This window comes from Camellia sinensis, chromosome 6, assembly GCF_055761805.1.
Source record: "Camellia sinensis isolate YWXY chromosome 6, ASM5576180v1, whole genome shotgun sequence".
NCBI classification, from domain to species: domain Eukaryota; kingdom Viridiplantae; phylum Streptophyta; class Magnoliopsida; order Ericales; family Theaceae; genus Camellia; species Camellia sinensis.
In genome coordinates this window covers 36,575,907-36,647,995 of record NC_138966.1, presented here as the reverse complement: position 1 = coordinate 36,647,995, position 72,089 = coordinate 36,575,907, and the positions used below count along the sequence as shown (strand labels likewise).

At 40.3% G+C, this 72,089-nt stretch overlaps 2 long non-coding RNA genes across 2 annotated transcripts; both read left to right on the top strand.

The window, feature by feature from the left end:
* The first annotated feature begins 39,138 nt into the window (after positions 1–39,138).
* On the top strand, positions 39,139–39,907 carry LOC145792267 (uncharacterized). The gene is made up of 3 exons (XR_014331653.1): positions 39,139–39,464; positions 39,654–39,750; positions 39,840–39,907. It is a non-coding gene; the product is annotated as an uncharacterized LOC145792267 (long non-coding RNA).
* Positions 39,908–40,401: 494 nt separating this feature from the next.
* LOC114320922 (uncharacterized) lies at positions 40,402–41,547 on the top strand. Its single transcript, XR_014331652.1, has 2 exons — positions 40,402–40,639; positions 41,248–41,547. It is a non-coding gene; the product is annotated as an uncharacterized LOC114320922 (long non-coding RNA).
* The last annotated feature ends 30,542 nt before the right edge of the window (positions 41,548–72,089 follow it).

Sequence of the window (72,089 nt, the reverse complement as noted above, 5' to 3'; positions counted from 1 at the left end):
GTGGAGCAAGCAATCAACCTTGGCTTCCCAACATCAAACAACGAAGCGGAGTATGAATCACTTCTTGCAGGACTCAAATCAGCGTTCTACATGAAGGCCACCGAATTAATGGTCTACAGTGACTCACAACTGGTAGTAAACCAAATTTCTGGCGACTATGAAGCAAAGGATGACAGGATGGCCAAGTACCAAGAATTGGTCAGAACAGAGATCAAGAAATTTGAAGTAGTAAGGATAGAACAGATTAGTAGGGAGGAAAACAGCAGAGCAGACGAACTAGCAGGTTTTGCGTCAATGGCAGATACATCCATCCCTCACCCACTACTAATTGACTACCTACTAAGACCAAGCATTGAAGACCCCGAAGTAGAAAAGGTATGTTGCGCCAAATTAGGCCCCTCATGGATGGATCCCATTATACTGTTCTTAAAAGACGGCATCTTACCGGAAGACAAGAAAGAAGGCAACAAAATTAGAGCAAAGTCGCAGCGATTTTGACTCTCTCCATCTATGGCATTGTACAAAAAGTCATTCTCAGGACCTTACCTAAAGTGTGTCCACCCCAGTAAAGTAGAAGCGTTCTTGTTCGAAATACATGAAGGGGTGTGCGGAAGCCACCAAAGAGGAAGATCGTTAGCTTACAAAGCCATTTCGCAAGGATACTGGTGGCCATACATGCAAGCTGACTCAGAGAAGTATGTGAAGAAGTGCGAGAAATGTCAGAAGTTCGCACATCAAATACATCAGCTGGCCAAAGAACTCCTACCACTAACCAGCCCATGGCCCTTTGCAATGTGGGGTTTGGACATAGTAGGACCACTTCCAACAACGCCCGGAAACAGGAAGTTCTTTCTCGCAGCAACAGACTACTTCACAAAGTGGGTGGAGGCAGAAGCATTAGCATCAATCAAGGAAAAATATGTGAAGAAGTTCGTCTGGCAGAATATCATTACTCGATTCGGCATACCTAAAGCCCTAATATCAGACAATGGCACCCAGTTTGATGGCAGAATCTTTAGAGGCTTTTGTGAAGAATACAAGATAGAATTCTACAATTCTACACCAGCATATCCTCAAGCAAATGGCCAAGCAGAAGCAACAAACAAGGTTGTCTTGGATGGACTGAAGAAAAGGTTAGAGAAGGCAAAAGGCAAGTGGGCAGAGGAACTTCCTCATGTTTTATGGGCTTACCGCACCACACCTCGACGATCAACAGGAGAAACATCATTCTCCTTAGCCTACGGCATGGAAGCAGTAATCCCACTGGAAGTTGGCCTTCCCACAATTAGAAGCGAAAATTTTGATCCAGACTTAAATAGAGAAGCCATAGCATTGGAGCTCGACCTCGCCGAAGAAAGAAGAGAAAGAGCACCAGTCCACATTGCCTCATATCAACAAGAGTCATCCAGGAAATACAATAAAACAGTGCATCCAAGGCAATTCAAGATCGGAGATTGGATGCTGCGCAAAGTGATGGGAAACACCCTGGTGCCAGGAGATGGCAAGCTAGGGCCTAATTGGGAAGGTCCTTACAAAGTGGTTGGGTTAGCAGGCAAAGGGGCATACCACCTAGAAGACAAGGATGGCAAAGCAATCCCCAGGCCATGGAACACCGCCAATCTCAAGTTATTTTATTTTTAGCTTTCCTCTTACAAACATGTGTAATTTTTTCTTTCCTCAATAAAACAAGTCGATTCTTTTCAGCATAGTTGTTTTCTGTAAAAGTTAGTTTTAGTGAAGTTAGGAACATTGCAAACGTTTTATTCTAAGCTGGCTGAAAAAACCAACTTAGAGGTTGGCTGGATTAAACCAACACCCCTCCTAAGCCCAGGATAAAAATTCACGTTGCAGGACGTTTGGTCGGAATAACCAAACACTTCACTTTAGGTTGGCTGGAAAAACCAACACCCTTCCTAAGCCCAGGATAAGGATCCAGGCTGCAGGACGTTTGGTCGGAATAACCAAACACTTTACTTTAGGTTGGCTGGAAAAACCAACACCCTTCCTAAGCCCAGGATAAAGATCCAGGCTGCAGGACGTTTGGTCGGAATAACCAAACACTTTACTTTAGGTTGGCTGGAAAAACCAATCTAAAGGTTGGCTGTAAAAACCAACACCCTTCCTAAGCCCAGGATAAGGATCCAGGCTGCAAGACGTTTGGTCGGAATAACCAAACACTTTACTTTAGGTTGGCTGGAAAAACCAATCTAGAGGTTGGCTGGATTAAACCAACTCTTGGTACTCTTTAGCCGAAGTAAGGACATCGGCTAAAAGGGTGGTTGGCTGGATTAAACCAACTCCTGGTACTCTTTAGCCGAAGTAAAGACATCGGCTAAAGAGTGGTTGGCTAGATTAAACCAACTCTTGGTACTCTTTAGCCGAAATAAGGACATCGGCTAAAGAGTGGTTGGCTGGATTAAACCAACTCCTGGTACTCTTTAGCCGAAGTAAGGACATCGGCTAAAAGGGTGGTTGGCTGGATTAAACCAACTCCTGGTACTCTTTAGCCGAAGTAAGGACATCGGCTAAGTATGGTTGGCTGGATTAAACCAACTCTAAGTACTCTTTAGCCAACTCTTGGTACTCTTTAACCGAAGTAAGGACATCGGCTAAAGAGTGGTTGGCTGGATTAAACCAACTCTTAGTACTCTTTAGCCGAAGTAAGGACATCGGCTAAAGAGTGGTTGGCTGGATTTAACCAACTCTTAGTACTCTTTAGCCGAAGTAAGCACATCGGCTAAAATAGTGGTTGGCTAGTAAGCTTAGTCAGATTGCTCAGCTAAGACCAGAATAAAGTATCTCGGCCGAAAAATATTATGTTTCGTTCAAGTTGCAGTTAGAAAGCAAGCACAAACAAGAAAGCAAACCGAGATGACAGTTGGAACAAAAAAATGCATTGATTAAACTCAAAACAAGTACAAAGGCGGGGCCACAGCCCGGTTACAAAAAGAAAAAAGAAGATACAAAATCAGTTAAAGAGATCGTCCAGATCAGCATGCAGCTCAACTCTGAGTCCGGTCTCGGCAAGAAGTTCGGTCGTCGCCAGAACTCGGTTGAGCTCGGTTGAAACAAGCTCCTCTGGGTTCGGCTCAGCTGGAGACATAATTATAGCATCAGGTGCTGGGGGATTGGAGATCACTGGAATTGGAGGAGTAGGCTGGCGACCAGGCTGGGAGTCGTCTTCAGAAGAAGAGTCTTCATCTCCACCTTCTTCAAGAAATTGCTTCTCAAGATCGGTAGCATACTCCGCCAGCGAGGCCGGAATGAAGTACTGAGGAGCATTGTAGACCTCGGTGTCAGGCCCACAACCGAGCTGCTCCACAGCACCTCTCCAGCCGCACTTGAAGAATAAATCCTTTGCTGCTTCACATTGTTTAATATAAAGGGCTTCGCCCTCCTTGAAACCCCGGAGCTCGGCGTCTTCTGCCTTCTTCTTTAGCTCCGTTATCTCGGCATCCTTCTTACCTTCGAGCTTGACTAGCTCACGAAGGTACTTATCCTTCATCACAGCTAGGGCCTTTTGCTTGTCTGCATCGGCCGAGGTAACTAGTCCGGTCAGACGAGCTACCTCGGCCTAGAGCTCGGCCGTTTTCTGGTGGGACTCCTTCAGCTCGGTTGTTCTTGCTTCAACCTCTGCCATGGCTTGCCTTGCTGTGCTCCTGAGCTCCAACACCTTTTTATGCTCAATTTGGCCCTTTTGCACGGCCTGAAAAAGAAACTAAAGTCAAAACCGAACAGAAAGTTGGTGATATTTAGAGAGACAAGAAGAACAACTTACCAGGATCATGGATTTCGTGGCCGAGCGGATGGCCTTTAGCTCGGTCAGGTTCTTGTGGTGCTTCATGTCAGCTGGTGTAGACACCCCATTTTTGACCGACCTTGAGACTCAGACGTCACCAGTTGAGCGCTCGGTGATATTGCATATTGTGCTCGTTCAGAAGTTTCAGAGTCTCGGCTGCGAGCCTTGCCTCCGGACTTCCGGACTCTTTTGTGCTTTGCCTCGGTTTGCGAACCAGGCTCCGTTTTCTCTGTTTTCTCTTCCCAAAGGGAGGGAGAGGTCTCGTAGATCATCTCTCAGTGGCCGTAGGCTACGTTTCGTGGTCGTAGGCCGTTTTGCCCGTTTGGATTCCGGTTTCCGATTTTTCAGAGCCGTTGGCCGTGTGCCTCGGTTCGGGACCGTTTAACCACCTCCGTTTGCTCTAGTTTTGGCATGCATCTTGTTTAATCCCTTTTGAGGGACACTGCGGTCCGAGAGACCAACTTTGTGGTCGAACACAACTTCCGGTGCCTAATAGCCCACTTTCGGGGCCCCGAACTGCGTGTTTTGGCTCCCGAACCTTCATTCTACATTTTTGGGCTCCGACCCAAACTTTAGATAGTCATATTTTGAGATATTTTTCATGTTTTATTAAGGACCTTTTACTGTTTGAGATCTCCTCCTATCACTTGCTTCTTTAACGCTCTTTTAGGCCTATTTTTGCACGGTATTTTAGGCTTACTTGTGAGCTGTTTCGGACTTGGTCATAAACTACAAAGTGTCTTGTTTTGAGCCCCTCTTCAACTTTGTTGAAGGGCTCTCGACCATTTGGGTCCAGCAGCTACCACTTGCCTTTATATCCCACTTTTTGGCCTTTTTTGGGGGGAAACTTGAATTGTTTTCCCCCCCTTTTTTCCCCCTCTTTTCCAACTCTTTTGCTTATAGAGCCCTGCTGGAGACCCCCAGCAGGGAACGACCCCCAGCACCCCCACCTCCACGTGGGGGGCTGGCAATGGCCAAAAACTTAAAAAAAAAAAAAAAAAAAAATTGTTTTTTTTGGACCAATCAGTGAGGACCCCCAGTACCCCCACTGGGGGTCTCAAGCTTTATTCTTTCTTATAAAACCAACAGCTCCTAGCTGTGTTGGAGGGTTAGAAAATTTTGGTTTTGAGCTCTCTCATTAAATTTCTCTCTCTCTCTCTACTCTAAACCTCAAAACCCCTTAAGTTCTTAACCATTTTTACACACCATCACCTAGCACCACACCACCACTTCCATTTCCAGCAGCTTGGAGGTCTTCTCAGAGGCTAGGAGGTAGCAAATTTGGTCCAAGAAGTTTCTAAAGATTGGTCTACAAGGGTGAGTTGCCATTTCCCTCTTTCTAGCTCATTTTTTGCAACATTTCTTAGCCTCTCTTTCTTGTATATCTGAGCTCCGGCCATAACTGAAAGTAGTGTTTTTTTGAGCTCTATTTCATGTTTTATTAAGGGACTTTTGTCATTTGAGGTCCCCATCTTGCACTTGCTTCATTATCCCTCTTGTATGCCTATTTCTTGCGTAGTATTTTAGGCTTATGTATAATCTGTTTTGAGGCATGTCATAAACTGAAGAGTTGCTTATTTTGAGCCCTTCTTCAACATTGTTGAAGGGCTCATTGCTGTTTGTGGCCTCCATTTACTACTTGTCATTATATCTCTCTTTTGGCCATTTTTTTTGCATGATTTGTTAGCCTCGGATGCTTCTATTTTTGGTCTCTTTTTAGAACTAAAAACAGTCTTATTTTGACCCCCTATTCATGTTTCATTAAGGGTCTTTCATGGTTTGAGGCATCTTTTATATACTTTGTGTTATACCTCTCTTTTGGGCCTCATTTTGCATAGCATTTTGAACATATTTTCATATTGTTTTGGGTCCGTCCATCAACTATAAAATGCATTATTTTTTGCCCCTCTTCAACATTGTTGAAGGGCCCCTTTGTGTTTAAGGCCAGGAACCACCACTTGCTTCTTTGTCCATCTTTTGGCCCATTTATTGCATGAGAGCTTAGTCATACCTATTCTGGTTCTTGTGGTTTTCCATAAACTGTAAAAGATCACATTTTGGGCCCCTCTTCAACTTTGTTGAAGGGCCCTAATCTGTTTGAGGTCAGCAGCTGTGAGTTGCTTCTTTATCTCACATTTAGGGCCATTTTTGCATGCTAGTTTTGCCCTACTTTTGCTTACTGTTTGGCCATGATTTGAACTGTAAAAATGCTTACTTTGGGGCTGCCTTGCTTCTGTCTTTTCATTCCATGTACCAATTATGCATGCTTTGTATAGCTGTAAGCCATTTCATGTACCTAGTTTTGCATTTCGGGAGAAATTCCATGCATCGGGTGTCATTTTGCCTTGTTTCGGGGCTGTTTTGCCCTTCATTTTGCTACTGATTTTTTCATGTTTGCATATCATATTCCATGTCTTTGCCATGTCTCATTAGAGTGGCATTTCGGTGCCTGAGGGTCGGTCCTCAGTTTGCGTGCACGCGTGCACGCATTTCGAGTTGTCTTGTTTTCACCTGATGGCCTCCTATGTGAGTGTGGCTGAGGCTCTCTCATGTTGGTGTAAGCCCATTATTGCATTGCGTATGCCATTTCATCCATAGCATTGTGTATGCTCAGTTATGTATTATCTCGTGCAGCGTGTATGCCATTCCATAACATTGTGTATGTTAGGATTGTATCTTAGTTGCATTTCATGCATGTCATGCATATTGCATCGTGTTCGGGATAGGAGTTAGCCCGGGCATGGGAAACGAGGGACGTTTCGTACTTCGAGTGACGGAACGTGTCTCAATTCCCAGTCACCGACACTCCGGATTATCCATGATGGAGTTTAGGTTTTGTTGTGTTTATGTGTGCATTCATTTCATATTGAGTTGTGCAATTCGACCCCTCGGCCATCATGCATCGATATGCGTGATTGGTGGCACGAGGATCGAGGCATGCATACATTTTGAAAATACATTGCCATGCCCCTTTCCTGCTCTCTGTTGCAGTAAAATGAAGAATCAGCAACTTTTCGGAGCTTGGCACGCATTTCAAGAATAGGTGCAAACAGAGGCTAATTGGGGCATCGTCATGGATTTCCGCACAAAGGCAACCCGAACATGCATCATTCATCACCGGAGCAGAATCAAGGCAGTCCCTGGCTTGCATGCCAGTTTTTATAGCTTTCTTATTTAATTTGTTAATTAATTAGGAATTTGTACATTATTTGGACTGTAATATTTATTTGGACTGTATTATTCTTTTATTCAGGATTGTATATTTATTCAGACCCTCTGCGCGAGGGCATAATTATAATAAGTGTGCGTGTGTGTGATGCATGTCTTCCAACCCCACGTCTTTCTCCCTTTTATTTATCCTCTTATGATGGTTAGATTAGGGCATATTTCAATTAGCATACAGTATGATAGCATGTTTGCATTCATTCATCTGTATTGCATGCACCAGGCTCGGCGCATCATACTAACTGCATTGTATTTTCAATTCCAAATTGAATACATGTTAGCTGTTGCATCTCATATGCCATGTTTAGAATAGCCGAGCCTGCTATAGTTGCATTTTTGCATGTGTTGCATTAGGCACTTCTGTATAATTAGGATCATGCATAGATTTCTAATTAGCTTCTTTTTTGGCTTGGAGTACTCGGTGAGTTTTATGCTTTAGCATCCTTGCATGCGTGTGAGTGACTGCCATGAATAGCATGCTTACCATGAGGCTATTTGCTTATGTGATATAACTACCTGAATGCCTGTGGGTGAAGGTTGGGTTATTTGGATTGGAACAAATCATTGACTGTGAGTTTTAAGCCCACTAGATAGTGGCAAAATCATCTTTTCTTAAGCCCACCTGAGGGTGGCAAAATCTGCATTTCAAGCCTACTCGCGAGTAGCAAACTGTCTTTCAAAAATAAACATGAAATGTTTCGTTCCAATTCAGGCGACCCAGTCTATACTTGTATGCTGTGCGCATCACATAGTAAATCTAGGCTAAAAACCGGGATAAGAACACATAATGTTTTCAAAAATAGATATCATGATTAGTAGAGGCCGATCTTTGATCGGGCGAGCGGGGGTGCTTACGAAGTGACATTTCCCAATCGTACCCAAGTTCCCGAGCCGAGGCAACTTTGGTGATGACGGACACGTGGCCTTAGGCAACGAGTCAGGGTTTCCTAAATTTTCCAAAATAAAATATTTAGGGAGCGACTCTGTATCTGGAAAAGCAGTCCATGTTTGGCACTTCTTTTCTAAAAATCTGTTTTCTCAAAACGATTTGCTTAGAACCGTGACAATTTGAGAGTCCTGAGCCGTAGTGAACCCAAATGAACGGAACGGGAGCTCACCCTCCCAGGGCGTTCGGGGACGTCTACATCTGGGAGACACACACTCTTGGCAAGGTTGAAAGCCATCAGATGATCTTTTTTAGTGGTAACTGAATCAGTGTCCTGAATATCACGGTTCTGGAAAGTCAGTTTGGGTGCCCACTTGGAAGAGCTGGCCCGGTCGGAATGGTCCAGTTGCGAGCTCGGTGGAGGGCTTGGCGGCAGAATGGTTTCGTCTTCATCAATTAAGCATTGTTCGGTCTGGGTAGTACGGGCGCGCTTAGTTCGGCGTGACGAAGAAGGTTGTTGTGATGGTAGGGCCACCACGGTTTGTTGTGTTTGGTTTGGTGGTGGTGCCTCGGCCTTGTTTGTCTCGGTCAAGAGAGCCCTGACTCTGTTCCTTTTGTCCATCTCCTCTTCAGCAGTCAGTGGGATTAGTATAATTTGTGGCAAGGTTGGGTTCGGTTCGGGGGCGTCCTCTAACAAAAAGTCAGTTACTCTGGCTTTTCGGCGGCCGCTGTATCTGTATGTCGGTTCGAAATTTAGAAGTTTGGCCCAACTTCTTTCGGGAAAACGAAGTGCGGCGCGGATAGTGTTCAAATTGGGGTAACTGTACAAGGATTGAAGATGGGCTGATTCTGCATAAAAAAAACAAACTGTTAGTTCGGTTTAGGAGCAAGTAACCGAAATAAAACAAAGCATGCCAACAAACCGAAGTAATTATACCAGGTTCGCCTTTATTCCAATTTATACTTCAGCCAGGGATCTGGGCTTACTGGTCTTCAAAATTGCTAGACACCTAGAAAAAGTCATTATCATTCAAGTCTTTGTCCGGTGTGTCTTTTATTATTTTTTCTCGGCGGCGGCGTATTCTAAGGTAGTAAACCCAGCCGTCTTCTTTTGACCCTATAGAATACTGGTGGAAGATTTCGGCTAAGCCGAGGTTAATGCCAGTTCGGCGGTTTAGCTCGGCTATGCCCATTATTATGCGGTATGAGTTAGTGGAAAGATAGGTTGGGCATATTCTCATTTGCCTAAGGAATTCACAAATTAAGGGTTAGACTGGAAATCTTAGTCCGGTTTCTATTATTGATAAAAGGGTACAAAGCCCTGGTTTCCCCAAGGTATAACATCTTTTTCGGCTAAGGTTAGGTGGACATCGTCAGGGATGTTATAATCCCTTCAGAATTCGGCCAAGCCACCTGGTGTTTCTACTAAAAACCTATATTTACCCATTTACTCCTAAGTTATGTATAAATTATGCTTGGTGCTAGCTCAGTCGGAAAATGTTGCTGTGTAGCTCTGTTGAGCGATCAAAAGGAGTGCCTGGGCAACCTAAGTCTGCAAAGTGAAAAACAGAAGTGTTAAGCACAGATCTTTAGACTGTGCTACAAAGTAAAAACAAGTTAAGTCCTACTTCGGTTTTGTGAAATGTTGCAGGTCCTATCTCGGCTTGAGCAAGGTGCTTGGTAGCTCGGTTGGGGCAAGTGATTTGTTAGACCGATTAAAATTCTAGGGGCAGCTTTCTTAGTTCGGTCTGAACTACGAGTGCTGGTTTAGCCCCAAGATAGTTCGGTCAGAATTGAGGCCTTCAAACACATTAAGTGCAGATCTAGTTCGGTTTGTTATCTTAGCTAAGATAAATCAAAAAAGATGGTGTTTTGACTTGTTAAAACTACTAGTACAAGTGTTGGTTCGGTTAAATGGTCAGGCTGGACTTACACATAGCATAAACAATATCCTAGTTCGGTTGAGACGTGTTTATGAATCAAACAGAGTATTCTACAGATTGCTTCGTAAAGTTCATGGGGTTCTCATGAAGTTTTTTCCCAGAAAATAAGGCAACAAAAAAGCAAAAAACAGTATTTCGTAAAAACACATGAAACAGATTGTTGTGGATTGTATAAAGCAAATACGAAAACAACAAAAGCAAGAAAGATAGATTTGAGTAACTTACCAAATGAAGGAGCACTGAAGAAGAAGCAGTGGCAGTAAAGAACACGAGCTCCTTGGGAACGAGAAGGAATGCGAGAAAGAGAGAGAGAAGACGTGAATAGGAAGATGTAATGATTCAAGAAGAGAAACACAAGGAGTTTGTTTTGATGCGAGGCCCAAAATTTGGGCGGGACTATTCAAAAAACACGAAGTACGATGACGGCGTGACAGCTACCTTCAGCCAATAAGAGTATGCCACGTGTCCTAGGGATTAGAAGCGATTCAGTTGCTGTGATTGAAGAGACATTTGAACCGGACAGGTACAGACCGGTGTGATCCTAGCTTGGCTGAAAAGGCTAAGAGTTTTAGCTCGGCTGGAAAAGCATAAAGGCTTAGCTCGTTAGTAAAATTAAATTTTTTTTTTTTAGCTCGGCTGGAAGACAAGGTGTAACAAGTCCGCGGGGGGGACCTCGCTACAGTTCGGACTCTCGATTTTGTGTCGCGGTTCTTAATCTTGAACCAAAGAGTCCAAATCTGGCAAATCGTCTTGAGAAACAGATTTTTGAAAAAGTAGTGCCAAACATGGACTGCTTTGCCAGATACAGAGTCGCCACCTAAATATTTTTAAAATGGGGAAATTTAGGAAACCCTGACTCGGTGCCGAAGGCCACATGTCCGTCATCACCGGAGTTATCTCGGCTCGGGAGCTTGGGTACGATCGGGGAAGGTCAGCTATGAGCACCCCCTCTCGCCCGGTCCGAAGACCGGCCTCTACTAACCGTGATATTCAGTTTTGAAAACGTTATGTGTTCTTATTCCAATTATTAGCCTCGCATTACTATGTTATGCACGCGGCAAACAAGTATAGACCAAATCGCCCAAATTGGAACAAAACATTTCATATTTGTTTTGAAAATGGTTTGCTACTCGCAAGTAGGCTAAAATACAGATTTTGCCACCCTCAAGTGGGCTTTTGGAAAAGATGGTTTTGCCACTATCTAGTGGGCTTAAAAATCGCAGTTTTAACGCATTATCCCAATTTAAGCAATTTGACCTCCACCCACAGGCATTCAAGCAGTTTATCTCATGTAAGCACTTAGCCGCATGGCAAGCATACTGTTATGGCAACACTCACACGCATGCTGGATGCTAAAGCAAAAATACTTACATCGTACTCCGTGCCAAAACAGTAAACTAGTTAGCAAACATGCGTGTCCTAGTTCATGTTAAAAATGGCTAATGCATCACATGCAAAAATGCAATCTAGGCAGGCTCGGCTAACCCTAAAACATGGTATGTGAAAATGCACAATTATCACATATTCGGTTTAGAATTTGAAATACAAATGCGGTTAGCGTGATGTACCGAGCCTAATGTATGCAATACAAATGCATGGATGTACGCATGCATAGCATAAGGTATGCTAATTTCAAAAAATGCCCTAATCTACCATCATAAGCGGGTAAATAAAAGGGAAGAAAGAAATGGGGATTGGAAGACATACACACCACCCACACACACTTATTACCTCTTTACCCTCACTCGGAGGGATCAAATAAATATTACAGTCCCAAAATAATAAACGAATAAAATTATTACAAGATTTCTAATTTAATTTAAAAGAAAAGATGGCGAAGGAAAGAAGAGGGCAGCCGCAGCTTCTGCCTCGGGATGCGCGAATGATGCATGCTCGAATCCGTCTCGCCCGGAAAACCCGTACTGTACTCCTGCCGCCTCTGTTTGTACTGCCTTGTCTTTCTGAAAATTGCCAAAGTACTGGAGCAAGTTCCTTGCACCCTGCAGAGCACCACCGGCCGGACAGAATTCCCACCGGCACTTCAAAATTCCCATCGGCACTTGTTGGATTCCTCGGCACTCCATTTATTGCCGGTCGGCACTAAATTCTGCCGGTCGGCAGAAACTTCCTGCAGAAGACAATTTGACAGCAAACAGAGAACAGACAGTGCATGGCATGGGGTTCTCAGGTACATGTAGGCATGGTTGTGCTTCTTATCATGTTTTAAACTCAAAGAAGCACGGCCCTCGATCTTTGAGCCATCAATGGAGCATGATGACCCAAGGGATCAAATTCGCCACTCAATGTAAGGATGCATGCAACAAACAAAATGAGATCCGAAGCCTTATCATGTCGAAGTCAAAGGCCCCGGTGACCGAGAATCAAGGTACATTGCATCACTTGGAGTATGAATGTCCCTTGACCCTCATATTTGGCTTGACACCCCAAGCCAAACGATGCAATGCATGTTATGCTCACAAGGCTCAAAATGCAACATGGTACCAAAATGTAAAGCACAACAAGTACTATGCAACCAACATGACAAATGTGTAATGCCAAGCATGCAAGGTGCAAATGTGGTGCAAACATAGACCAATTTGGTAATGGGATTAGCATGCTATGAGGCTTAATGAAGCAATCATGCAACTTACATAAAACAAGCATGCAATGGAGCCTTTGGATCATAAAGGGACAGTCCTTAGTCCACCCCAAGACAGCACCAAAAAATGCCCAAAATGATGGACAACAATTCATGCCAACATGCAAGCTAATGGTCCCAAAGTTAAGGCACAAAAAGGAGGCAACTTACTCCCATCAACATGACCTCTCATGGCATGATTAAAACAAGTAAAAAACAGAATTTTTACATGCAAAATGGGACTCCAAAAACTCCTAAAATGGCAGCCAAGATGACCCCCAAGAGGCATATGCACTAAGGCTCATTCCTAGGCACAAGAGGGTACACCCTTAAGGCATAAAAGAGGTCATGCATGCACACATACGAACATGATTCTTGGACTAAAATGTGGTCCTAGATGACATTAAATCATGAGGGTAATCACAACCATGCATGCTAGAGGTCAACATACTTAAAGCTTTTAAGCCAAAATGCAAAGCAACCCTAACAAACATGTCAAGCATGAACAAATAGATAACCAACAGATTTTTAGCATGGAAAAATAACATAAAAAAAACTTCATGGAACTAAGCCAACACACACAAGAATCATGGCCTAATCATGAGATGCACTTCTAAGCAAAATAGAGCAATACAAAGCAAGTATTACAAGCATACAAGGAGGTACAAATCCAGCCAAAAATAGAGATCCCACATGTCCTAAAAACACCCAAAAAGTTCTGAAATGAAGCAAAAACCAAGCAAGCATGCATGTCACCCTTTTGGGCCACAACTCAAGGAAACAAAACCATAAAGGGAGAGGGGTGTCCCTCCCCTATGCAAGACTTCAAACCAACTTTTTTGACACTAAAAATACACTGATTTTCAATGGTCAAAGGACCAAAACACTGAAATGAACAAAACCTTATGAAAGAGGCACCAAAATGGACCAAACAAGGCCTAGAAGGGTGAGCTTACACTCAAACCACAAAATGACCTTAATGAAAGTGCTAAAGCAGGAAAATACAAGCCCTTTTTATGTTATACACAAGAGCTAAAACAACAAGCAAGATAGGTAAAAAATTATTGCAAGTTTGGGGAATGTAAATCAAGATGCTCACCCTTGAAGAACCTTTGAAGAACAAATGGTCTAGCCTCCTTCTTTTGATCAAAACTAGTCCAAAAACTCAAGAAACAACCCCCCAAGTCCCTCAATCTCGGAGTAAGGTGTAATGGTGTGTGTAATGGTGCAAAAGTAAGGTAAAAACCACCTTTTGAGCTAAGAAACACACACAAAGGAGGAGAGAGAGGGAGGTATAGAGATAATATGTATCTATATCTCCAAGGTCTGGTTTTTGGTTGCAAGAGTCTAACCTAGATCAAAGAGGAAGGCCCTCCTCTTATAAGACTCCCTCTTGCAAAGCTTATTCAACAAGCCTGCTTAGAGGGAGATCCCTCCATACACGTGTATGGAGGGGGGAAGAGTTGGTGCCAGCTATCACAGCTGGCACAAAATATCTCCATAAAGTGGATGAACAGTGGTCGGCTGCCCAAAAATGCGATTTCGGCAAAAAACAGTGCCGACCGGCAACAAATTATGCCGACCGGCAAACAAAAGTGCCGATGGCAGAAAAAGACCATCCGGTGGCCTCCAGCCACTGCCGGTGGTGTGTGGGGATCCCTCATAAGGTATTCTCTGCCCTTCCAAGGCAAAACATAAGTGTTCGGTGCAAAACCAGACACTAAACGGTCAAGTTCGGAGATCCTGAGGCAGGGCGCGCGAGCCGAGACCTCCGGGAACTCCAAACGAACACAAACATGGATGATCACCGAGTGTTCAAACGGTGACATCCAAGTCTTGAGGACGGTCAAAAATGGGGTGTCTACAGTTGCCCCTCTTTGACAGAACTCGAAAGTCATAACAATAACGGGAGTGAATGTCAAAGCCCAGAGACGACCCATTTTTGACAAGGTCGAAAACTTAGACAAACATGCAAGACAATCAAAGTATGCGCCCGAAGGCAGGGGCAAAATGCAAGACAATGCAGAGAGCCGGACATAACTCATGATCATGCAAAGAAAGCTGTAACGAAGCATACATGCGACAGTTTTAAGCTAGCACACATCAAACTACACTATAATGCAGAAAGGATGTAAGAGAATTATGCCATTCTCAATACGTCTCACTCGGGAGATACAATACCTGTGTGGCCCGTCTGGTTGCATCAACCTCAAATGAACCGTACATATAATATCGTGCCTGAAAAGAAAACAAACTCAACAGGTACAATATCGTTAGCAACATGCAAAGTAGTGTACTCGAAATGCGTGACAGCGCAAAGCAAGTGGGGAGCATGACAATGCATATGGAAATACAACTAGGTAAGTGGAGCAAGCGGTCTACGCAGGTAATGGAATTAAACATGCGGTCTACGCAATCAAAACATGCGGTCTACGCAGGTAATGGAATTAAACATGCGGTCTACGCAGGTAATGGAATTAAACATGCGGTCTACGCAATCAAAACATGCGGTCTACGCAGGTAATGGAATTAAACATGCGGTCTACGCAATCAAAACATGCGGTCTACGCAGGTAATGGAATTAAGCATGCGGTCTACGCAATCAAAACATGCGGTCTACGCAGGTAATGGAATTAAGCATGCGGTCTACGCAATCAAAACATGTGGTCTACGCAGGTAATGGAATTAAGCATGCGGTCTACGCAGGTAATGGAATTAAACATGCGGTCTACGCAATCAAAACATGCGGTCTACGCAGGTAATGGAATTAAACATGCGGTCTACGCAATCAAAACATGCGGTCCACGCAGGTAATGGAATTAAACATGCGGTCTACGCAATCAAAACATGCGGTCTACGCAGGTAATGGAATTAAACATGCGGTCTACGCAATCAAAACATGCGGTCCACGCAGGTAATTAATGAACATGCGGTCTACGCAAGTAAAGAAAGGATTACCATTACATAGCATAATTGAAACAATTTGTGGAGTTCACAAAGCATGAAAAGGATATGGGGCGGGACATTCTTCGCACTCATTGAGCATTGCTTGCAGTAGTTGTGGCCTGAGGTCAACTCAAAGGTTCACGTTTCAAAGGCGTGCTTTCTCGTATTGTGAGGGCGTCCAGCGACGTGGCTGACCCGAACGGAGGTGCGGAAGGTGCGTTATCCACAAGGGGAGTTTTGCTGGTATCTATTCCGACACTTGGCTACCCTGCCATCCTACGTTTTATTTTCCTTTTTACTAGTAGTTTAAGCGTATTGCACTGCCTCAGGCAGGTTTATTTTCTTTCTCAAAATTCACACACTTCGCAAAACACGTGATGGGAATGAAACAATCCATTTTGTTCAAAAGATGTTGCATTTGTGGATTTTCTGTGCCTCGCATCGCAGGGTATCACACCACAATGTGAACGAAATTGAACTCATTTTGGAAATTTGCCATCGTAATAATCAGGTAGTGAACCGACTTACAACTCGACAAGCAAAACAAGGACAAGACACAACCAAACAAGTGTGAATACAACTTGATAAACAAATCAAAAGCTCACAGAGAGCGAAATACAACTCGATAAGCAAATGTTCAAAACTCGACAAGCAGACAGGCGTGGCTCCGCAAGAGTCGATCGCCGGGGAGGGGTTGGAGGTGGTGAAGTTCCCCAATTCTTAGCATAAACAGCTCAAGAAAAGCAGAAGGAAGTCCACCGGCATGGTGTAGGGACCACCGGCTGCAAGGAATGGCTACCGGCCATGTGTCTGTTTTGCCGGCAAAATAAAATAGCCGGTCGGCACTAAATAAGGGGATCAGCAGAATGTTGACACCTGTCCCCCACTTATCTTTATCTCCTACAAAAGATCCCAGCTTCGTAGTTTTTCTCATTTTCACACTGATTCGCTCCAATGGAAGAGTTTCTTGCTCAAAATCTGACAGCTTGGATTGCTAGCTTGGATGGCTCGGAAAAAGTGAATTTCCGGGGTTTCGGCATAAATGCACTATTCACTCTAGGTCGCACCCCATTGCACCTCCCGTTTCTTCAAGTCGCGGCAAGGTTTTGGAATCCGATGACACATGTCTTTAGTTTCGCCGGGCAAGAGATATGTCCTACCTTCGAAGACTTCGAGCCTTAATGGAGTCCGAGCGCGACGAGGGACTCCTACCCCAACTTAATTTTGGTCATGTCCGATCCTTAGGGCGAATGTGTGGACTCAGCATGCGTGACGCTCGGTCCCTGATTTGTGACGGGATGCTGGACATTCCGAGTTTGGCTAATCGATTTTCTGATGCTGGTGATCGCAACAACCATCACTGGCAAGGCTTCCGGCGACATGCCCTCTGCTTGTGCATGCTGTCCCATTTCCTATTCATCTCAGGGTCTGGAGGGGCTAGTATCCGGTTGATTGAGGTTGCCCAAGGCTTGAAGGAGGACAAGAGCTGTATTGCCATGGCTCTGGCCGAGACGCTAATGGGCTTAGACGCCTTTTATCGTCATGAGACGTCTAGATTGGCGGGGAGTCCACTACTACTACAGGTAATGTTTCCCACCCAATCTCGCATTTCTGTATTGCTCACATCACTCGGCCCTCGAGCTCGGTCTTTTCTCACAAAACCCCCATTCTCACTTTTCTCTCCTCGTACATCTCTCTATTCTTTATTCTCTCATTTTTTCAATCCTTCCCCAGGTGTGGCTGATGGATAAACTGCAGGTTGTGGACTCCTGCCCCGCATATTCAGCTCGCGGCTACTTCTTTCGGCATCGTCTAGTCAATGCCTTGGATGAGGAATGGTGGTTCGCTTGGATGTGCCACTTGTCCGCAGACCGTATTGCTTGGCGGTGCCCTTGGCTGAACCTTCCGGCAATGAGTTACAATATGCCTCGGCAGACTGGGATTCAACTGGTTGGTCTCACTCACTGTGTATTCTATTTCCCATTTCGTAGTCGACGCCAATTTGGCCATGATCAGACCTGCCCGCCAGAGGGGATAGAGTATCCTGCTGCATTCCCAGCCCGGGGCGCGCAGCTTGCTTGGCAGGCCACCACGTGGAGGATGAGAGAACTCCTGGCCCCCGCTCTTACTTTCAGCTGCACTTTGTCTGACGAGTGCGTAGATTGGCTCAATGAAGAAGCACAGATCGGGCCCAGCTTGGCGTCAGAGGCTTCGACCAGCCCTGGGAGGGGGCGCAGGAACACCTGACTTGACTATGCCCTAGATTTATTGCTTTATTAGTACTTTCAAGTTTTCTCTTATGAATGTAATAAAAAGCAACTTCAATTGTATGTAAGAGCAGGAGAACTCTGTTTTGAAATCAAAGAAATTGAAAGTTGTGGCACTAAAAATTTTCCACCTTGGTCCAAAAATGGTCAAAGTTGTAAAAAGATTATTTGAACAAAGTCAGCTTTTATTAAAACTTTTCAAAGATATTTTTGATGTGGATCAGAACTGGACACGCCTGAGATCTGTCACTCGAGACGCACAACCCCAGATTCCTGCAACTGGAAAGTTGCCCCTAGTCTGAAGAGCGCCGCAGCACTGCATAGCAACGGAAAGTTGCCCCTAGTCTGAGTGGCACCGCACCGGAGATTCCAACGAATGCTGATGAACAAAGATGACTGAGATGATCAAATTGACAAAGTTGATCGGGGAAGTGTTATAGCTGAACTTCAGGATGAAGCTGCCTACGTATCCCAAACATGGGAATCAAGCCTCACGTAGTTCCGGCTTAGGTTCGCTCGAGTATTTTCACTCTCCTTTTGCGCTCTAACTTTTGCCAAGGCCGCCCTTTGCGGGTTTTCAGCCTTGCGAGCTCAGTTTTTATATTTTCTAATTTTTTGTGCTCTAGCTTTTGCCTAGGTCGCCCTTTCGGGTTTTCGGCCTAGCGAGCCTCTCAAGGGTAGTATTTCTTCAACTTGTCCATGTTGATCGGTTGGGAAAATTCTAAGCCATCTAAGTCCATCAGAACCACAGCTCCACCTGACCAGATAGCTTTGATAATGTAGGGACCAGTCCAATTGGGTCTGAACTTGCCCCTCGGGTCGTGGATGGGTGCTCGGTTGTCTTTGAGTACCAAATCTCCTTCCTTTAGATTTCTGGACTTAACCTTCTTGTTAAAAGCCCGAGCAATCCTGCGCTGATAACTTTGAACGTGGTACAGTGCTTTCAGCCTTCTTTCGTCAAAGAGCATAAGTTCCTCGAACCTGCTCTGCTGCCAATCTGCCTCAGCTATCTGACACTCAGCCAATACCCGTAACGACGGAACTTCAATTTCAATAGGTAGAACAGCCTCCATTCCATAAACTAACGAATACGGAGTTGCTCCGGTTGAAGTTCTAATTGAAGTCCTGTAGCCCCATAGAGCAAACGGCAACTTATCTGGCCAATCTCGGTAGGTCTCCACCATTTTCCGTAGTATATGCTTGATGTTCTTGTTGGCGGCCTCAACTGCTCCGTTGGTTTGCGGCCGGTATGTAGACGACTTATGAAAAGCCACGTTATACTTCTCCAACAAGTCGACCACTTCTTTCTTAAAGTGGGATCCATTATCCGAAATAATCTCGTTTGGCACCCCGTAGCGGCAAATGATGTTGTTTCTGATGAACTTGGCGACGTGCGACGCCTTCAACACCGCGTATGATTGGGCCTCGACCCACTTTGTGAAATAATCTATCGCTACGAGGATATACTCATGTTCGTTCGACCCCTTCGGGGTAACAGCTCCGATCACATCAATCCCCCACACGGAAAATGGCCACGGGGACGTCATGTTGTAAAGCTTGGATGGTGGGATATTCATACGGTTTGCATGGATCTGGCATTTGTGGCATCGCCGAACGAAGCCGATACAATCCTCCTCCATGGTCGACCAGTAGTAACCCTGCCTGAGGATCTTTCTGGCCAACATTACTCCATTCATGTGCGCGCCGCACTCCCCTCCGTGGATGGCCTCCATTAGGCGCTTCGACTCTTCGGCTTCTACACAGAGCTTATGCATTCCCAGATGACCCCTTTTGTACAGCTCACCTCCGCAGATGATGAACTGAATAGCCATTCTTCTAATGGCCCTCTTATCCTTGGCGCTTGCCCCTAGGGGATACGTCTCCTTTTCCAAGAAGTTCCAAATATCGTAATACCAGGGGTTGTCGTCTTGAGCCTCATCTATGGCGGAAATTGACTCGTATGCTGGTGCAAACTTCTGATCAATGATGACTGGACGCATCCGGACTCCCGACGGGATGTCTATCATAGAAGATAGAGTTGCTAGTGAATCTGCGAACCTGTTGTTCTCTCTTACGAGGTGGGTGAAATTTAGTTTCTCGAACCGAGGAATTAACAAATCCAAGGTTTGGTGGTAAATTATCATCCTTTCCTCCTTGACCTTCCAGTCTCCTTTTGCCTGAGACACAACAAGATTCGAGTCCCCAATGACGTCCAATCGTCTTACCCCTAGTTCTAGGGCTGCTTCTAGACCAGCAATACATGCCTCATACTCTGCTTCATTGTTCGAGACCCTGAACTGGAGCTTGAACGCTAAAGGGATACGGGAATCGTCAGGCGCTATCAGCAACACCCCTATCCCATACCCATACTGGTTTGACGCTCCGTCAAAGTACATCGTCCAAGTTTCATCTTCGATGTGCAGAATAGTTTCATCTGGGAATAGGTACTCAACCGCCTCATCCCCCTCAACCGGATGGTCGGCAAGGAATTCCGCTACCGCTCTCCCTTTCACCGACTTGCGTGTTACATACTTCAAGTCAAATTCGGAAAGCAATAGCAACCAACGAGCCAGCCTACCCGTAAGTGCTGGTTTCTCGAAAAGATATTTGATGGGATCCAAACGTGAAACCAACATTACAGAGTGAGCTAACAGGTAGTGCCGCAGCTTCCTGGTAGCCCATACCAAGGCCAAGCAAGCCTTCTCGAGCGGAGTGTAGCGGGTCTCGTAATCCAGCATCTTTTTGCTCAGATAGTAGATGGCCCTTTCCACTTTGTCTTCTGACTCCTGTGCGAGCATGCAGCCCATGGTGGTCTCAGTTACCGAAAGATACAATATCAACGGTCTCCCCGGTTCTGGCGGTGACAACACAGGCGGGTTCTGTAGATACTCTTTGATCTGCTCAAAAGATGCTTGACATCGGCCGTCCCATTGGAATTTCTTTCCTTTCTTCAGGAGACCAAAAAGTGGTTCACAAGTCAAGGTTAATTTAGAGATAAACCGTCTTATGAATTGCACTTTACCTAGAAAGCCTCGCACCTCCTTTTCAGTCCTCGGTGGTGGCATTTCTAAGATGGCCTTGATTTTGGAAGGGTCGACCTCGATGCCCCTTTGCGTAATCAGAAACCCTAGCATCTTCCCTGCTGTAACACCAAAAGTACACTTCTGGGGATTCAGCCGCAGCCGAAACTCTCTGATCCTCTGAAAGAATTTTTGTAAGGCGGCGTAGTGGCCCTCTCTTTCTTTGGACTTGACAATCATGTCATCAACATACACCTCGACCTCTTTATGGATCATATCATGCAATATTGTAGTTGCTGCCCGTTGATAGGTAGCTCCAGCATTTTTCAGCCCAAATGGCATCACTCTATAACAATATGTACCCCACGGGGTAGTGAACGCAGTCTTTTCCCGGTCTTCGGGTGCCATTACTATCTGATTATAACCTGAGAAGCCATCCATAAACGAAAGCAAGGCATGTCTTGCCGTGAAATCTACCAATTCATCAATGTGCGGCAAGGGAAAGTCGTCCTTCAGACTGGCCCTGTTCAAATCTCTGAAGTCTACACAGACCCGAATTCTGCCGTCTTTCTTCGGCACCGGAACAATGTTGGCCAGGCAAGTCGGGTACTCAGACACCAACAGGAAGCCTGCATCAATCTGCTTGGTGACCTCTTCCTTGATCTTAATGGCCCAATCAGGGCGGATCCTTCTGAGCTTCTGTTTGACAGGTTGGGCCTCGGGATCAAGAGGGATCCAGTGCTGTACAATCTCAGGATCGATTCCAGGCATGTCTTCGTAGGACCACGCGAAAACATCTTTGAAATCTTTTAACAAAGCGACTAAGCGCTCGCGTTCCTCAGAAGACAACGTGGACCCGATCTGGACCAGCCGCGGGTCCTTCTCAGTACCAACATTCACAGTAGTGATTTCATCCATTAAGGGTTTAACAAACCTTTCCTGCTCTTGATCAATTAACCGTTGCAAAACCGGAGGGATTTCTCCCTCGTCGTTTTCATCAAAATTTTGAAAATCCTGATTTAAGCAATAAATCAAAGGCACAGAAAAATACTCCGAAACCACATCCACGTCGTTCTCATTAAATACTTCTGAGCCGTCGGATTCCTCTGTTACAACAGACTCAAAAGAAAATGAAAAAGACGACCTAGACAGGACTGTGGCATCCGGGTTATCACCCCCAGGAATACCGGACTCAGACTCAGTTGAGCTGGAATCTGATTCCGACGCACAAGATTCGGTAGAATCAGATTCCGGCTCACTACCTGACCCGGTGCTGCTTGATAAAAAGCCTTCTTCATATTGCCAGATGAGAGAAGATGCGAAGGGCGCATCCAAAATAGCTGATGGTAGGCTCGCAGCCGCTTCATTCCCAATCACACATACCGAGGAGCTATCCCCCAAGCACCTCTGTTCGATCGGAGGATCTGAAAGCAGACATGCCAGCGCTGCCCCCATTTCGTTTTCATCGTCCTCAGACTGCACTTGCTTACTTTGCTCAGCCTCAGCCGATAGATCTGCCTGCCCTTCGGCGATGTCATCCTCAGGTAACTGTAGATCAAAGAAAATCTCAAATCTCGGTACGCGCTTCTTCTCCGCGTTGAGCCACGGCTCTGGGAAACCACAGAACGGAAAGTCCTCCCCCTCCCGGACGAAGCGTCCGTTTAGGGTCCCCCGAATGGGCTGGTGCATTAAGTCAAAGGGTTTCCCCATCTGTTTTGCCCTGGCCCTTCCAGCCATTTCCTTTCCTTTCCTTATCCAATCCTCTTTGGTGGGTAGGTAGCCCAAACCAAAGGTATGTGGGTTATGTGGCACTTCGGCCGATGCTGCGGCACCTTTCCTGCCGCTCTTGCCTAATCCCATCCCAGGGATGTGCTGGAGTTTTTTCATGAGATAGACTGCTTGGGCACTGACATACACCCCTTCATTAGCTACCATGATGTTCTGTACGACCCGAGCCTCAGCCAAGGTAAAACCTGATATGAACACATCTTCCATACCATGCTCGATTTCTAGAACAGGCGTAGATACCTCCGGTGGTGGATGAATTGATGAGTTTCCAAAAACAATGGCTACTCTCTTCCCATAGGGGTATTTCACCATTTGATGTAGGGTAGAGGAGACCGCCTTTACCTGATGCAGCCACGGCCGCCCCAAAAGCAGGTTGAACGTTGCAGGAACCTCCAAGACGTGGAAATCTATCTCGTGCTGTCCCGGCCCAACCTTTGTTTGAATCTTAACTGTCCCCATTACTTCCCGGCTTGTGTTGTCATACGCCCGAATCACCTGAGCCGTTGGCACGAAATCCGCGACTTTCAAACCAATCGCATAAGTTGTCCTTGCCGGGCAGACGTTGATGGCGGACCCCGTGTCAACAAGTACCACGGGTATCCATTTATCTTTGCACTCGACAGAGATGTAGAGCGGCTTGTTATGGTTCGCACCCTCGGGTGGCAGTTCTTTGTCAGAAAAACTCAATGCCGGGGAACTTCCTCCCGAAAAGACTAAGCCCACCAGCTGTTCGGGTGTGGTATCTATGGAAAGTTTGGCTTTGTCCATGGCTGAAAGGACAGCCTGCCTGTGTACTCGAGAAGCCATAAGCAGTCCCCAGATGGAGATGTCTGCTTGTATCTTTTTTAATTGTCTCAACACGGCCTCGTCTTCAAGTTGCTTCTCCTTTTATTTCTCTGCTTCATTATCTTTTCCAGACGCCTCTGGTTGATCTAGGTGTGGAGGCTTGAAATACCGTCCACTCCTAGTCATGTGATCGACTTCGCCGATATACCAGGTATCATCTGGTTGGTTATCTTTCCAATCCTCATCCGTGTGGGCCAGACATAGATCGTCGTCTTCCCACCACATACCATCTGCAGCTGACAAGCATCTGTCTAGTTCTGGCACAACTGTCCCGATACTCGCAGTACCTTTTATCCCTATGCTCGCAGCATTCTCCATTTTCGTACTTGTGGCGGTTTCGACCCCCACGTGGCCTTTTGCTTTCCTGATCCTCTCAGAATCCTCGAATCTCTCTTGTTCTGGCTGTATCAATGCAGTAGATTGCTCACTGATCCCTGTACTTAAAATGCTCCATTCCCGAGCGAAATTCTCGACACCGGCGCTCTCCGGCGATGTATTCCGTTCTTCGACACTCCCAGCCGTTGTGGACATTCCCGCCCCTGCCGGGCCTTGTTCTGACTGGAACTCCCCTATTACATCTGGCTGATCGTCTAACCATCCCGTGGCCTCCACTGATTCTTCATTATCGTACCAGTTGATGGCTGAATATTCTAGATCTTGGTTATCACAAAATTGGAACTTGGCAAGGTCCTCTTCCATGGCTGCCAAATCATCCGTTTCCTGTCTTGAACTGTTCCCTCGGATTACACACAGCTCTCCCCCGACTGGAAATTCGACATTTGGTCTATTCTGGCCCACTGGTGAAATGTAGTCACTCGGACTGTAAGTATTCCCAACATCATTCTCAGGCTCCACAGACTCTGGTTTGACAACCTCTTTCCTGTTCTCGATGGTCACCACCACTGGTTTGGGTTGGGTTATAGAGACATCCATCATGCACAAATTGGTGCAATCAGGGAGGAAAACTTTCGGCTTAGGCAGGTAGGAGGGCGTAATATAGATACTAGAATCGTAGGATGCGACCTCAGTGTGGATGAAGTTGATTCTCTTAGGTGGTGGAACTTGGTTATGCGTGGGGAGAGGATTTGTAGTAACATTGGGTTTCTCAGGGGGTAGAATCACCCCATTATCAATGAGATCTTGAATCTCATGACGTAAACGAAAGCATAGGTCAGTGTCGTGACCGTGCTGCTGGTGGAACGCACAATACTTGGCCGGATTGTGGGTGGCAGGCAGTCTTTCAGGTAAGGGTCGCGGCTCTAGGGGCTTCAGATGCCCTTTTCTGATCAAAACCCCCAAAGCTTTGGATAGGGGCATATAAAGTGGAGCGAAGGTTCTGGTGTTTCTGGGAGGGTATTTGGCTGTTTGTGAGTTGCTTCCGGACGCACCGGAGAATGGTGTGGCTGCCGTATTTCTTGGGGAAGGGTTAGTGGTGACCATACTCACTTCGGAGGTCCTGGCAGTCGTAGCGCCGCTCGGGCCTGCATTAGTATTACGATTGAAATTTTTGCGGGGTTGCTCCCGGTCATTATCAATCCACCCTTGTCTTAGGGCGTCCTCGATCTGTACCCCCATTTCATGCAGATCAGCAAAGGTAGGGAAGGGGACTACAATCATCTTTTGCATTAACTTCGGCTGGAGATTGCGCACAATCATCCGAATCTGATCTTTGTCTGTGGGTCTTAAGGTCATCATCGAAGCCTTAGCTCGCCATCTGGTTACAAATTCTGAGAAGCTCTCCTTGGGTTCTTGCCTCGTTGTCTCGAGATCCCGGGTCGTGATCTCGATTTGTGTGTTATACGAGTACTACAGGATGAAGGCCTCGGCCATCTCGTCCCAATTTCTCTTGACGTCATCGTCTAACTTGGCATACCATGCGGCCGCCACACCTGACAAGGTCCGGCCGAATAAAGATAGCTTCTGCAATCTAGTGAGGCCCATTGGCCTTAGAACGTCTGAGAATAGTCGCAGGTGTACCATGGGATCCTCAGATCCGTCAAAACGATCAATTTGTGGCATCTTAAACCGATCTGGCAGCGTCACAGCTGTGTCAATGTATCCGTCTCCAATGTCCGGAATGGACTTCGCACCTTGAGATTTCTTGAACAGCTTTTCAAGCTTGTGCATTTTTAACGTCATGGGGTCCACCTCGGACTCGAAGGGAGAATCCGACAGATTGATGGGGGTGGGTGCCTTGGATTGTTGAGGTGGAATCGGGAGGGGAGATGGCCCTGTTGGGATGTCTGTATCCTCTTGGACATTCCGGGCGTTTGGTGTCTCTTCGGGTATTGGAACCCTTAATGGAGGAGGGATTTGCTGCGAAGGTGATGCCCCAGTTTGCTGTTGCAATCTCCCAATTAAATCCGCTTGCTCACTCATGACTATAGCTTGTTGTCTGGCGAATTCTGCCTGTCGGACAGCATCCTGCTGCATCATTTTCATGCTTTCTTGAAGTTGGCGCACCATCTCCTCTAAGCTAGCCATACTATTCTGCTCTGGTTGAGTTACTAGTATGCGTTCCCTCTCTGTGGGTGAAACGGGATCCTGATCCCTACTGTACACAGGTGGGGTAGACGAAGCCCTTTGCACTGACTGTTGAACCGATGTCCTCTGCTTAGTTGCCTTCCGTTTAGTAACCGGGGGTAGAGAACGGTACACTGGTTGTCCTTCTATCAGATCCTCAGATCGATGGAGCCGGCGACCTCTGATCCAGAGTGCTTGGGGAATGTCTACTGGGTTAGACGCAATGATGCTAAACTACCTAGCAAAAGATAAATAAAGCAATAAATAAACCAACAACCGGACAGCACAACAGTATAAAATAAACATATAATACATAGTTGGATATTCACTACAAAGTCGGTGAGCCGAACACACTATTCCTCGATATTGATCACTGTTTCCCCAAAAACAAGCTCTGTTCCCAACACTGAACCCTGATACCCGCAGATAACCGATTCTCTTAAACTAATACTGATGCCCTCAGGCCTAATGCCCAAACTTGCAAACTGGTATGTACTTTCCCCTGTAGAAATACATTCTAAAAGCACATAGCAAGTAAAGAGAGCCAAAACACCCCTATATTGGGGTAGGGTTTCCCTGTCCTATTTTGTCAGGAGCTAGGGTCTCACTATGCACGCAGCAGTTCTCAAACAACCTAATGTCGGGTAAGCAACCTGTCCTAATTTGGAATGGTCACTATGGATCCGAATATGAACTAGGTCGAATGGTCAAAGAGGGTGCCCCGGTAAACCGGCGTTTGTGTTCCCATGCTGTCAGAGCCCATAGCCGATCAGCCTTATGGACATGCCTTGACAAGACAAGCCTCCGGCAAACCGTTCAGGAATGGCAGATGGCAAACACTGTGTTCCTAGGCGCACCAATGCACATGCAATGCAAAGAAACATATAAACGAAATCAAAACAGGATATCACGAGTTTGAGTCAAGCTCTCGCATTTTCCCCAGCGGAGTCGCCAGAAACTGTAACAAGTCCGCGGGGGGGGACCTCGCTACAGTTCGGACTCTCGATTTTGTGTCGCGGTTCTTAATCTTGAACCAAAGAGTCCAAATCTGGCAAATCGTCTTGAGAAACAGATTTTTGAAAAAGTAGTGCCAAACATGGACTGCTTTGCCAGATACAGAGTCGCCACCTAAATATTTTTAAAATGGGGAAATTTAGGAAACCCTGACTCGGTGCCGAAGGCCACATGTCCGTCATCACCGGAGTTATCTCGGCTCGGGAGCTTGGGTACGATCGGGGAAGGTCAGCTATGAGCACCCCCTCTCGCCCGGTCCGAAGACCGGCCTCTACTAACCGTGATATTCAGTTTTGAAAACGTTATGTGTTCTTATTCCAATTATTAGCCTCGCATTACTATGTTATGCACGCGGCAAACAAGTATAGACCAAATCGCCCAAATTGGAACAAAACATTTCATATTTGTTTTGAAAATGGTTTGCTACTCGCAAGTAGGCTAAAATACAGATTTTGCCACCCTCAAGTGGGCTTTTGGAAAAGATGGTTTTGCCACTATCTAGTGGGCTTAAAAATCGCAGTTTTAACGCATTATCCCAATTTAAGCAATTTGACCTCCACCCACAGGCATTCAAGCAGTTTATCTCATGTAAGCACTTAGCCGCATGGCAAGCATACTGTTATGGCAACACTCACACGCATGCTGGATGCTAAAGCAAAAATACTTACATCGTACTCCGTGCCAAAACAGTAAACTAGTTAACAAACATGCGTGTCCTAGTTCATGTTAAAAATGGCTAATGCATCACATGCAAAAATGCAATCTAGGCAGGCTCGGCTAACCCTAAAACATGGTATGTGAAAATGCACAATTATCACATATTCGGTTTAGAATTTGAAATACAAATGCGGTTAGCGTGATGTACCGAGCCTAATGTATGCAATACAAATGCATGGATGTACGCATGCATAGCATAAGGTATGCTAATTTCAAAAAATGCCCTAATCTACCATCATAAGCGGGTAAATAAAAGGGAAGAAAGAAATGGGGATTGGAAGACATACACACCACCCACACACACTTATTACCTCTTTACCCTCACTCGGAGGGATCAAATAAATATTACAGTCCCAAAATAATAAACGAATAAAATTATTACAAGATTTCTAATTTAATTTAAAAGAAAAGATGGCGAAGGAAAGAAGAGGGCAGCCGCAGCTTCTGCCTCGGGATGCGCGAATGATGCATGCTCGAATCCGTCTCGCCCGGAAAACCCGTACTGTACTCCTGCCGCCTCTGTTTGTACTGCCTTGTCTTTCTGAAAATTGCCAAAGTACTGGAGCAAGTTCCTTGCACCCTGCAGAGCACCACCGGCCGGACAGAATTCCCACCGGCACTTCAAAATTCCCATCGGCACTTGTTGGATTCCTCGGCACTCCATTTATTGCCGGTCGGCACTAAATTCTGCCGGTCGGCAGAAACTTCCTGCAGAAGACAATTTGACAGCAAACAGAGAACAGACAGTGCATGGCATGGGGTTCTCAGGTACATGTAGGCATGGTTGTGCTTCTTATCATGTTTTAAACTCAAAGAAGCACGGCCCTCGATCTTTGAGCCATCAATGGAGCATGATGACCCAAGGGATCAAATTCGCCACTCAATGTAAGGATGCATGCAACAAACAAAATGAGATCCGAAGCCTTATCATGTCGAAGTCAAAGGCCCCGGTGACCGAGAATCAAGGTACATTGCATCACTTGGAGTATGAATGTCCCTTGACCCTCATATTTGGCTTGACACCCCAAGCCAAACGATGCAATGCATGTTATGCTCACAAGGCTCAAAATGCAACATGGTACCAAAATGTAAAGCACAACAAGTACTATGCAACCAACATGACAAATGTGTAATGCCAAGCATGCAAGGTGCAAATGTGGTGCAAACATAGACCAATTTGGTAATGGGATTAGCATGCTATGAGGCTTAATGAAGCAATCATGCAACTTACATAAAACAAGCATGCAATGGAGCCTTTGGATCATAAAGGGACAGTCCTTAGTCCACCCCAAGACAGCACCAAAAAATGCCCAAAATGATGGACAACAATTCATGCCAACATGCAAGCTAATGGTCCCAAAGTTAAGGCACAAAAAGGAGGCAACTTACTCCCATCAACATGACCTCTCATGGCATGATTAAAACAAGTAAAAAACAGAATTTTTACATGCAAAATGGGACTCCAAAAACTCCTAAAATGGCAGCCAAGATGACCCCCAAGAGGCATATGCACTAAGGCTCATTCCTAGGCACAAGAGGGTACACCCTTAAGGCATAAAAGAGGTCATGCATGCACACATACGAACATGATTCTTGGACTAAAATGTGGTCCTAGATGACATTAAATCATGAGGGTAATCACAACCATGCATGCTAGAGGTCAACATACTTAAAGCTTTTAAGCCAAAATGCAAAGCAACCCTAACAAACATGTCAAGCATGAACAAATAGATAACCAACAGATTTTTAGCATGGAAAAATAACATAAAAAAAACTTCATGGAACTAAGCCAACACACACAAGAATCATGGCCTAATCATGAGATGCACTTCTAAGCAAAATAGAGCAATACAAAGCAAGTATTACAAGCATACAAGGAGGTACAAATCCAGCCAAAAATAGAGATCCCACATGTCCTAAAAACACCCAAAAAGTTCTGAAATGAAGCAAAAACCAAGCAAGCATGCATGTCACCCTTTTGGGCCACAACTCAAGGAAACAAAACCATAAAGGGAGAGGGGTGTCCCTCCCCTATGCAAGACTTCAAACCAACTTTTTTGACACTAAAAATACACTGATTTTCAATGGTCAAAGGACCAAAACACTGAAATGAACAAAACCTTATGAAAGAGGCACCAAAATGGACCAAACAAGGCCTAGAAGGGTGAGCTTACACTCAAACCACAAAATGACCTTAATGAAAGTGCTAAAGCAGGAAAATACAAGCCCTTTTTATGTTATACACAAGAGCTAAAACAACAAGCAAGATAGGTAAAAAACTATTGCAAGTTTGGGGAATGTAAATCAAGATGCTCACCCTTGAAGAACCTTTGAAGAACAAATGGTCTAGCCTCCTTCTTTTGATCAAAACTAGTCCAAAAACTCAAGAAACAACCCCCCAAGTCCCTCAATCTCGGAGTAAGGTGTAATGGTGTGTGTAATGGTGCAAAAGTAAGGTAAAAACCACCTTTTGAGCTAAGAAACACACACAAAGGAGGAGAGAGAGGGAGGTATAGAGATAATATGTATTTATATCTCCAAGGTCTGGTTTTTGGTTGCAAGAGTCTAACCTAGATCAAAGAGGAAGGCCCTCCTCTTATAAGACTCTCTCTTGCAAAGCTTATTCAACAAGCTTGCTTAGAGGGAGATCCCTCCATACACGTGTATGGAGGGGGGAAGAGTTGGTGCCAGCTATCACAGCTGGCACAAAATATCTCCATAAAGTGGATGAACAGTGGTCGGCTGCTCAAAAATGCGATTTCGGCAAAAAACAGTGCCGACCGGCAACAAATTATGCCGACCGGCAATAAAGTGTGCCGACCGGCAAACAAAAGTGCCGATGGCAGAAAAAGACCATCCGGTGGCCTCCAGCCACTGCCGGTGGTGTGTGGGGATGCCTCATAAGGCATTCTCTGCCCTTCCAAGGCAAAACATAAGTGTTCGGTGCAAAACCAAACACTAAATGGTCAAGTTCGGAGATCCTAAGGCAGGGCGCGCGAGCCGAGACCTCCGGGAACTCCAAACGAACACAAACATGGATGATCACCGAGTGTTCAAACGGTGACGTCCAAGTCTTGAGGACGGTCAAAAATGGGGTGTCTACACCAGGTAATCCCATCATGCTGCGCAAATGGAATTAAGGGGCAATTGAGAGGGTAATTTGTATGAATAAATTAGGCCGAGATTGAATAATGGGCCGCTTTGGGCCGCAGTAAGAAAGGCGGAGTAAATTGGTTTTTTTCATTAGCTCGGTCCAAGAAGGCCTTGTTGTTATCTCGGTCGCCACGGCCAAATCGGTTAGTTCGGTCATGGCGTACAAAACCGAGGTGAAAGTGAGAAAGTATACTGAGCCCTCTTCAGGACTTGGTTTTGGATTAGTTCGGCGTAGGCTCTTCTATGGATAGCTCGGTCTTGGCATGTGAAGTCGAGGTAGGGGAAAAGCAAGGAATAGCCGAACTAACAGTTAGATCGGTTACTCCAGTCAGTATAGCATGGCAATGTTATTTCGGTTGTATGGTAGTCCGGTCATGGTATAACCATCTCACTTGGTTTAAGCAGTGAGGGGGGTGTTGAAGGATAAGCATTATCCTTTAGGAGTATGAATCCTAGGAGGACTCTACATGGAGGAGTAAGAGTCCTAGGATTGTGCCACACGGAACCTATAAAAGCTCACAAACATCACCTATGGAGGTAACACAACTTTGATTCCTGAATACACAGAGCTTTTGTCTACTTGTCTATTTTGCTGACTTAGGCATTGGAGAGGTTTCCGGCACACACCCGCCGGCTAGCTCACGTTTGTGTTTTCAGGGAGTAAAGCGACGACGTTTGGAGGAGCACAGACTTGATCAACAGGATTATACGAGAAGGTTTATTTTTTTCCCGTACATTATTCAGCATATGTTCGTTAATGTGGTTGGGTTGTGTTGAATATTTCGGGGCGTTACATGAATTGAGTCAAATTTTCACATTATATCAAATTAAGATTTTAAAGATAATAATTTAAAGACAAAATCACCTTTTAAAGTTGAAATATTTTAGTTTTCAAAAATATCATTATTATATTTTTAACAATAAAATTAGACATTAGTTACGATTTACTACTCTTTTGGACCAAAAAAAAAATCTCAAAAAGTAAACATTTTTTGTACCAAATTATTTTTTCCTTAAAAGTACATTTATTAGTGTTGTTCAGCTTTTGGTGATAGGTAGATTGATTGCTTGGTTTGTATTAGGTGTGGTCAGTGTTTTTTTGGGTGAGGTAGTTTTTGGTGTTTGTGATTGGTTCCTCACCAACTCTTGTGGTTGTGCTAGCATATGATTGAGCGGTTTTATCGGTGCCAACCTAGTTGGGATTGATTTGGTTTACTTTGATACTTTCTGCACTCCTCCTCCATTTCTGTTTCATCAATAAAGTTCGTTTTCTTTGCTGATAAAAAAAAAGAGTACATTTATTAGTGACATTTTTTAAATTTTGTTGCTAAAAATCAATTTATTTTATTTTTTGAAACAACTTTTTAATGACGACCCTCGCGACAATAGGAATTAGTTATTAAATATTTTTGGCAACAAATTTTTTTCTTTTGGAGACAAATTTGATCTCTAAAACTCTTTGTGTTGTAGTGTGATCTAAACTAACCCCAAAACCATTTTGGGAGGAAAACTGGTCTATTTCGTTAAAACTAAAAAAATTGGCTAGTGTAATTGTAGCTCGCTTGAATTGGCACAAGTCGTAGAATTGGTTGGTTATGTTTTCCACCTCTCTTTTATTTTCTTTATTTCTTTCCTTTGTGTATATTCACATATACAATTATTAAATTTTTGATTAGAAACTCTCACTTCAATGGTCTCCTCGGGTAAGAAATCCCATTAAGAGCTCAAAAAGGTTGTAAACGTCTCTTCTTATTGATAAGAAAAATCTTCAAAAAGAATCTAAAATCCCAGGTGTGATTCAATTAAATTATTTGATTAAATTTATTGGAGGGAGTTGAAATTTTGAATCCCTCTAAAATTAATGTTAGTTATTTAATGAAATTATTTTATCAAAATGGTTTGAAGGGAGTATTCAACATTTGGATTTCCTCCAAAATTAAAACTAGTGATCTTTTTAAATATTTATTGTTAATATAATTGTATGGAGAGAAACAGAAGATATCTGTATTATTAATCATAATCAATTATAAGTACAATGGTCATTTATGTAGTCTGTTTTCTTTACTCTAAGAAGTTGGGATGGAGTCATCAGTCACAAAAATCATGAGTCAGTTATACACATACTTCACAACGATATCTGCACGTTAGATTAAACAGGTGGATACATCCATCAATACATTCTACTCAACGGAATCAGGATTTTATCATCGCAAGAGTTAAAAGATAAATAATATATATTTTTTTACTATATAGATAAATATACATTTAAGTACAATATGATATATACACTACAAGAAATTAGTCTTTTAGGGACTAATATTTAAGGACTAATTAAATTTGGTTGCTAAAAATAATCTTTTAAGGACAAATTTAAATATATGATAATTTACTTATAAGATTGTAAAAATGACTATTAATATTCTCACTTAATATTTACATAACTTTTTGAGACTAATAAATTTGGTTGCTAATATATTATTAACCTTATTAGGGACTAAATATTTTTGTCATCATCAATTAAAAAACATTTTGCGACCAAATATTTTAATCATTTTAACCATTAAAAAATCGGGACCTCACTTCAGCCCTAACGGGGTTTGCTGCAATCAAACCTCTTCAACGAGTTTGCTCTCTCTAGAGCTCCAATACAGATTGGAAGCATCCATGGCAGATTTGCTCAATCTTCTTCAAATTTTGATGCGTTTCTCTCTAGGAATGGCAACGGGGCGGGGCGGGGCCGGGGATCACCCTCCCCATCCCCGATCCCCAAAACTACAAACTTCCCCGTCCCCGTCCCCGGCCCCGATCCCCGGCGGGGAACCCTTCACCCTCACCGGCCCCGCCCCCAAGGGGGATCGGGTTTCCCCGACCCCGGAAAATCACCGTCTCTGTTTAGCTTATCATCATCAACAACATCATCGATTCCTTTCAATGGAGTTCAACAAGATAAAAAAAAAAAAGATAAAATTAACAGTGAATATAGAGTTCAACAAGAAAATGGAAAAAAAGATAAAATTAACAGTGAATAAAAAAAAAGATAAAAAAAAAGGAAGAAAATGGAGTTCAACAAGATAAAATTACAGAGAATATAGACACTTTTCACATTAGATTCCTTTCCTCCATTTTCTCGAAAACCCAAATAGAAAATTACAGAAAATGAGAAAATTAACAGTGATAGAAAGAAACAAATAAATATGAACCAAAAATGCGATGAATGATGCAAACAAGAGACAGAATAGAAGAGGGGTTTTGATGATGGGTGTGGAAATGGAACAGGGGTTCACCATCAACAAAAAAAAAAAATAAAAAAATAGACAGATCTGGTGGGAGGGAGAAGCCGAGCCGATGGTTCTTCTCAGATCTTCATCTTCTCATATCTGACGGTGGCGATGGATCTTCTCAGAGGAGGAGCCGAGCCGATGGATCTTCTTAGAGAGGAGTCGACTGCGTAGGCGTAGCGTCTGTGGAGAGAAGAGAGTGAGTGAGAGAAGAGAGAAGAGAGAAGAGAGAAAGAGTGAGAGAAGAGAAACAGATCAGAGAGAAGATAGATCAGGGATATACAATAGATAATAGGTATATAATAGATTAGAGAGAGGGGGGCTTTATTTTCAGAGATAATATAAATTATAATAGATTTTCGGGGAGAAACGGGCCGGGGAACGAGGCCGGGGACGGGCTGGGGAACGGGGCTGTGAAAGTGATCCCCGTCCCCGGCCCGAATTTAATCGGGGATTCAATTTTAAATACCATCCCCGACCCGTCGGGGATATTTTTCGGGGAAAAATCACTCTTATCGGGGACGGGGGTTTAGGTCCCCGTCAGGCCGGTTTCAAATTGCCATCCCTATTTCTCTCTCTCACTCTCTTCGCATATACACATATATATGATTTACAATATTGATCCAATCATCTCTTTTTCTTTCTCTTCATCATTTTCTACATCACAATCTTCAATCAATGGAAGATTTCATCATCGATTCATTGAAGAAGAATCTCGGTTGTCGATTTACTTCTCTTCCGAGTTCTCTCTCACCTGGTATCGAAAACCGTAGGTCAGGACTCTCTAAGCTGTTAAAATTATTGATATATATGAAGTTTAAAACTCTGAAACTCTGATTTCTAAATATGTAGGGACCAAGTAAACTCTGATTTCTAAACTCTGTATCAGAGTTTTATATATGAAGTTTTTGATCTTAATATCTGTAATTTTTTATATCTTTTTGTGTTTTGTGATTTTTGTTCGAGTTTCTATATATGAATTTTTCTATAATTTTTGACCTGATGGATTTGATGAATGATTTTTTTTTTTTTACTTCCCATTCATTGACTGATTGATATCAGAAACTTCATAATATGTATATCTGTTACTTTCTTTTTTCTTGATGGATTTCTATCTTGTTGGTGTTTGATTGGACTACTACAATTTTATATTTTGCTCACCATGTGTTTGACAATATGCCTAATGATGATACTATGAAAATAATGAGTGTGTTCCATACATATGAATCACATAGTTGGTTTAATTGTTGGTGTTACACTTATTATACTATAGTGAGAGTTATAACTTGAGTTGCTCAAGTTGGCTTGCTTGAGGTGCACCTTTAACTTAAGCTTCAGATACTTCTCCTTTTGGTGTTTCCTTATTGCTCCAAAGCCTAACATAGTTTTTAAATTTTCAGGAAATAATAAACATATTGTTCTTCATTAGATGTTTCTAAACATGAAAGGATGATGTTTCAGAATTTGCTATCTTATGGTGTCACTTCTTACGCATTGTCTTCCATTAAAATGCTTCTTAATAAGCAATCATGCCCTTTCCTTTCATAGGTTAATTTAAAACCAAAGGTTCCAACCAAAGTTGTATGTGCAAAGCATCCTGAGTTGAGAAAAGAAATATTGACTTTATTGAATCTTCAGAAACAGGTACTTCTACCTAAGGTTCATCTTGAATTTGCATCTTTTTTCATTGTTCAAATATTTATATAATTTAAGTTTGCAAATGTTCTGTTGTGCTTTGATTGATATTTCAAGGTTGTGAATTTTCTTTATTGTGTTTTGCCTTTTTATAGTTTATAGAATCCTTAAAGTAACTTTAGGCCATGTTTGGATCTTAGATTTATTGAGGGAAAGCAAAATGAAATAAAAAAAAAAGATAGGAAACGAGACTAGAGTAAAAGGAGTTAAATTTATTTTTTATTTTTTTAATGCTTTATCTGATAGAAACAACTTCTTGAATAAACTTGCAGTCTTCACATGTACCAGCAACTTATAGCAAATTAAACTAATAAATCTCTAAATTCCTAACTTCCACAAACTTAATATCCTGTGAAGTTCGCTTATTGCCTTTTGATTTAATATCTTGTGTTTCCTTCTCTTTGTTTCAGATATTGATTGTGGTAGCACTTGGGTTTCAAAGTTTGTCTGTTTTATTTGTTTCTAATGGCGGTATGTAAGACAATGACACATCGAATGGAATGATGAGAAATCTGCTCCTTTCTTTCTTTCTTTTCCTTTTGCTTATGTTTTTACTTGGGTCATTGTTTAGATTAAGAAGCTTTTTAAAGATGAAGCTACTGAAGAAAAGGGTGAATGAGCCAATGTTTCTAGTCACTCTCAAGTTTGTAGTCAATGTTTCTAGTGACCTTCAGCAATTCGTAATATAAATCCCCTTGTTTATGTCAAGTTCTTCTTTAGCCATCCTATAATTTTTAATAATTTTAGAATTATGCATATCATTCATGGCTCTGTTAACATTTGTTGTTATGCATAAGGGGTTTTGTCTAGTTCTACTTTGTGATGTTTATTCCCATTTTTTTATTTGTTACCTTCCCCAAGTAAGTATGTGAGATTTAGTTAACTAACTCCAAAATCCTATTTGTTCAAAATGATGAATAAATTACGGGCTCGTTTTATCGAGTATAGACCTTAATCTTGTTTGAGAATTTTCATCAGCGTTGGATATCACAACTTTCATCTTATTTTTTAATTGACTTTATTGTATTTTTCTAGATGGATGATGATCATTATTCAGAATATGTTGTTTCTAGCATTTCAATATTTGATGATTATCTTATGAAAATCCTGATAATGGGAGGGACTCAGTTTATTGGTGTGTTTTTGTCAAGACTTCTTGTAAAAGAAGGCCATCGGGTATCAACCCTTCTCTTTATATTTTAACATTTACATGTACTGATTTTCTTTTCCCAATTGTTTTAACTTTCTTAACCATCTTTTCCACCTTATGGTGTGCAATTAAAATTGGGTTGACAAATTCCTACACAGATTTATATTTGATGTAACGCCCTCAAAATTAACCCATTATATATATATCATTGACATGCAATATTTAAAGAAAACAATTCATTAATTCATTCATCAGAGTATTACTAAATAAAAGCGTTACATGTAACATCAAATTAAATGCCCTACGGGCTAACATCTTTCCAAGCCAACACTTGGACACAGAATATGAGTTCTAACTCAAATACAAATAAAGCCCTAGGCTTGAATGTTTACATGTAATATCAAATAAATAAATAACAACTAAACTAAACAGAGTCTTCAACTCCAATTCCTTCCAAGCTAAGTCCTTGGAGGTAGCTTATCACCTTAACCTGAAAATGATGTTCCCATAATGGGTGAGCCACAGCCCAGTAGAAAAATACTAAACCAAATATAAGTATTGGATAAAGCTATAGCATTCAATAGATGGTTAACCAAGATAATCAATTATAACTTGATACTGACCCATGACACTAATGTCTATGATATGTTTCAATTCCCATTATTATCAATATGGCTCAGAACCTGGCCAAACTTACAATAGTGAACTATATATCACATTCACATTACTTCCAATATCAACAACACAGATGAGACTCAGGCTCATATCAAAACACTTCGTACTTCTCATTTGATACACATTTTAGTGCTGTATCAATAACATGTAAAAACACTTCAATATAATAAGCACACATAATAGTGATGCTAATGGAGTCCATCCCCTATCTCCTCCCAAACAAAAATCCGGTTTAGAGGTCCATCCCCTATCTTCCCCTAAACCGTGGAGTACATCCCCTATCTCCTCCCAAACAATATGCATATGCAATGCTCAATCAATACATGTATTTTCTGTATTAATTCAATAGTCTAAATTTATGACTTAAACAAATTGATTAGTTTCAATTTTCCCTAATCCACATGCAATGTCTACAACAAACACAACTATCCTCCACCGATAGCCCAAAACAGTTATTTCTAGACTGGAAATAAATATATCAACAATTCAATAGGCGTGTGATTTTAATTATCCAACTACACCATTTAATCAATGAATTCCTCAATTTCATGCATTTAACCAATTTCCCCAATTTCCTTAAATTAATTATACAAATTAATTTATTAATACAACTAGGGTTTTTCCCAAAATTACCAAAGTACTCCCAACATATCAAAATACCAAAACTTAGAACAAAACTTATAGGATGGAGTAGGAAATCCCTACCTCGAAGAAAATAACCCGAATGGAGAAGACGAAGATGAATACCCAAATTCCAAAGTGCTCCAAACCACCAAACGTTCAGATTGAATGAAAGCCCTTGACTCACTCTATCTTTTTAATAAAGGACCAAGTTTAGATATTCACCCTAGGTAGATCAATTTTTAGAGAGAAGGCAGGTTTAGAGAGAGAGAAAGAGAGAGAGACTCTCAAGGGGCGGTTTTCTAAAAGTTAAGAAAGAAAAGTAGGTCAAAAAGTGATCCAAAAAGTGAAATCTCGGACTGATGTAGTCGACTCCCCGCTCGAGCGTGAAAATCCCCGCTCGAGCGTCAGACACAGACTCACGCTTGAGCGTGAAAAGAGCCGCTCGAGCGTCGATTACACACATCCAGAAGTTTTGCAGGCGATGGTACCCGCTCGAGCGCCAAACTCTCCGCTCGAGCGGAGGGACTGCAGAGTAAAGTACTGGGAGATGGAAAAACATGCTCGAGCGTCAAAACTCCCGCTTGAGCGGATAAGCAACAACGAAGAGCCCGCTCGAGCGTTAAAACTTCCGCTCGAGCGTGAAGGCCAAAATCTGGACATCACCTTTTGGTTTCAAAGTGCAACCAACCTGTTTCAAACCTGCCCATCACAACCCAAGATTCAAATACAAAGAGGAAAGGCTAGAAGTGATAATGATACAAAAACAAGTCCACGGAACCAAGTCCAGAATACAGTATACAAAGGAAGGAAAAACCGGGATCGCTATATTTGATGACGTCTTTGACTTTTTAATAAACAAGTTTCATTTATTAGTTAGTCAATTCAATGGAGCTATTATTGACAATGATACTTGGAATCCATTAACAAACAGAGGCATACTCTTATGTTCACTTCATTTAAATTATTTGATGTACTAATTACGCATCATATATCTAATCTTATCTACCAACCTAAAATTCGAATGAAAATATGTTCGTATGACTCTTTCTGTTTATACCTGTTTGTTTGTTATTTTGAAAATATGTTCATATATATATATATATATATATATATTGTAGATCTATAAATAACACAATAAGTAGTTCACATTTTTGTTCGATTGGCCTGCACATTGTCATGGATGCAGTTTTTCTATAGGTTGATTCTTCATCTTCTTTATTTTTAGCAGATTTCTGCTATTTTGAAGACATTGATTGGTTAATTCACTCTCTATCAAGGTATTTCTCGATCCTTCAAGTAGTATTGAGTTTTTAATACAGATTGTAGCCAAAAATTAATTTTAATGTTGAATTAATAAATTTAATTTAACTCATTCTATTTGACTTTTGTTTACTTCATCTTTTTTATGTGAATTTTAATTATAGGTATTTCTCGATCCGTTTGATGTGAATTTTAATCTAACTCAGGTTTGTTAAGGGAACCAGACCATATATGTTCCCTGTTTTGTGTTGGCTGGAACATCTTGGGGGAGAGGTGAAGATCCTTGACAAGGATCTGATATTGGTTGAACTTCACTCATTTCCTCACCTGCAGAATTTTCTTCTTCAAGCTATGTTTCTTAACTGTTTTCTCCATTTTTTTGTTTGCCCCAGGTATGCATTAGATGATATTGGTTCTGGATCTCATGTGCATCTCAGTTTGTGTCAGAGTTGAACCCATAGGTACTAACAGAGAAGTATGCATTTTTACCAGTTCTGTTAAAATATCTTGTCTACATAGAATTATTTTTTAAGCATGCAGTTATATTTGGAAATTTGATGGGTGTACTATTGATTTTGAGGAAAACCTTTCAAGGTGATGTTTCCATCACTTTCTGTTCTACATGAAGAAAGCAGATATCTCACAATAATTTCAAGGAGCCACTATTCTGCAAAGACTTTTTCCCTTTTAATCATTTGAATTGAAACAAACAGATCCTTACATTTCTACGTCTCCCTGCAGACTTGAATCGATGCTCCCGTTTTGCTAAATTTAAATAATGCCCTTCTGTGCAAATTCTTTTTGCCCATTTCTTCACTTCCAAATTTATGCAGTTTGAAGGATCAAAATTTTAGTATGTTGTTGGGTTTTTGAACTTCAAATAGATGTGTATTAAATTAACAAAAAATAATATATTTTGTTTTCTCTAATTTCCTTGTTCAACTGTTATTGGAATGTAGTTATGATTGCATAGTGCCCAATATGTGGAGTAGAGCATACCAGTGCTGGGGAAAAGAGAACAGAGAAGCACCCCTGAGAACCGCATGCCCACCTGGGGTTCCAAATGGTATTGTGAGCAACTTTGAGATTAAAGCATTTGATGGGTGTGCAAATCCACACTTGAGGCTGGCTGTTATAATTGTTGCTGGGATTGATGGCCTTTATAGACATCTGAGTTTGCCCGAACCCATTGGTAAGTAGGATTATATGATTGTACTATACCCAATATATCACATCGATTATTTGTTAGTGTTTTTTCTGTGCGTTATTTCCGAATATTTTTTTAGACATACCATCCATAAGTCCCCCATGTTTCATGTCCTTACAGCCCTGGCACTTAATCAAAAAAAAAAAATCCTTTATGAATTATGTGAAAGAGTTCAGATTCAACTGTATCATTCCTCTGGCAGTGTTCATGCCAAATATTCATACATGGTTCGATATGCATTAGTTCATGGTATGTGCTATGATGTTTCCAAAAATATAAAAAGTGTTTTCCTCTTTTTTTCCTCAGCAATCTTTATGTGGAATCTTCCAAGGGTCCAAGCCCATCTAGGCCATTTGATTCCAAATTTTTAACTGTATCTTCAGATGCATTACTACAATTTGGAGTCTAATAGAAGTCAAATAATTTTTTTAAAAAAAAATTTCTTTCAATTTGCCCCAAAAATTTGAGCTTTTATTCGCTTCAAATGCCTTAGTTAAGTTCTTCAAGGTTGATATTCATTTTTTGGATTTCATCTACATCTCTTTTACATTTTTGAACTTTGTTTACACTTGTGATTATGATCATTTGTGTAGGATTTTCATCATTTCTCTATGACTATAGACGGTGATAAGCTTTTGTGGTCGTGGAACAACTAATTGTTTAGGGCATGTTGCTCTTGTAACTGAACTAGTGAAGAGGTGGTGCGAGAGAAAGACAAAGTTGAAGTCGTCATAGAGTTCTAACTCATACAATGTTGAACTAATTTGATCTTGTTTTGGGATTTAACTCATATAATGAACCATGTTGAAGTGAATTTGGATACTTAGAGTTTTGATTTTTGTAATTTGTTTTTTGTATATACAAGAATAGATTTGATCTTGTTTTTTTCTATATACAGAGATAGATTTGGGCTGTGGATGTCAATTTTTAGCTATGAAATTGAATGTTTTCAAAACGTTATTTCAAACCTTTAGCGACCAAATATATTTGTTGTTAAAAAGGTCACTATTTTGCTTTTTGCGACCAAATGGAGACATTTTGTGACAAAATATTAGCGACGAAATATGTTAGTTTTGCAATATTAAACATTTTGTGACAATATAAAATTGGTCGCTAATTGTCATTTTTAGTGACATTTTCAAAAATTTGTCGCTAAAGACTTTTCTAGACGCACTTTTAGTGACTTTTTTAGTGACGAATTTAATTTTATCACAAAAACTATTTAGAGACCAAATTAATAGTTTTAGGGACCAAAATAATTGGTCGCTAAAAGTCTTGCATGTTGTGGTGATAAATTATATATATATATATATATATTCAAATATCATAGAAATAATCTCTAATAAGATGGAAAAAAAAAATTGGTAGAAAATAAAAGAAATATATAATATGAGAGAAGAATGAGATATATATCTTTTATACTAAGTGGACATTTAACTTATAAAATAAGATATATGTATTTAAAAGTACTATAACAAAGATAATTTTTCACATAAAGACAACCGTCTATAGTTTTCTCCTAGTTCAGAGGGTGTGATAGTAGTTATTGTTTTTATTAAGTAAATTGTGCAGATGGTTCCTATGTATAGCACTTATTTAGTTGTTAGTAGTACCTGAGAAGTTGAACTCTTAGCCTGCGTTTGGTTGTGTTTTGTAAATGTGATTTGAGAGTATGAGTTGTATTTTGAGTTTGTGTGTTGTAGAATTGTGATCTGAGTGTAGAAAATTTGTTTGGTAAATAGTTTTGAAAATAGTTTTGGAAAAGAGGTTTGATTTGAGTGGGGAATTATTGATGTGACATTTGATATGTGATACAAAAATTTACAACTCATAACTAAACATACAACTCAAAATTATTTTAAAGCACATAAAAAATTTAAAAATTTTCAGAAAATATTTTTTTCGATTATATAAATCAATTGCAAAAAAAAAATCCGGAATTCAGAGGACATCCGGGTGGACATCCCCAAGGACATCCGGGTGGACATCCCGCGCAGCATAAATTTCAAAAAAAAAAAAAGGAACAACGCGTCTGATGTTGCAGAGTAACACAGACGTTCTGTGCAGAGTTCTCAAAACAACATTTCAGAATCACAACCAAACACAATGCTTGAATTAAGATGTAGAATTGTGATTTGAAATCACAACCAAACACAGCCTTAATCTCTCTTTTGCAAGTACTACTTAAAGGCCACACAACATATGCCAATTCATTTTGGTCCTCAATATCTAATTTATATTAGTTGGATTCCTAAATATCACACATCAATTCAATGTACTCCCTACACCAAGTGCCATATAAAAAACATACGAAAAATATTTACATCGGCCTCACATCAATTAATTATTATCATCTTATTTCCCGCTTTATGAATCGCAAGACAAGTAAAATGCCCTTTCACTCTATTATGGAGAGCTAGATAAATAAAATGTTTGATTATTTGTTTGATAGTATTTTGTGTAAATAAACATCTTAAAATGTCTGTAGACACTCAAATTTTTGCGTGTCTTGATCGCCGTCTGATTAATCAAGATAAATAAATTTTCTTGATTGGTCAAAATTATGATGGTCAAAATTTTCAAATGAATGTAGGTCCTACTAAAATTATGGATCTTAACCCATTTTAAATTATGGGTCACACCAAAATAAAAGTGACCCTATTTTGACAATTGGGTCAACCCAAAAGTGTGAGACTCATGAAGATGTTTTGCCAGAAATTTGGTGAAACAATTCAAATTTGAATGCAAATCATGTCCATAAAATAAGAAATAAATTGCTATTTTTCTTAGAAATTAAAATTAATTTTAGAGTTTCCAAAATTAACCCTTTTCTCCTAAGCCTATAAATAGAGGCTCTCAATATGAAAAGGGAGACATATATTTTTTTGGCATAAGGTCTTGCAAGCTCCTAAGTGATCTAAAGACTGCCAAATTCTCTTCTTAAAATTTTCTCTAAAGTTCCTCATACCTAAAAGTGTGGATTATCAAGTACTCCAAATTGTGCCAATCCTTCGAAGTTACAAATACAAATTTGGTCTCTCTTATCAAAGAGATCATTTCAAGACTCATTCAAGATCAAGCAGTTCAAGCTCTCGATCAAGCCTCTTTTCTCCAAGTTTCTCCTTGAGAAGACTTGAAGAAATACATCAACTTGTTCACTTCAACAACAAGCTTCTACAGCCGTTGGATTGCAACCATTTCAGAGATCGAATCCGAGGATTTGTCCTTTTGTCATACAGCAAATCACAGAGAATTGTACCCATTTATCATAATCAAATAAAGTTAATTATTTGTGCATTTATTTCGTGTTTTTTGCAGATATGAAATTTGTGTTTACAAATTTTAGCACACCTAGTGGGACCTCCTTGCCTCTCATGTCTTTTCTCCTAAAGCATCTTCCCAAAGCCTTGTTTGATCAAGCATAATGGTTTCAAAGAAAGTTCAAACTGCTTCGATCAATAAGAATGCCGCTGTCACGACCATCAATAATAGCACTTCTACGAGTCCAATCACCCGTAGCAAAACCAAGGCTACCATTACTCTTGCCACTCACAGGGTCATGTCGATTGCTAATGCAACAAAGTAAGCGCAAGGCAAGTCTCACAAATTTGTCATGATATCCACGTCTAGGGTTAAGCAAAATGAAGTAAGGGAATGAAAGAAGCCCACTTATGTCTCAAAGGATACCCAACGCCCGTGGCTTCTGATGCAAACTCAAGTACAAGCTCACACTCAGGATCATCTCCTAGTAGTCCTCAACGTTCAATTTCATCAAATCACTCAAATTTGTCTTGTTCTGTGGCTATGCAAGTCATGACCATTGGCACCACTTCAGTGGAAGAACAATTGGCGACCATGGCTCGTGCCATTGACAAGCTCACCAAAACTGTGGAAGAGAAAGATCTTCAGATTGCCACCTTAATAAACAAGTTATAAGCACAAAATGCTAATGAGGCAAGTCAAGACAATTCTCATCCACCTGGCTTTACACCACAAGCCACGTTTGTTGAGAAGGTAAACCCTACATCTAAGTCTAAGCAAGTTGTTGGTGAAGAAACTTGCCATACATCTGTTGTGAGGCAAGCGATTGACACAAGTAGTCAACCAATATCTATTGCTTCTTTTTTTGTTCAACAACTTCAAGACATGATTGCAAATACCATCCAAGCACAATACAGTGGGCCCCTGCAAAGCACTTTCATGTACTCCAAGCCTTACACAAAGAGGATAGACATTCTTAAAATGCTTGGTGGATACCAACCTCCCAAGTTCCAGCAGTTCGACAGAAAAGGTAATCCTAAACAACATGTCGCTCATTTTGCTTAAGCTTGCAACAATGCCGGGACAGACAGATATCTACTTGTCAAACAATTTGTTCAGTCACTCAAAGGAAATGCCTTTAATTGGTACACTGATTTGGAGGCTAAGTCAATCGACAATTAGGAGCAAATGGAATGTGAATTCCTTAATCATTCCTATAGCACCTGTCATATGGTAAGCATGATAGAATTTACCAGTACCAAGTAATGGAAGGACGAGCATGTGGTAGACTACATCAACCGTTGGAGTCCTCTAAGTCTAGATTGCAAAGACTGACTCTCTAACATCTCAGTTATGGAGATGTGCATGCAAGGCATGCACTGGGGACTCCTTTACATCCTTCAAGGGATAAAATCACGAACATTTGAAGAGTTAGCTATGCATTCACATGACATGGAAATTAGCATAGCTAACCATAACGAGAAAGACCTTCCCTTTCTTGAACAAAGAAATGAAAAAAATGAGGCAAGCTTTTCAAAGGTACCACCAAAGAAGCAATGACGGTAACCACAACTCTAATCAAGATTTCAATGAAAGACAAGAAGAAAGAAGAAAGAAGAAAGGAAGGAAACACGTCCATATCTAAAAGAACTACAAGAAAAGAAGTTTTCCTTTCCTGACTCTGACGTACCAGGGATATTAGAAGATTTACTTGAAAAGAAAGTCATTCAACTCCCTGAGTGCAAACGCCCTGAAGAAATAGGTCGTATGAAGGATCTGAAATACTGCCACTATTATTGGATAGTTAGTCATCCTACTAAAAAATTCTTTGTGTTAAAGGAATTGCTCTTGGACTTGGCCAGGAAGAACAAAATCCTCTTAGACTTTAACGAATCGGCAGAATCCAACCATGCGACGGTTATTGTAGGACCTCCAAATTCTCTATCCTCAAAATCCAAGACAGAAATGTCACAGTCTGCAATCCCAACAGTGAAAGCAATTCCCAAAGTCATCTAGTTTGGTTCACTTGAACCTATCATTATTCAAGTTCCAAATCAAGACAAGTATGTCCATGATGGTTTTGAAGAAGTCTTAAAATTGGAGAAGATGAAAGTTAGACTCTCGTGACACGAAAGAAGTCACAAAGAAGTAAGTCTAAGAATCAACATTTTTCACTCAAGAAAGTAGAAGAAAAGAAGAACTCCCATCAACATTCCAAGAAGGAGGTGATAGACAAAAGAAAGAATGAAAAAAAAACACAACAAGTAAATAAATTTCTTGAAGAAAACTCACGTACCCCAATCATCCTGCGAGACTTTTTCCCCATTGGGTATTTTGGAGATGACTTGGTCGAGACAGTCTAAATGGTTTTAACCATTGAAGCCGATGTGGAACAAGTTCACGCCATTAAGGAGACTCTAGATAAAAAGGAAATTGATGTCCTGACAACCTTGAAAGAACTACCCCATCCTCCAGTTTGCATGAAACATCTCAACTCCCTAGATCTGTACAACTTGCACTTGTTCAAGTGTTAGAAGATCCTGAAAAATATGAGCTTGTTGGTAATGAGCTAGACTATCCCAAGGTGAACTCCATCACTTTTGTTCCTTGTTGCACAATAATCACCTTCACTGATGAAGACCTTTAACTAGGTTCAAGGCCACACAATTGCCCATTATTTGTCTCTGGCTTTATTAGTGAACAAAAAGTTAACTGCATCCTTGTTGATGGAGACTCAGTGGTAAACATCATGCCAAAGTTCACCGTGAAGAAACTCAGAATCCCAATTGACGAGTTAGCTCGAAGTTGTATGGTTATTCAAGGTTTCAACCAAGGGGGGGCAACGTGCGATTGGTATGATTCGTTTGAACCTCACCATTGGAGAACTCACATCTAATACTTTGTTTCATGTCATCGATGCAAGAACATCCTACAATTTGTTGCTTAGACGACCTTGGGTCCATGGAAATAGTGTAGTTACGTCAACTCTCTATCAATGTTTTAAATTTGACCAAGGTGGAATAAAGACAGTGCTAGAAGGTGACAAGCCATTTACAGAAACATAGCGATCCCGGTTGTCCCTTTACTGTTCTGTTGTATTCCGGACTCGGTTCCGTGGAGTTGGTAGTTGTATCTATCTTGTTGTCGTCCTTTAATTCCATTTGTTTGAGTTTTAGGATGTGTTGGGCATATTTCGAATAGGTGGGTTGAACCTTGGTCCAAAATCTTGTTGCCAGGTTTTTTGGTCGTTCCGCTCGAGCGGGCCTTGTTCTGCTCGAGCGGAGATTGCACACTCCCAGTATTTCGTGTCCCTGTAAAACTTCTGCAGGTGTGATTTTTACGCTCGAGCGAGTTTCTTTATGCTCGAGCGGTCGCGCTCGAGCAGGTACTCTGGCGCTCGAGCGGGTAGTACTTTTTGGTGTAAGTTCTGGGAGGGGGAAATCTATGCTCGAGCGGATTGGTTTTCGCGCTCGAGCGGATGTACTTTATTCTTGTGTCTTGGCGCTCGAGCGTACCTAGTTTTTTGTTCTTGACGCTCGAGCGTTGTGTTCTCCGCTCGAGCGAGAATGTCGTATATCAGTTGGCAGCTGGGCATTTTAAAATCACTTTTTACATTCTCTCTCTCTCTCTCTCTTACTTTTTAAAAAGACATTTTGAGAGCTCCTCTCTCTAGAAACTCCCTTCTCTCTAGGGTTTGATCTAGTTAGAGTGTCTCCCTATCCTCCGGCCTTTGTAAAAAGTGTGTTGATCGTCGAGGGCTCCATTTTGATCCGTGGATCTTTGAGTTTGGAGCATTTTAGTTTTCTTCAACTTTCCCGTTTGAGCTCTAACTTCGAGGTAGGGATATCCTACTCCTTCTCATGAGTTTTGTCTTTAAATTTTAGTATTTTGATGAGTTGGGGGTTGTTGGGTAATTTTGAAAAAGTTTGGGCCTTTGTGTAATTTTACAAAAGTTGGGGTTTTGTTTATATAAACTTATATGCAAGTTTAGCATAGAGAAATGAGATCAATATTGGTTTATTGGTGAAAATGGAGCCTTAGGGTTGTGATGTTAATTACGGGAAATGCTCTAATTACATTGATAAATTAATTGGTATAATTAATTTGAAGAAAAGAAGAATTAAATTGAGAATGTTGGAATTGGATGTGTATGGGATTAAAGGGTGCAGTTTGATTCGTTCATCGCTCACCTAGTTGAAATGTTGATTATATATCCATTTGGTGCATTTATTTTCAGTATAGAAATAACTGCTTTGGGCTATCGGTGGAGGATAGTCTTGATTGTTGTAGACACTGCATGATGATTAGGCAAACTAAAACTAATCGATTGAGTATGCTATTGAATATAGCAACTGGAATAATACATTAATTCTATGTATTGATTGATTTTATATGATCTATGTTTATATACATGTGTTGTGTGGGAGGAGATGGGGGATGTACTCCACGGTTTAGGGGAAGATAGGGGATGGACCTCTAAACCGGATTTTGTGTGACATTGATACAGCACTACAATGTGTATCAAGTGTTGATTATGGAAATGTTTGAATTGATTTGATATAGCACTAAAATGTATATCGTTATCAATTGTAAAGTATAGAAGTGATTCTATGTTATGTTGATACAGCACCGAAATGTGTATCTTTCGCAAAGTGTGGGAATGGTTTATGTGTTATTGATACAACATTAAAATGTGTATCCCTCATGAATTTTGAAAGTGTTTTAAATATGAGTCTAAATCTCATTAAGTTATTTGGCTAGGTGTTGAGCCTTGTTTTCAAACTCAAAGTTGGAAAATACGTGGGAAATGAAATGTAACATGGACTTAATGTCATGAAATCGAAATGTGATATATGTGGATGTATCTGTGTTGACCATCTATCAACTGCTAATCTTTTAGTCATTGTTCATGGCTGGTTTAGTGTCTTTCTACTGGGCTGTGGCTCACCCTTTATGGGACATCATTTTCAGGTACAGGTAGCATGCCACCTCCAAGGACATAGCTTGGGAGGCTAGAGGCAGACAGACTGCTTTGTTATTTGCTTTCTTTTGATGGATTACATGTAAATTCAAGCCAAGGGCTTAATATGTGTTGAGTTAGCACTCTTTTTTGTAATCCAAGTGTTAACTTGGAAAGCTGTAAGCCCGTAGGGCATTTGCTTTTGTTGTTAACATGTAATACTTTTGTAAGAACTACTCAGATTAATGGAAAGATGGTTGGTTTCTTTGTATCAATGCAAGTCTAAAGAGATGGGTTTTATGTATTTTTTTTGAGGGCGTTACAAACTGAGTCTCACTTTGCTGATGTAAAATTTTATTTGGATTCCAATGGGATACCTGAAGTTATCCCAGCAGAAATCCTTTCTGCAAGAAAAGAGAAAACAAATGAAAAAAAGCAGGTTGTGTTTGACTTCTCAAAGGAAGACGCATCAAGTGGCAAAAAAGCACCTGAGGTTGCGTCACCACAAAAATAGTCTTCATCCTCAAAAGGCCATGTAATGACAAAAGTCTTCAGGTGTCTTCAGGTATGTGCCAAAGTCTTAACAGAAAGAAGGGCAATCGTCATTTGAAGAACTCACAGCATCCGCAAAAGTTAGAGGAGATCTTGCTCACCCTGGAATCAAAGAAGATCTGCAGATACTAAAAGCAGATGCAACAATACCAATTCGACAGATGGGATTGTCAAGCCTAATTAAACCTCCACTAAAGGGATTTGTTAGGCCTGCGCAAAATTCTATCGAAAATGGCTCCTTACCTGAAAGACGAATGTAAGGATTTGATCCACAAGCTTACAAGCTTCTAGCCGAGTTAGGTTATGATTTTGCTGATCCCTCATCACTGGGAGAGTTAAGTCCTAAACTTACAGGTGAGAAAGTTCATGGTCTTAATGAAACTCAGAAAAGGTTAAGGCAACAAGGGTATAGGGTAAGCCCTCCAAAGACAGAAGTCGGATTCATACTAACTGAACCCATTCGTATCTCTGCCAAGAGAAAAGGAAAGAAGGAAAACGTACAACATATCACTGTGGAAAAAGTGATGGAAGACAAAAGTCCAAGTTCAACTCCTCGAGTCTCAGTGTTTGACCGTATTGAAGCCCTTCCACCTCGAACCCCGGTTTTTAGTAAGTTAGGCATTGTTGATAAGATAGATGAAGGTACAAATTTTCAACCTTCAATTTTTAATAGATTAGGCATGACTAAGGAAGGGGATGAAAAACAAGCTTCCTAGTCACGAAAGTCCGATTTTGCTCAACTTGGCAATATGAATACATCACCTAGAAAAGGCAAAAACAAGAGAAGCACATCAACAATTGAGTTGAATTCTACAAAGGAGGATGGTGAGACTTGAAGTTTGATTCCTTCTCCTATGAAACGCATGACATCACTCGAAGTTAGTATTGAAGGTCCTTTTAAGGTCGAAGGGCGCATCATCATACTAATTGGAGAAATTAAGACTCAAGCAGAAAGTAAATGATAAGAAAAAATTAAACATGTTGCTTCTCACCATGTAACAGTTGAAGAAGATTCTAGCTTAGATTCGAAGGAGAATAATCTCCAAGAAGCTCCTCCAGAACTTGAAGATGGAGGACAATCAACTGTTGACAATTTGAAAGAACTCAACTTGGGAACTCCTGATGAACCTCGGCCAATCTTTATGGGAACACTCTTAATGCCTGAGGAAGAAAATACATTTTTTGAACTACTCCTCGAATGTAAAGATGCCTTCACATGGATGTACAAGGAGATGTCCGGTTTAAGTCCAAAAGTTATTGTCCTTCACCTTGGGATCAAACATGGTATGTGACCAGTAAAGCAGGCTCATCGATATATCAGACCTGAGCGTATCTTCAAAGTGGAAGAAGAAGTGAACAAGTTAATCGAAGCTGGGTTCATATGTGAAGTAAAATATCCAACATGGATATCAAGCATGGTCTCGGTAGTCAAGAAGAATGGACAAATTATAATATGTGTTGACTTTTGAAATTTGAACGAAACATGTCCCGAGGATGACTTTCTGCTTCCTATTATAGAATTAATGATAAATGCTACTACCGGACACGAGGTGTTGTCCTTCATGGATGGGTGTTCAGGATACAACAAAATATGGATGGCACTTGAGAATGAAGAGTTAACTGTATTTCGTACCATAAAAGGCATCTATTGTTATAAAGTGATGTCGACTCAAGAATACCTGTGCCACCTATCAACGTGCCATGCAAAAGATCTTCGATGACTTGCTCCATAAATTTGTTGAGTGCTATGTTGATGGTTTGGTGGTCAAAACTAAGAAAAGGGAAGACCACCTAGAGGACCTTCGTGCAATCTTCAACTGGTTGAGAAAGTATGACTTAAAAATGAATCCACTCAAATGCGCATTTGGAGTCACGTCTGGAAAGTTCCTTGGCTTTATTGTTCGACATAGAGGCATTAAGGTTAATCAGTCCAAAATCGATGCTATATAAAAGATACCACCACCAAAAAACCTGAAGGAACTTAGAAGCCTCCAAGGTCACTTGGTATATATTCGTAAATTCATTTCAAACTTGGCAGGTCGTTGTCGACCTTTCAATCGACTGATGAAAAAAAAGGCTCAATTTGTTTCGGATTAAGCATGTCAAAATGCTTTTGACAGTATTAAGAGATACTTGCTTCATCTACTAGTATTATGAGCTCCTATTCAGGGAAAACCATTAATACTTTACATTGCTGCTCAAGAAGAGTCTCTTAGAGCGATGCTGGCCCAAAATAACAAAGAAAATAAAGAGAAAGCACTATATTACTTGAGTCATAGATTAACTGAAAATGAACTCAAGTACTCACCTATTAAGAAGACGTGTTTGGCACTTGTTTTTGCTTCTCAAAATTGAGACATTATTTCCAAGCCCATACGGTGCATCTCATTGCAAGCGCCGACCTAATAAAGTATGTTATGTCTAAGCCCATCCTCTCAGAACGCTTAGCAAGATGGTCTCTCATTTTTAATGAATTTGAGATAATTTGCGTGCCAAGAAAAGCGGTGAAAGAACAAGCCCTTATAGACTTCTTGGCCAACCATCCCATCCCTGCTGATTGGAAAATTTCTGAGGAATTCCTTGATAAAGATATATTGTTCATAGAAGTCCTACACCCTTGGATGATGTTCTTTGATGGGGCTGCAATGAAGGAAGGGGCAGGGGTAGGAGCAGGTGTCATTTTTGTTTCACCACAGAGGCTCATTTTGCCTTACTCATTTATTCTTGGCGAAAATTGCCAAACAACGTTGCTAAGTACCAAGCCTTAATCATTGGTTTACAAATGGCAACAGAGCTAAAAATTGTTGACTTAGATGTCTATGGGCATTCCAAGTTAACAATTAATCAGCTCCGTGGGGATTATGAAGTCAAAAAAGACAACTTAGTCCCATATTTCTAGTATTCAACTCATCTTATTGAAAAATTTAAGGAGGTGGTACTCGAACATGTTCTAAGGAAACAGAATCACATGGCTGATGTACTTGCCAATCTAGCAACTACATTAGCATTGTTAGAAGGTGAACAAATTAATGTCCCTGTATGCCAACGATGGGTATTGCCACAATTGTTGGAATGTTGCCTTGTAAAAACAAATTCAATTTCAATACTAGCCATCGAAATCGACAATTGGAGAATGCTAATTATAGACTACCTTGAACACGAGAAGCTCCCTGATGATTCTCGCCATAGAACTGAAATAAGACGTCAAGCTCCTTGATTCATCTACTGCAAGGGAACTTTCTTTCGACGATCATTTGAAGGAATTTTTCTTCATTTTCTAGGGGATGATAAAGCTCAACAAGTCATGGAAGAAACCTATTCCGAGATATGTGGAGTGCATCAGTCTAGTCCTAAACTTCACTTTCAAGTAAAACGGATGGGTTATTATTGGCCTACGATGGTTAAAGATTGCTTGGACTACTCAAGAAAGTGTCAACCTTACTAGTTTCATGCAAACTTTATCCATCAACCACCAGAACCTTTACACTCGACAATTGCTTCTTGGCCATTTGATGCATGGGGTCTAGATGTTGTTGGCCCATTGACTAAGTCTTCTGCAGGCCACTTATACATCTTGGCCGCCATAGATTACTTCTCTAAGTGGGCTGAAGCTGTCCACTTAAAGAAGTCAAGAAAGAAACTATTGTTGACTTCATCAAATCCCACATTATTTATTGGTATAGTGTACTGTAGACGTCCCCAAACATCCTGGGAGGGAAATCCCCCCCGTTTTGTTCATTGGGCTCACTACAGTTCAGGACTCAATGTCACGGTCCTGTATCTAATCTCGCAGAGTGCAATGCAAGACCGATGAATCATCAAAGAGTCCAAATCGGGCAAATCGTTTTTGAAAATAGATTTTTTTGAAAAAAGTGCCAAACATGGACTGCTTTGCCAGATACAAAGTCGCCACCTAAATATTTTATTTTGGAAAATGTAGGAAACCCTGACTCATTGCCTAAGGCCACGTGTCCGTCATCACCAAAGTTGCCTCGGCTCGGGAACTTGGGTACGATTGGGGAAGGTCACTTCGTGAGCACCCCCGCTCGCCCAATCAAAGATCGGCCTCTACTAACCATGATATCTAGTTTTGAAAACGTTATGTGCTCTTATTCCGGTTATTAGCCTAGATTTACTATGTGATGCGCACAGCATACAAATATAGACTGGATCGCCTGAATTGGAACAACACATCTCATGTTTGTTTTGAAAATGGTTTGCTACTCGCAAGTAGGCTTAAAATGAAGATTTTGCCACCCTCGGGTGGGCTTAGAAAACAAGATGATTTGCCACTCTCAAGTGGGCTTAAAACTCACAATTGATGAATTGTTCCAATCCAAATAACCCAACCTTCACCCACAGGCATTCAGGCAGGTATACCACGTAAGCACGTAGCCTCATGGCAAGCATGCTATCATGGCAGTCACTCACACACATGCAAGGATGCTAAAGCATAAACACTTACCGAGTACTCCAAGCCAAAACAGAAGCTATGTTAGAAATCCATGCGTGATCCTAACTATACAGAAATGCCTAATTCAACACATGCAGGAATGCAATTACAATAGGCTCGGCTATTCTAAAGATGGTATGTGATGATGCTACAACTAACACGTATTCAATTTGGAATTGAAATACAAATGCAGTTAGTATGATGCGCCGAGCCCGGTGCATGCAAGACAGATGAATGATGCAAACATGCAAGCATAAGTATGCTAATTGAAACATGGCGTGATCTAACCATCATAAGCTGGTAAATAAAAGGGAGAAAGACGTGGGGTTGGAAGACATACATCACACGCACGCACACTTATTACAATTGTGCTCTCGCTCGGAGGGTCCGAATAAATAATACAGTTCAAATAATAATTACAGTCCGAATAAGTACAAAACCCTAATTAATTAACAATTTAACTAGGAAAGCAAGTAAATTAGCATGCAAATCCATGGACCGCCTCAGCTCTGTTCCGAATGATGAAAGATGCATGCTCGAGTTGCCTTGCGCGGAAATCCATTGCGATGCCCCGATTCGCCTCTGTTTGCAATTAATGCCGGAATGCTATGCAAGGCTTTAGAAAGCTGTTGATTTCTGATTTGCTACAACAGAGAGCAAGAAAGGGTCACAGCAAAGTATTTTCACATATGTATGCATGACTACTCTTCAGGGAGTGTAGTCCTCGATCCTCGTGCCACCAATCACGCATCTCGATACATGATGGCCGAGGAGTTGAATTGCACGACTCGATGTGAAATGAATGCACATATAAACACAACAAGACCTAAACTCCATCATGGGTAATCCGGAGTGTCGGCGACCGGGAATTGAGACACGTTTCGTCACTCGGAGTACGAAACGTCCCTCATTTCCCGTGCTTGGGCTAACTCCTATCCCAAACACAATGCAAATGAGATGGCATACACAATGCAACTAACATTCAACCTAGCATACACAATGCTATGAAATGGCATACACAATGCTCGATGTAACATAGCATACACAATGCTCTAACATGCAACTCAGCATACACAATGCTATGGACCGAAATGGCATACACAATGCACGATGGACTTACACCAAGATGAGTGGACCTCAGCCACACTCACATCAGTGGCCATTAGATGAAAATGAGACAACCGAAATGTGTGCACACATGCACAAATACCAAGGACCGAACCTAAGGCATCAAATGCCACTCTACCAAAGCATGGCAAGGGATGAAAGATGGCATACAAACATGCAATTTCCAGCATTGAAATATGATGCGCAATGGTCCCGAATCATGGAAATATGGCACCCAATGCATGAAAGAGGCCCCGAAACTCAAAACTAGGCAAATGCATTGAACTATAATCATGCAAAACAAGCATTATTTGATCACGAAGTATAAAAACAGAGCCAAGGCAGCCCCAAAATATGCGCAATATTAGTTCAAAGCATGGCCAAAAAGTGCTAACATGAGGGGCTAAAACAACACGCAAACTATGCTAGTAAGCATGGTTTACATGGCATGTACATAAAGCATAAGAGAGGTCACCAAACCAGCCAAAAATAAGAACATGATATGCTAAAATATGCCTAAATAACCACTGAAATGCATCCAATGCATGCAAAAATGATGAGCTCCTTTGGAGGGCCATGCAAGGGGTTACTCAACACATGCATCAAGGACACTTAGCATAGCAAAACCAACTCTGGAACTCAATTATGACAGCCCTAAAACTCACCAAAAAGGGCCCGAAATGGCTCAAGGAAGTATGCAATGAAAGGTCCCCTTGAAAGGCCTTAAGGAGGATTGCTCCACACATGCATGATAGACATAAAATATGGCCAAAAGGGCTTCGGACAGAGCTAAGGCAGACCTCAAAACTCACATAATAGGGCCTAAAACAAGACTTCAAAGTATGCAAAATGGGGGTCCTTTAGAAGGCCAATAAAGCTAGTAAAGAGAATGAGGGGTGAGAGGGTCACCCCTCTATGATTTTGAAGTTCAAAGACACATCTAAGCCACTGAAAATCCGCTGGATTTCAGTGGCTAAAAGGTCAAAACCAAGGCCAATGCAAATGCTCACATGCATAGCTCAAAACATAAGGAAATAAAGCATGAAAGGGGGTAGATGACCCCCAACAGGAAAATGACCTTAAGAAAACATGTTTATAAGATCAAAATAAAACTCTTTTTAGTTCATGACAAATCTCGAAAATGCTCACAAATAGGACTAAGATATGATGCAAAATAAGCCTACAAAGAGGGATAGAGTATACAAGGAGGTAGATGGCCTTAAAAAGAAAAGTGTCCTTAATCAAACTTCAAGAGGAGCTCAAAAGAAGACACTTTTTAGTTTATGAAAAAGTCCAGAAATGCTTACAAATAAGGCTAATCAATGGAGCAAAATAATGCAAGAAAAGGGGAAATAGAGACTCACCCTTGAAGAGCAGATTTCCAGCAACATCTGGACCAAGATGGGAGTTCTTTAACCTCTTCAAATCAGCTCCAAGATGCTTGGATGGATGGTGGAGGTGTTGTACTAAGGGTTGGTGTGCAAATGGCCAAGACTATTAGGGTTTTTGGAGCTCAAGTGTAAAGATATAGGGAGAGAGAGGTGTATAAGCCTTCAAAATTGTTGAACCCTTGCAAATGAAGACAAGCCTCTCCTTTATAGAGGAGAGGCTCTAAAGCTTCTCTTGGAAGCTTCAAATATCCTCTATACACATGTATGGAGGATGGTCCAAATGCCTCCCAGCTAGCACAGTTGTGATGCATTCAGAGAGAGTAAAAAGCAAGAAGCAGGCCGACCAATTCAAGTGGTCGGCCGGCCACTCCCCCTGGTCGGCCGACCAGGGGTCAAAAGGTTCAAGGAGAAATGCTGGCCAGCCACCCTAGAAAGGTGGCCTCCCAGATGAGTGCAACACAACTGTATAGTGGAAAACAAGAAAATGTGACCCAAGAGAGAGAAAAACCAGCTTTTTAGCAAGGTTCAAAAGGGTCAAGAAGAATTACTAGTCGGCCTACCCATATTGGTGGCCTCCCAGATGAGCACAACACAATGGTGGTATGAAAAACCAGAAATTGTGGCTCAAAAGTGAGAAAAACCAGCTTTCTGTCAGAAAATCGGCTGAAGGAGAGAGAAAAAGAGAAAGCTGGTTTCCAAGGGAAAAAAGTGGCCTCCCACTATACTACCACCTCTCTAGCAATGAAAATAGGGTCCCTACCAAAAAAGGCCCAAGACGGATGCAAAATGAAGGTTCGGGGGCCAAAACGCGCAGTCTGGGGCCCCAAAAACAGGTTATTAGGCACCGGAAGTGGTGTATGACCACAAAGGTGGTCTCCTGGGCCACAGTGTCCCTCTAAAGGGAGGAAACAAGGTGTGTGCCAAAAATCGGAGCAAACGGAGGTAGTTAAGCAGTCCCGAACCGAGGCACACGGCCGACGGCTCTGAAAACTGGAAACTGGGCTCCAAACGGGAAAAATGGCCTACGACCACGAAACGTAGCCTACGGCCACTGAGAGATGGTCTACGAGACCTCTCCCTCCCTTCGAGAAGAGAAAATAGAGAAAATAAGACTTGGTTCGTAAATCGAGGTAAAGCACAAAAGAGCCCCGAAGTCCGAAGGCAAGGCTCGCAGCCAAGACTCTGAAACCTCAGAACGAGCACAATATGCATCATCACCGAGCGCTCAATCGGTGACGTCTGAGTCTTAAGGTCAATCAAAAATAGGGTGTCTACATGTACATCGCTACATCATCACCGATAACGGAAAGCTTTTCTACAACAGCCTAATAGACAAACTTTGTGAAAAGTTTGGATTTAAGCAACGCAATTCCTTAATGTACAATGCACCTGCCAACGGACTGTAGAGGCGTTTACAAAACTTTGGGTAACCTGTTGAAAAAGTTAGTTGCTAACTCAAAGCTGGATTGGCATGAAAGAATTAGAGAAGCACTTTGGGCATACCGTATAACACATCGTACCTCAACACAAGTCACCTCATACTCCCTTATGTATTGTGTTGAAGCGGTTCTTTCTTTGGAACAATAGATTCCTTCATTAAGGATAGCTATACAGGAAGGGCTCACTGATGATGAGAATGCAAAACTACACCTTGCTGAGTTAAAAGCATTGGATAAGAAGATATTGGAAGCACAACAAAAAATTGAGTGTTACCAAACTCGACTCTCTAGAGCTTTCAATAAAAAGGTTAGACCCCGGTCTTTTCGAGTTGGAGAATTAGTGTTGGTTGTTCGAAGACCTATCATCACTACCTACTGAATCGGCAATAAGTTCTTGTCCAAGTGGGATGGTGTATACATGGTGACTGAAGTCCACACTAATAGAGTATACAAGATTGTTGATGAAGAAGGTATAAGACTTGGCACGTTCCTAAAGTGCAACTATCCATGAGAATGTAATGCTCCTAATCGCATGAGCATAAACTGCATGATGCTCTCGGCCCATATGAAATAAAGTTCCTAAAAAAAAAAAATTTGTAATACTCTTGGCCCACATGAGTATAAATTGTGAACGACTAATAAATCAATAAACCAAATGTGTTTTACAATGAGAGAATTTTGCTTGAACTATAATATTTATTTCATAAATAAATTGTTTGCTAAAGCAATTATTTTATAATGAAGTATTTGATTTTGAACTACATTTCTTTAAAAAAGTAAAAAAATAAAAATAAATAAACAATAAAATAAATCATGACAACCATGATAAACTCTGGATTTCGCCTTGTTCAACTTTCAAGAGCTGCTCTAACTTGTTGGCGACTTCAATATCCTCGCTTCTTATCATCTCAGCTGCTTCTATTATAGCTTGTTCTTCCTTTAAAGTGGAAACAATGGCTCGCCTTTGAACTACTTCAGCTTCAGCAACACTAATTGTAGTCTCTAGTTGTTGTGATTGTTCATCTAAATGTTCCAACGCCTTTAACAATTCTTCTTTTTTGTTGCGAGGCTACCCAAATTAGACTTCAGCAACTGAACCTGCTTAATTCCTTCATTCTCAAGAGCTAAAGCATGAGTAACACGTTGACTGACATCCGCCAAACGTTGATCCTGTAGCTCTGAAGTCATCCCTTGAGTAAACGCTGATTTCATAGAGATATACATAGTAGCATTTTGTACGTACTTCTCAATCTGCCTTTGTAAGGAAGAATAGTCTATCTGAAACTTTGAGAGCTCATCATAAAGTTCTTGGAGCTTTGGGCCCAATGCTAGAACTTTTTGAATAGGAGTTTTGCTAAATAAGCCTTTAATATGGTTATAAAGTATTGAAGCTGTTGAACAGTGAGCATTAAGGATCATGCTTCTTGTATCAATGGTAGAAGCCACAGAAGGTGTAACTTGACTCAATATAAGAGCAGTAGGCAAAGAAGGAGTTTGGATAATTAGAGTTGGGTTAACTAAGAGACAACCCTTACGACCAATCACTAAATCAAAGGTTGATGGTCCATGAACTTATTCTTCATTATCTAAGAACTCATCAAGAAGTCTCGTGTCCTCATTGCCAGACACCAAATCAAAGTCATCATTCGGCAACTGTCAAAACAAATTAAAGAGGAGTCATAATATATATATATATATATATAAGGGGCACAATAAATTGAAATGACAAATAATAGATTTTGTCATTATCGGTACGACACTGGGAACCATTGGTTGAAAAGTGCTAGGAACGCTGATAAAAAATGACTCTACATCATTAAAAGTGGTGGTGTTCCTTCCAATGGTGCTAATACCAGATTTTCTCCCTAAGTGATGACAATTATGATCACCATTACTATGGTCCTCGTTTGTTACTCCACTAAAAGTCCCCTCAACACTTCCTTGAATCATTTCATTAGTCTTAAGATTAGAATTTTGCTTAGCAATTGCATTTTTCTTCGCTTTAACCATCTCTTCATTTGGTGATGCTGAGCATTTATTCCTTGGGATAGAATTTTCTTTGTTGGTGAAATAGCCTACATAAAGCTGGGACCACCACTCCAAATAAGCCTTGGTAGTGGAACAAGATGGGAAATCAAAATGCGATGGTAACCTCAACACAGAATGAGTACCATCATGAACACAAGAATCCTAATGCTGAACAATGTTTTGTAAACTACCATCCCAAAAATCAACCTTAAGTTTACCTGGGATGGCTTGAATAAAACAAAATTGCCTGCTAAACCTGTGAGGACTGTATGGCTCAATTACCATAGTGGACGAACTTCACAAAGTCAAATAGCTTGAGCGGATACTGATAAAGTACTCCAAATCTGTGTTAGAAAGATGACCATCATTAACCAATTCCTTGGAATTGCCTCTCTATATACCAAACGGTGCAAGGTCATATCTTTGCATGATTGAAATAAGTCATAGGCTTTTGACTCCTCAAAATGTTTGGCCATCCTTTCACCAGCATATCTCGTCATTCAGGGCTTCAGAGCAGAATCAATATTAAAGTGTGTGTTAAAATACTCTGCTAACCAAACATAAACATAATGACCAGGGAAGATGGCGTCGCACTTTCTAGGATTAGAAGAATAAGAAATTATATTCAACCCTTTGTAGATGTTGGCAACTATAGGAATGGCAAGGTTGAATGAACAACCACAAGCCATCATACTAGCAACCTTAAACACCCCAGGTCTAATCAAGTCACCATCCCCACGGGGTAGAACAAATTTGCACAACCATCAGACAAGGAAAGCTAACAAATAAGTCTTACCCTTTGCCGTACCAACAATCCCCAAGTCACTGAAGACTTTGTCCCCTTGCACAGTTCGAGACCAAGTTGTGTTAATAATACTAGAAGGGTTGCTAGTATCCTTAGGGCGTTGAGTCTTGTTCCTCGAAGCCCGCTTGGTTGATTTATGGTATCTGACTTCCCCGTTAAACCAAAATTGAATCCAGCTAGTAATCCTCACCACATTCTTCTTCGACTCCTTACAAAGCCGATGGTAAATAAGGCATAAATGACCGCAACTGACAAGAAGAAGGAAATTCTTATCCCTCATATTGCCGGCTAATTCTTGGGCATTTGGCACCACTTCATCATATATTGCACTCCTAATAGGAAGTCTACCAAGCTGACACAAATCCCATAGCGAGACAGACATTTCACCTATGAAAGTGCAAAGCGTATTAGTGGACGGACACCAAAGCTCACAAAAGTTCGCATAACACTAGGTAGTCAGTCATACGAGAACAATGAGGCATAAATTGCATCGTAAATACCACCCTATTGTAGTACCTTACAATGTTGGCCCAGTGCATCCTCCAATCACTCCCAATATCCTTCACAAAAAGAATGTTCTACCATAGCCTTGAAAATAGTGCCCCATACCACTTTTTGGGCCTGGACTACACGCCCAAGGATAGAAAATGAGCTAAGATCCTCGATTTACTCATGATTAGATGATTTTAATAATAAAACCCTAGTGTGTGACAGGCCTTCAACCAATTGACATTAAGTCTCATAAGCTCATTATGCCAAATGAAAAGAACCATCAAGTGGCTCAAACTTCAAGCCCCAAGCACCAAGGAAAGGAAGGCTAATTGGAAGAGTAGTTCGCTCCCCAATAGAGTCACTAGAGTCCTCGAGAATGGCCAAGTATCCTTTCTTGAAAGTCATGAAAAACACTATCAATGAGTGACAAAGCCAAACAATTAAAAAAAAATGGATACGATGTGGAGAGACATTTATGATATATGATCATGACGTGAGTCAAACTAATCACTTATGGTTGAATGGGTGGTGGTGAAAGTGTCTACTTCACTAGCCCAATATCCAGGCGGGTACGCATTCCCCCCACATAAGTCAAACTAATCACCTATAATCGAATGAGTGGTGGTGCAAGTATCTACTTCACTAACCCAACATCCAGGCGGCAAGCTCAATAGGCACATTCCCCCACATAAGTCAAACTAATCACCTATAGTCGAATGGGTGGTGATGGAAGTGTCTACTTCACTAGCCCAACATCCAGGTGGCTAGCTCGATAGGCACATTACCTCACATGAGTCAAACTAATCACCTATTGTCAAATGGGTGGTGTTGAAAGTGTCTACTTCACTAGCAAAATATCTTGGCAGCTAGCTCAATAGGCGCATTCCCCCACATATGTAAAACTAATCACATATAGTCGAATATGTGGTGGTGACAGTATCTACTTCACTAGCCCAATATCCAGGCAGCTAGCTTGATAGACGCATTCCCCCACATAGGTCAAACTAATCACCTATGGTTAAATGAGTAGTGGTGGAAGTGTCTAATTTTTTAGCTCGATAAGCGCATTCCCCCACATGAATCAGACTAATCACTTATGGTCGAATAGGTGGTGGTGGTGGAAATGTCTACTTCACTAGCCTAATATCCAGGAAACTAGCTCGATAGGGGCATCCCTCACATGAGTCAAACTAATCACCTATGGTCGAATCGGTGGTGATAAAAGCGTCTACTTCACTAACCTAATATCCAAGTGACTAGCTCAATAAGCGCATTTCCCACATAAGTCAAAATAACCAATTATGGTAAAAGGGTAGTGGGATATATTACTCAATAATTCCTACAAAATCATCAGCTTAATTGTTTTTAGTTTTCCAAAACACTTTTTAGAAAATTCTACTTTCTTATTTTCCATTTTTTTTTTGTTTTTACTGGATTTTTTTAATATTTTAAGCAATATTTTTAATTTTTAGACACACATAACATAAACACACATAAAAAGTATAATTTTTGTGAAAAAAATCTTTTAAAAATTCACTAAATACCAAAAAAAATGAGAATTCAGTATATTTTTTGTATTTTTATGAATTGTTGTTCTAGATGAACTTGGGAGTGACCTTCTGAAAGAGAATTCCACCATAACCAATATCAGAGGCATCAGTCTGAATAATTTTGAATGAATGTTCAGTAGGAATACCAAGGCAAGGCAAAGTTTTAACATATTTTTTGATTTGTTCAACAGTAGTAGTATAATAGAAAGACCATAGTGGAGGATTATCTTTCTGAGATAGTGGTCTCAACACGGTGCCATCTTAGATATTATCCCTCTTCAACTAATGACCCAAGTTACTTATTTTTCTTCAGTTTATAAATTAAGTCAACATAAAAGCTAATTCCCTATATTGCTCCATTTTATGTCCAAATATAAAGTCCCTTTGATATTTATATGACAATACCATCTTTCTATAAACATAGTCAGTCGGCAACATTTTATTAAATGGTGGGATGCATTCAAAACCCATCGCATTATAGAACAAGTCCAGCAAGAATTTTCAGTCAACATTTATGCTCCTACTCCCTTAATGGTTAAGTCCTCTCAGCAGAACCCAACTGCTTTAGTCACTCAAGGAAGCCCACTTCCTCTTACAACAGTTAGACTTGAAAGCGCAGCACCCAGCAATGGACCTTCTAAATCCAAGTCATCCAAATCCAAGCCCTCCAAATCCAAGCCCAAAGCAAGGCCCCAGTCGAAGACCAGTAATGAAGAATTAATTCAGATTGCAAAATTGCTATTGGCCCAAGCCAAGTCACAAGAAGAAAAAGATGCTTCGGATGAATCAGCCTCATTAAAAGCCTTTACTAGTCATGATCCATATGGCCCACAATTTCAAGATGGTCAGGACCCATATGCCTAAAAAAGTCATTGGATTCTATATATACATCAGTTTTAATCACTACTCTTACTTTGAGAAAAGCTATTGATATATATTGATTCCTCATCAGTCAACTGTGCAATCACACCTCTCCATCAAAAGTAAATGAAAAATGACAAAAATAAAATTCACTATTCACTATTCACTCAAAGACAAGTCCAAAATAGTTAAAAGTCCAATTAAAAGCAAAGACAACTTTCAATCAATCATTGAAAGCAGCAGACAACACCCATGTGCCTCCATGTGCTACTTTTCAATAAGATTCCCAATTCACAAACGTCACAATCATTTACTTCATCTATATAAAAGTCTCCTCAGTCAAGAAGAAGGCAGATAGAAAGATTTGAAAAACCTCTGTCTTTTGCTCACCCTCTCTGCAACAATATTTCAAGTTATTCAATCTTATAAGTTGTATTTTGAAGTTATGTATTTTGAAGCTACATTTCCCAATTTCCAGTAAACAATTGTAAGTTTTATTTTGCATTCAAGTACTTTTATTTTAGTTTACTTGCAATCAAGTTCTTAGTTATTTCTTGCTTAGTTTCTTTGGATTTCTTGCTTAGTTTCTTTGGTATTAGAGCCAAGTTGATTGATGTTAGTTTATTGATTAGTTATTTCAGTTTAACTAATCTATTCTATTTAGATTAGTAGTTTGAAATTGTTGTTCTAGATGACCGATGACATCATTAGTAGATGTCTCAAAATCACTATTAATAGTTAAATAGTAGTTGTTATGTTAAGATAGTAATTCCTTTTTCTTTGGAAGGGGTAGATAACTTGGTAAATAATTGTTCAATGGCTTCAACGGTATTAGGGGTTGTTTGGAAAGTACTAGATTAGTATACTTTTTAACTTTTTACGAAAAAATGTGAAATACGGGTTGAGTTTGAAGTGATGTGGTAAAAAGGTAATGTGCTATTTTAGCATATGCCAAACAACCACTTAGTATCTTGAGTGACTAAACCATGCCATTTTAGCACATGCCAAACAACCATTTAGTATCTTGAGTTAGTGCTAGGAAGATTAATAAGAGGTTTTTCTAAAGATTTACTCGTTGAAGTATGACTATTGGAATAATCATCAAAAGTAGTTTCAATTTTGTCTAATTGTTTACCAATAGTTTTTAAACATTGATTTGCATAATTATTTTGTTCAACTACTTTCTTAATTTCATATTCATCACGAGGGAGCTTAAAAAGGAGAAGCATGAAGGATTGAGCCTTTATGGTCAATGAGGATGGTTTCTAAAGGAGGATGATTAGAAGAAATCGTAGTATTAGGGGAGGTTTTCCATTTAGTCTTTGTAATAGTGTTTACTTTTTGATAATAATTTTCAAGATAATCAAAGAAATTGACTTTTGTGCATATTTCACTCATAAATTGATACCATTTCTTGGTGATTTTAAATTGTTGTTGGTCAGTATATTGAGTCCTATATGTTTGTCGTTTAAATTTATTAGTTTTAGATTTAAAATCATCATGCAGTTTATTCAGATTGGGTGTGAAAGGTTTATTAATATTTAATAATTAGGGGTTAACAGGAGGAACTACTTCGAAATCTGTTTGAGTGGTTGACTCTTGAGTTGTTGTATCTTCTTTATGAAGATGTGTTTGTGTAGAATAAACAAGTTTACTAATTTGGTGTAGAAGAATTATCTATGCCTTTTAACTTACTATTAGTAGTGTGTGAAGGTTGACTAATGCGAAGTTTCCTATCTTTTCGAGTAAAGAAAAGGGTATTAAAAATTTCATCGTCATCGGTTGGGATACTAGAGGTACTATGACGAGATGATTGACTACTATTTAGGCGGTTAAAACATATGTGAACCGTACCATCATCATATTGTTGAATTTGTTGAATATCATTACTATCAGATTGGTGTGGGTGAGAATAATTTTCATTGACTGTAACCCAATTATCTAGAAGAGTGACATCGTTCCAACAAATAGTGGTAGGGACATCTATGTTGGCTTCATTAGTACTACCTTGTATGAGTACGGTTTTATTTTCAGGGCTTTTAACTAAGGCATGTGCATTAAGATTAGTTTTTATGCATTTATAATAGAAACGGTAAATTAAAGCAATAGAATGGGCACCACCAAGCATTTTAGTAAATGCACCAGAAATTTGGATATTTAATGTTAAAGCTTTTAGTATGTGTGGATCACGAAGACTTAAAGTAAAATCAGGGAAAATTAAAATGGACAAGTCCTTTATATATACCAGATTCCATCATACCCATTAAACTATCATAATAATTAATGCGATAATTCCAAAGTGACTCTTCCGTCAGCTCTAGACCTACAACTTTAGCTCCTATACCTAATACAGTAGTAAATGAAGAAGAACATGAATTACAAGATTTAAAAATAGATTTAAGTTGAAATATCCCAAAGGAACCAATTAAAGAAATTCATAAAACCACTTATTTAAAGTCATCTTTTAATATTGATTTACATATCAAAACTGTTGAAAAAGTTTACGCTTTAACAAATATCCAAGAAACATGTCAAATCATAAGTTATCCAAGAGAAAAACCAAGAGTGACTGAATGACTCATTTTGGTGTGAGAGGATTTTGAACCAGGGATCAATGTAATCATAATAACTGTATTGCATCTTATGATTTGGAAGATCTCGAAGTAAGAAAGGGAGACCCCATTCATCAAGAGATACAATGTTGTGCATGTATAAAGAATGGTAGATGATTTTACTGGTACTGGTATTGACTCTATCATAAATGGGCTTAATGACTATGGATTTGTGATGGAATAGAATATCTTTGTAAAAAGTATTGACTTGTTTGGATGGGAGGGAATGAAATGCCATCCAGTAAGGAATATGAGTTTACTAAATCAAGGACATTGTGAATGTTTTTATGGACTGGTTCTTTATATAAATAAAAAAATAATAAAAATAAAAAAGGTTAAATGACTGTTTAACAACATAGTCTGTTCTTGGGGTAGATCTAGATGGATGATTATGAGGCATTGAAGTAATTGACTGACAAGCAAATAGATCTAAAGCAAGGGCAGAAGTGTAACTAGGTTTCGGAATGGTACCAAGAATTTGGTATCGGTTGACTAGATCTTCCATATCATAAGATACAAATCATAAGTAAACAATTGTAGTTTATTCTATCTCTCGTATCATAATAAAAATTATGAGAATTCAGTATATTTTTCATATTTTTATGTATTTATTAATTTTTAAAATATTTTTTCACAAATTTTTTACTTTTTAGATACATCTAAGTAAGATGCATCTAAAAAAGTATTAAAAAAATGCTTAAAATTTTAACAATATTCACAAAAAACAAAAAAAAACCACAAAAAACAAAAAGCTCAGTTTTCAAAAAACTTAATCTAAAAAACTCAAACCAAACACACACTATTTTTATAGGCAATAATAAAATGCAATTTGCAAAGAAGGTTAAAAAAAAAAAAAAAAACTGTCCAATGCATTGATGTAAATAGTTGAACTACACATATATGTAGGCCATCAAGTCATGCATAGGTATGGTGCATAAGTATGGTGATGCACATGTTTGTGCAAACAAGCAGACAACTAATGAAAAGGGCAAGGATTATTCAAAGCATGTGATACTTATGGTGACATCATGCACACCTACCAAACAAAGAAAATGATTGTGCTGTGGAATCACGAGTGTTGTGTACATGAATACACAATTATATAAAATAAAATAATAATACTAATAAACTCTTTCCTTGTCAATGTGATTGACTCCACACTCTCCTGTTGTGCTTGTATACAATGAGGTGCTGAACTTTGATTTTATCAACGAGCACAAAGTCAAGCGGCAACATGAAGAATGTAATCACTTATATAATGAGGTGCTGAACTGTACTTGTATTATGCATATAGGCTGCGCAAACGCTAGCATACTTATTATTATTTCCATAAGAAAAGAAAAGAGTTGTCCAGTGCTCACACATTAAAAAAGAAAAAAGAAAAAAAAAAAAAGCCCTCAAAGCATGACCAAATTAAAATCCTCACCTCATAAAAATGGCCTATCTACTTCATACCTCACCTTTGATATTAGCAAACAAGCATCAAGCTAGAGTTTTGAAGTGGGGGATTTTTGTAGACACTCAAATTTTTACGTGTCTTCATCGCCCCCTGATTAATCAAAACAAATAAAGTTTCTTGATTGGTCAAAATTAGGATGGTCAAAAATTTTAAATAGATGTGAGTCCTACTATAATTATGGATCTTAACCCATTTTAAATTATGGTCACACCAAAACAAAAGTGAACCTATTTTGACAATTGGATTAACCCAAAAGTGTGGGGTCCACGAAGATATTTTGTTAAAAATTTGGTGGAATAATTTAAATTTAAATTTGAATGCAAATCATGTCCATAAAATAAGAAATAAATTGCTAGTTTTCTTGGAAATTAAAATTAATTTTGCAGTTTCCAAAATTAACCCTTCTCTCCTAAGCCTATAAATAGAGGCTCTCACTATGAGGAGGGAGACATATATTTTTTTGGCACAAGGTCTTGCAAGCACCTAAGCAATCTGAAGACTCTGCCAAATTTTTTTCTTAAAATTTTCTCTAACATTCCTCAAACCTAAAAGAGAGGATTATCAAGCACTCCAAACTTGTGCCAATCCTTTGAAGTTACAAATACAAATTTGGTCTCTACTCTCAAAGAGATCATTTCAAGACTCGTTCGAGATCAAGCAGTTTAAGCCCTCGATGAAGCCTCTTTTCTCTAAGTTTCTCCTTTAGAAGACTTGAAGAAATCCATCAACTTGTTCGATTCAACAACAAGCTTCTACAACCATTGGATTGCAACCCATTTCAGAGATCGAATAAGAGGATTTGTTATTTTGTAATAGAGCAAACCACAGAGAATTGTACCTATTTATCATAATCAAATAAAGTTAATTATTTGTGCATTTATTTCTTGTTTTAATTGCAGATACGAAATTTGTGTTTACAATGTCAACAATGTACACCTTTCAATATTTGATGGGAGGTTGATGTAATCATTTTTGTATATTTTTTTGACGGCATTTAAGGGAGGAACTACATTAAAATATTGTGTGAAATTAAGGATGGAATTTATAGAAATTAAATATTATGAATCAAAATGAAATTGGCATTGTAATTTAGGGACTATTTGTTTAAGTTTCCATTTTTTCATTCTTTGTTTGTGTTATGTTAAAAAATGTTTAAAACTTATTTATTTTAATTATATATTGTTGATTTATTTACTTAATTTTAATTTAATGAAATCGTAATTCAACCCGAATTAGATTTTAGTGATCAGGCCAACCTATATATGTACATGCGGAATCTACTTAATTGTAAAGCATTTGCTAAAAATGTACAAGGACAATTATTCTAACTTTCGCATGAAACAAAAAAATGAATCAGGAAATAAATCTAGGACTTTTGAAGATAGGTCCTCAATCTCAAATTTTATTGTGTTATGGATAATAAACCAAAAAATAATTCTTCATTCAAGACAAAGTTCAAAATATGATAAACATAATTTAATTAAATTTCATTGACCTCATTTCTCATGATCTCACACCACCGCCATCATTGCTAGTAGCTGTAAGTCACCGTCAACCATTGTCACCTAGCAGTTGTTATACCATCGACAACTTTTTCATGATTGTTGCATAAGAACCTGTATAAGTGGTGGTGACGCTCCATTCATCACCTATAACCCTCTGGAAACCATTTTTCCTATGAAATTTTCGGCGATCATTTGCCTATAACTCTCCCTACCTTCCTCCAATGACTCCTATCCTTCAATGATTTACTTCGGCCACCACCTTTGAAAACTCTCTGCATCATCACACTAGCACTACCACCACTCAACTCACAAAAAAACTAACTAAAATGTGAAAACAATGAAATCTAACAAAAAATCAATTTTGCATTTTTATCAATTGTTGTTTAAGAAGTGATGCAGCATAGGAACGTGACAACAGCAAAATCACGCAGTTAAGACAGCTGTGACTCTTCTACAAATCCGTTGAATCAAAAGATTACCAAAAATTTAGGGAAAAAAAGAGGATTATCTCTCAAAGTGTATATAATATATCAAAGTTGTTTTGCCCTAAGGCTTACAACCTTATTTATAATAGAACTAACCCTAATTCAACTTAAGAAATAAACCAGAAAAGGTAAAGCTTGCTAATTACGCCTAAATCAAATAAAATATGAAATTTGCCAAAAATAGAAAGATTTGGGTTACGCTCAAATCTTGACAATATAATGAAAACTAAGCATGTTAGAAAAAACCTAGCCTCAAATGAATTTGTCTAGACTAAGTAATTAAGGAAACAAATCTTTCATAAAATGGCAAAATCGAGCAATTGAAGGCCTAAACAGTGAAATTTGGCCGAAATCCATCATACACCATGGCAAAGAAATGGGTATTGATCGTGACGCCAATTTTCATGTCTTGATTAAATTTTAAGCTATTTCGAGCACGTGTCATTTCGATTCTACTTGTACTTTTGCCCTTTGCCCTGGTTGTGTCACGATCCAAACCCGCCCCTATAGGTTTAGCGTCATGACCGGCCAGTAATCACGGATCACCTACGGCCTCTATTGGCAAAACCAAATTGATATGAATTATGGAGCTTAACGGAAGCAAATTAAATATAGAAGTAGTCCATCGAGCTATGCATAAATGAAAAGAGTTCACATTAACATTGTACAACCATTCTAAAGGTAAGTGCATATACATTACAAAAGCTTTAAAAAAAAAAAGAAACAACGTTCAGCCACAAATTCAAACTTGCCAACATGTGCAAAAACCCCTATACCAAAAATCAACCAAGAGTTTATAACAAAAAAAAAAAAGGGTTTAGACTTTGCTTGGCTCCTCACGAGTCCCAATTGGCTTCATCTCGGGAGCTCCACAAAAGGCTGACCACGGGGTGACTCCGAGGCGATCTCTATCCTTGATGTTCGACTTGCTCACCTACATATATATATATATATATACATAAATAGTGAGCTAGTGTCCAATGAGCAATAACAGAATAAAGAGGTTATATGAATGAAATTCCATACTAGTACAAATATCAATTAGATTAGCCATCATGTCAATCCCTAGTAATAACAGAACCATTGTCCAATAGCGTTTTCAATGCAATTTCGATTTCAATACAATCCTCAATAATCCATGTTATCTCAATAGCATTACATACTCAATAACAATTTACGTAGAACATCCAATGAAGTAACAATGTATCAATAACAATGGGATCTCAAAGGTCAATCTATATATCTTGTTCAATGTGACCATTAAGGCTTAGCTGCAGAGATTTCTGAATTTCAATTATCCAATGGGTCGTGGTATTATTTCCCCCGGGCAAGGGCCTATGGGCCATGGTATTAATTTCCCCCAGGCAAGGGCCTATTTAACAATGGGCCATGGTATTAATTTCCCCTAGGCAAGGGCCTATTTAAAGGATGCCACGAGTTTTCTTACAAAAATGAACTTCATTCATTAGTAACAAATAGTAGTTCGATAAACCATTCAATCAATCATGTATCGATGTCGATAACAATAACATTTTTGAAAATAAATATCACTTGAACATATCTTTCTAAAGTTATTACTCACAGTGGGTTATGTTGTCACTAAGCCTCGGACGTTCACCTAAACAGAACACATAACAAAAGCACAATTGAAGCACCAATTCATTTTAATTCAATTATTCTCATGTGTCTCTAACTCATTCTATGATTATATGAGTCTATTTGGTGCTTAAGGATGCTAGAAATGACATAAGAATGCAGTTATGCACTTAAAAGAGTTAGTCAAACTTAACTAAAAACAGGGTCCCCGCTCAAGCGCAGCTTCCTTTGCTCAAGCAGACGTCCAAAAATAACGGTAGTCACTCGAGTGCAACAATTTGGTCGCTCGAGCAATCTACAAACTTGGGAAAAGTACTAGTTACATGAAATTTTCGCTCGATGGTCACTCGAACAGAAGACTAAGTAAAAGTGGTCCTCGCTCGAGCACCACTTCGGTCGCTCGAGCGGTCTGTTAAATTTTGTAAACTTCCTTAAACTTTTGGAAGCTCGATTTTTACGCTCAAGCGAAGCTTTCCTCGCTCGAGCGAACTGGTCGAATTCTGGAATTTCCGAAATTGAGTTTGAACTTCAAACTTGATATTCAAAGGCCCAATACTTGAGTTTTTGGTACAAAAACTTGGAAAAACACTATATAACTTGAAAACACTCCCAATTTGAAATCATTTACTCAAAATCATGATCCATTTGACAATCCAAAGCTTGGAACTCTATATTGTGAACTATGTATGTATCACATTGAATTGTATCCTCTTATATCTTTCAAAAAGTTGATCAACCCACATGATAAGTATGAAAACATGAGAAAACCCTTAAGTTAAGTTGCAAAAATGCCATGCATGTGAGAATTTCATGGGTTCTAACTCAAAATGCACATGCATGTGTACAATTCGGCTCTTTTTCACCCAATTCATAGAAATC